This window comes from Bos indicus, chromosome 24 (assembly GCF_029378745.1).
Source record: "Bos indicus isolate NIAB-ARS_2022 breed Sahiwal x Tharparkar chromosome 24, NIAB-ARS_B.indTharparkar_mat_pri_1.0, whole genome shotgun sequence".
NCBI lineage: Eukaryota > Metazoa > Chordata > Mammalia > Artiodactyla > Bovidae > Bos > Bos indicus.
This window is the reverse complement of record NC_091783.1, coordinates 51,302,391-51,374,479: the sequence shown is the minus strand read 5'-3', so window position 1 is coordinate 51,374,479 and position 72,089 is coordinate 51,302,391. Positions and strand designations below refer to the sequence as shown.

Here is a 72,089-nt window from a genome sequence, read left to right as displayed (position 1 = left end):
TGCTGACAGAGAAACTGCCAAGGTAGGGAGCTGCGCCGTGGACCGTCTTCTGTCTGGGATGAACCGTGCTTTGCCTTGATGTGAACTCTCACTATCTCAGGCTCCCCAACTCTGTTTTCCTGCCAGTGTTTTCGTTTCTTTTACTAACCACTATCTGTCTGAAACCTTTCTCTAAAATCCAGGTTGAAGATCCCCTCTGTATGAAATATTCTCTGATTATCCTCATTTCTCTGTGCTTTCCGTCTTTTTTGGAAGCTCCTTCCACACTGCCCTTCTGGGATCTGCGTTTCAGTATTTAATTATACAACATTTGCTATTGTATATTAGGTGTTTCCCATTAGGACACCATAGACCATTCCTGGAGTAGACACACGGAGATTTGTTATCTACACAGCATTCCTCCCTAAGAGAAACTTGCCCTCCAACTTTCTAAGATAATTCTGCTCTATCCTTTTGGTTGAGCTGGGTTAGTTCTGCCACCCAAATTGGACATAAGACCCAGATTTATCAAATTAGTAAAATGACCCTCTCCCCAGTGAGTGGTTCTCAGATGAAAAGTACACTAAGCCAAGATCCCTTCTGGAGCCATCATCCAAGAGGATTCAGGACCTGTAACAACAGTTGGCTCTGAGACTGCCAGCAGTCATGCCAATCCATGATGAAATCCAAAGCAAGGGTTTCACTGAGATAAGGGAAGAGAGAGAATAGTGCTCAGTATCTCTGGACCAGCCAGTCAGTCAGTTCAGTTGCTCAGTCGTGTCCAACTCTTTTTGACCCCATGGACTACAGCACGCCAGGCTTCCCTGTCCATCACCAACTCCCAGAGCTTACTCAAACTCATGTCCATCAAGTCAGTGATGCCATCAAACCATTGCATCCTCTGCCATCCCCTTCTCCTCCTGCCTTCAATCTTTCCCAGCATCAGGGTCTTTTCAAATTAGTTACTTCTTTGCATCAGGTGGCCAAAGTATTGGAGTTTCAGCTTCAGCATCAGTCCTTCCAATGAATAGTCAGGACTTACTTCCTTTAAGATGGACTGGTTGGATCTCCTTGCAGTCCAAGGGACTCTCAAGAGTCTTCTCCAACACCACAGTGCAAAAGCATCAATTCTTCTAAGCTCAGCTTTTTTTATGGTCCAACTATCACATCCATACATGACTACTGGAAAAACGATAGCTTTGACTATACGGACTTTTGTCAACAAAGTAATGTCTCTGCTTTTTAATATGCTATCTAGGACCAGCCAGGTCTGGAGCTAAATTTACTTCCCTTGAACTTCACATTTATATTAATTAACCTTTTTTTTCTTCTTAGCTTCTGTTGACTTTCTGTCACTTGCACAGTTAAGAATTTTTACTAATACATCTTCCTAATCTAAACCAAATTATTAATGAGTGTCTTTTATTTTTCTGTGTTCTTTATTGGAAGAATGAAGTGAAAATAGCCTGGATGCCAATCCCCATATTTGGTATATTTGAATAGAGGAAAATAATCAAAACCATTGCCTCACTTTCTGGATAGCAATATGAGCGTGCCAGATATGTATAGTAAGTAGGATGGGGAAACACTTGTTGGGCCACTTAGAAGTAGGAAGAAGTCAAAACGTCTTTAATCCAATGATACAAGGGCTTAATATTGGGTTGGCCAAAAAATTCATTCAGGCTTTTCCATAAGATCATACAGGAAAACCCAAACAAAATTTTTGGCCAATCCAATATTTCAACACAGGTAAAGTGAAATCCATGTTACCTCTAGAACTCTCTGTTCTTCTTGAGATATTAAATGGGATTGCCCTTTTAGGACTCTCAATGTGGTCAAATGAGATTACTTCCTAGGTGAATAATAAGGAAATGGGCTGTAGTTTTGGGGGCCAGAACATATTCTGATCAATCTATTGCAGCTAAGGAACACTTTTATTAATATCTGGACAAAGAATGGAGCTTTCTCATTTCCAAGACATGGAAGGACCAGGGATCCCACCTTTGCTTCTGAAGGTGGGCAGGAGAAGGCCATTCATGAAGCTGAAGATGAGCAGATCCAAACTGAGGAGTTTTCAAGGAGGAGACGCATGAGAACAGGGAGGCGCAGAGGAAGGAGAAGGAGCACTCCCAGAAGAGCCTCCATTCAAGGCCTGAGCCTGAACTACCCTTTGGAAGCATGTCTAGAGGAACTAATCCTGCTGGAGACAGGCTCCAGTCTCTGACATCTCCATGTCATAGGCCTCTAATGCTAAGAATACTTTATGATCTTCCCACAGCCTAGAGTGTTTGATCTGGTGAAGCCTTGTTGAGGTGGGTGACCATCACCTAGTCTTCCAGGGTTACAGAAACACCACAGCAGACCTCCTCCAGGCTTGTCAGGCAGTACAGTTCTGGTTCCTGGTTATTAATTCCTCTCTACTGAGGTTGGCAAAGACTATCCCTTAAGAAAAAAAAGGAAAGGACCATGCTGGATCCAGTTAATATGCTACTATGCCCAGCTATGACTACTCACTCTTCCTACTAATATTCAACACATGACCATAGAGTCAGACCTGGAGGTCTATATACTTCTTGATAATGTTTATCAGAAATTCAGCTCTCTCAAAATAAAGTTGCTTAATTGTTTGGCATTTACACTGTACAATATTATAATCTATTTATGAACTGATAACACACACACTCACCCATATACTCACAAACATACAGAGATGATTTGTTCTTAACCATCAGAAAATCATTGAAAGAAAGGAGGTCCAAAGGTTTGGAAAGGGAGGAGCAAAAAGAAAAATACTGGTGTAAAACACAGCACACAGGCAAATCAGTTTTCATGTCCTTTAAAAGCATTGCTATTTAAGTCATATTTTAATGACTAGGAAGGAATAAACTCTCTAGAAACAACAAAATTCATTGTGTGTTAGTTGCTCAGTCGTGTCTGACTCTTTGCGACTCCGTGGACGATAGCCCTCCAGGCTCCTCTGTCCATGGGAGTCTCCTGGCAAAAATACTGGAGTGGGTTGCCATTCCCTTCTCCAAGGGACCTTTTCAGCCCAGGGATCGAACCCAGGTCTCCTGCACTGCAGGCAGATTCTTTACCGTCTGAGCCATCAGGGAAGCGTTCTGGCACAACAATACTAAAAATGAGATGAGATTCAGGAAAATGACGGCTAGCCCAGAAGTCATACCCAACCAAAGCAGACAAAAAGTTTATCCGAAAGTTCCTATTTGGAAGCTACTATTTTGGTGTACTCAATCTTCAATAAATTCAACAGGAGGACGTGGATGGCGCACTGAACTACAAGCCGAAAAGTCACGAGGTTTAGTCTTATCTCTGCGACTAAATCCTTCTGTAACCTTGACTAAGTCATTCCAAATCCCCAGAAATCAAATACAGTGATGTCCAAGAGATCTTTAACTCTAACTTCCATGATTAAGTGGAAACATTTAAATTACAGGAAAAATATCTCAGACTTAAGGAAATTTTTAGTTTAACAGTAACATGTTAACTTATAAAAATCCATTGCTGATAACTGTATTGAAATTAAAAGAAAAGCTCCTATTTAATAGGCTTATTAAATGCAAGCCCTGTATACTTATAATTTCTCATCATTACACTTCAAATAAATATTTTACTATTTCTATTTTACACATCTGGATATGGGGACTCAGAGAATTTAGGTAAATTGCCCAAGATTTAGCCAATTATTAAATGTTGGGGCCAGGATTAAAACACAGGTCTTATTTGAAGACCTGAATAAAAAAAAATGGCAATTTTTTTTTATTGTAGTTAGCTGCCAATTCTATTATCTGCTATATAAAAATTCAAATAAAAAGTAAAAGGAAGTTTCTGAGAACTATGTGGTGACATTTCTGAAATTATATAAGAGACCATAACAAAGATGGACAGCTGTCCACCAAGAAAGTGGGCCCATCTGTCGTGGGAGCACGACCGGGAGACACGGAGCCGGACACCACATTTCCCAGCACAGCCCAACTCCCTCCCAGGCAGGGCCATGCGTCTGCTTTTCCAACAGAATATGGAGGAACTCAAAACTTTCACTTACAGACCATGGCTTTTGAGATATACATGGAACTTTTACAAACCCCCTTCCCTACAACAGGGAACTCAAGGCCATTAAGGATGTAAATGTCAATGTGGAAGGAGCCCGGGTCCCTGAATCACCAGTGTGGAGCAGATCCAGCTTGTCCTCCCTTCCAGGACTACTGAACTATTATTAATACATTAGTGAGGAAAAGAACTTTTACTATGTGAAACAGTAATATTTTTAGGGTTTGTTTGTTACATCATCTAGCGTTTCCCTAAGACAGAGTTGTCAGATGAACTAGGTAGGGAATCTCCTTATCTTTTTGCCCTACGTTCCTCTAACATGTGTTTTTGAAACTGCATGTTGAGAAGAAGTCAGGGAATTAAGGTAGGAGGATGGGGAGTTGTAAGATTGTGCCTTCAAGGATAGGGACGCGAGCTACAGAAATGGTGTATTACATTGCCCCAGCCCACTTACAAATAATCCCACCTTGGTAATCATGACACATAGATACATTTAGTAATAAAGCCTTGGTGGCTATGTTATGTACCAACACACACCCACCTTCAAAACAACCCAGCCACATCATTCGAGAGTCACTGCCCTCACAGCCCCCTTTTTGGTTCAGCCCTTTATCCGTCTTTGAAACCCATCTGACTCTCACACAAAGAACATATAAGCAGGGCCAGATCAGCCCTTCAGCAGTTCCACATCAGATTAACTTGGTTACTGAGTTTCTTAGCAATGTCATAACAAATTACCACCAACTGGGTGGCTTAAAGCAAAGTGAATTTATTCTCTTTTACAGTTCTGGAGGCTAGAAGTCTGAAATCAAAGTGAGTTGGCTCCGTCTGACTATAAAAGAGAATTTTTTCCATGCCTCTCTCCTAGCTTCTGGGGGTTGCCAGCATGCGGTAGTGGTCTTTAGCAAGGAAGCGCGTGACTCCTATCCCTGCCCCCATCTTCACACAGCCTTCTTCCCTGAGTATCTGCTTCCACATTTCCCTCTTCTTCCAAGGGCATCAGTCATATCAGATTTAACCCACTGGGGGATATTACTCTGATTACATCCCCAAAGATTCTATTTCCAACTAAGGTCACAATCACAGATTTGGGGGTTAATCTTCAACATCTATTATTGGGGGGGCACAATTCAATCCAAAGAAGCTATTAAAGCAGTTGCCAACTCATAGCCAGGTTCTTCTAACTGGCCTACTGTAATCTCTTCTCCTAAAACTAAACCTTGTTGAACAAAGGTTTTTGGAAGAAGGTTCAGATCTTGCCTTACCCTCTCATACACAGATTTAAGCCCTGTCTTTCTCTCCTGTGTTCTTCCTGGCACCAGAGTCCTAGCTTCTACAAGCCCCACAAATGTCCCTTCTTCCTTCCCCTGGGCCTCCAAAATTAGACTCCTCAACCCTTCAGCCTGTTATGATGGGCTGAAACCTTCAGCCTTGAAACCAACTTCCCATTCATCCACCCCAGCCAGCGTTGAAGGAGTCTGTGCAGAGTGTGGTATGCATGACACTGGGCAGCTCTCCGGGTACTGTAATCATCCTCAGAGCCTGGCCCCAGTCAGGATATGCAATTACCACTGGCCCAAGCAGCTCAGTGGGCAGAAACCCAGGATGCTCCTCACAAGTAAGGGAGAATGAGGTGTCTATGCCCAGGTCAAGGAGGCTGGGAACCTTGGACAGCACAGCATCACTCTGGGTAACTGTCTAATCATGTCTGGGGTAAATCTGAAACGAGACAAGTTTCCTGCTCAGCTTCTCATGTGCTTCTTCTCAGGGCAGAAACCCATTTCGAGGGATGGTTAGCTCTGAGCCCATGGAAGATGACATATGGGTGGAAATAGTTAAAATAGAAACACCAGACTTTTTTTAAAAACAAGGAGATACTTTAGAAATCATATTGAATTCATTTTATTTTACCAAAAAAAAAAAAGGATCAATCTCCGTTTGCCTATTACAACCCAGGGAGTTGGAGACAGAAATAGAGAATGAAAGAGTGAAATGCCTATGGTCACTTTCCTGCCAGGTCACTGACCAGGAACTGGGCGCAGGTGAAATTACAGGTCAACCTCATTGTTTTCCAAAGCTTTAAGCAGCAGTCTCTAAATGGGAAGAGCTGACCTTGCTAGAAGGAGCCATCACACTCTCTAGTCTCCCCAGCAAACTCTGAGAGATTCCCAGCTTGGTTCCAGTTGGGAACACGCAGGCCTAATGTCAGGATCCAGGAAGCCAGCTCTTCCCCATTGCTCACTGGCAGGTGGCGTTGTGTGGCAGCACCTGGCTTGGGTGGAATCGCCTGCCACCTCGCAACAGTGTTGAGAACAACGAGCAGGCTGAACAAATCTCATTCCCATGGCAGCAGATCCCACTGAGAACTCTGCTATGCTTTTCAAGATGTACTTACAGCAGAAGCGTCAGCCCCTGGGCCGAAGGGAGGCTCTCAGAGGCCGGGCTGTAATCAGAGCCCGTTCATTAGTGAGCCCGACCCTCAGGACAATCAGAGTGAGGAGTGTTCTGGCCGGTGTCGCCTGTGGTGTTCAATCAATCAGCACAACCACCACCGCAGCGGTCCCGCAGCTGCCTGCCCAACTGCCCCGTGAGGAGCTTCCGAAGAAGAACCGAGGAGCCAAAGAAAACCAAAGCCGACAAGCCAGATCCTTGTGATGGGAGGCAGCCCTGTGGGACTGGGCGGCTCTTCAGAGGGACAACGACGTGGAGCTGGACCAAGCCTGGCCCAGAGGGTCCCTAAGGCAGCCCGTCCTCTGCTCTTAAAAGAGGGATGACATCCCAGCGCGTCGGCCCTGCGGGAAGGAGCAGGCGACACATCTGAAGGAGGGCTTCTCTGTGCCTCCATCTATCCCAGCACCTCGCTCCTGGCCCTCCCTCCAGATGCTCCCCTTTGCCAGACCATCTCCCTTAGCCGCAAGTGCCCCTCTCAGCATCACTGAGAGCCTTTCTGTGTGATGATCTTCAGTTTCCAGGAGGCCCTGTTTTACCCAGGTCTCTCTCCACCTGGAAGAGTTCAGTTTTAAAAAGCTTTATCCCCAGAGGTTTGTTAAGCAGGTGGTCCAATCAGAGGATGGGTTCACAGGGATCATCGAGGGCCCTGAGTCCAGCCTTACCATTTCCCAGAAAACTCAGGATGTTAAAATATGTTGCAATGAAGAGCTAAATGTACAACATCTGCCAGATGTGTGATACTACACGGTAAACATGAAGTCTATAACATTTGAAACGTTAAGAGTAGAAATCATGAAAGTTCTGTAGAAGCTGGTAGTGGCTAAGACCATGTTACAACCCTTGGCTAGAAAAGGAGGTAATATATGAGTTTGCTAGGGCCCCCCACAACAAAGTATTGATATCAATACTACAGAAAGGAGTGGCTTAAACTGAGGGAAATTGATTCTCTCTCCGGTCTAGAGCCTAGAAGCTGGAAATCAAGGTGTCAGCAGGGTTAGCTCCTGCTGAGGGATAATTTGGTCCCTGCCTGTCTCCTTGCTTCCACTGACAGCAACAATCCCCAGCGCTCCTTGATCTACAGAAGCGCTGCTCCCTTCTCTGCCTCCATAGTCACCTGGCTTCTCCTCCATCTCCTCACATCATCTCCCTCTGTGGACATGTCCTCTTCTCTTCCTCGAAGGACCCCAGTCATACTGATTTAGGGTCCTCTCTCATCATATGGGGCTTCCCTGGTGGCTCCATGGTAAAGAATCCGCCTGCAGTGCAGGAGATTCAGGAGACACTGGTTTGATCCCTGGGTCAGGAAGATTTCCCCCGGAGAAGGGCATGGTAACCCATTCCAGTATTCCTGCCTGGAGAATCCCATGGACAGAGGAGCCTGGCGGGCTCCATTCCATGGGGTCACAAACAGTTGGACACGACTGAATCAACTTAGCACACATGCTTGTCATATACGACCTCATGTCAACTCAATCACACCTGCAAAGACCTTCTTTCCAAACCAGGTCACATTCACAGGTACCAGGGTTAGGATTTCAGCAGTCCTCTGGGGGATACAACACAGCTTGTAACAGGCAGAACCCTCTTTACCACCTTCTCACTCTGAAGGATAACAGATGGTAACAGACATTGAAAGCGTGGAGTTGGTACACGACACGTTTAAGCTTTGTAAGCAAACTGTGTGTTTCTCAAAACATCTATTTTCCTTGAAAATAAGATGTCAAAGGGACATCAAAGGGATGTCAAAGACAATATCCTGAGCCCCGTGTCTCTCCCTCCCGGTGCAGAACAACTAAAATCCACGTTGCTTCTTCAGAAAACCAATCTATATGTAAAGTAATGCTAGAAATGACCAGGGAGCAGCTTTCCTCAGCCCACGTTTGATTTCACATTCACCCAAGTTTCCAGCAAAGACAACCGACGCCCACCCCACCAGCAATCGGCCACCTTTAGAGACAGCGAGATTCTCTTGGAGGAGTGTGTCTGTGTCTCTCTGTCTGTTATGAAGGACTGGAGAGGAAGAAGGTTGGAAAACGTAGCTTCTTTTATGGGATTTAGAAGATAGGAAAAACCTTCCATCCCTACCCTTGAAACTTTTCTTTCTGAACCTCAACTGCTCTGATTACCACTCTCTTCAGCCTCACAGTGACTCCTTGTGGCTTTGATGATGAGATGGCTGAGCAACCAAGGCCACCTCACCCACTCAGGATTGCCCAAATGGTGACTGGTGAAGCCTAGGACTCAGTGGGGTGTAGAATTTCCATTTTTTCAGGTTCAGAACTTTCTTTGACATACTTTGGCTCTGTAGAGAACTGAGATTCTTAGAAATATAATTGAGGCAAGTTTGGATGGTCTCTGGGTTTGCAGAGGTCAAAGTCTAAGGGGAAAAAAAATTCAAAGATGGATCCTGCAAAGGTTCCAATGAGTCTAGTAACTAAATGACTTCTGGCTTTCAGTTATATCCTTACTAACCATTAAAGGAAACTTTTCTTAGGACGAATTAGGTTTTAAGTTCAACTCATTATAGTTTCCTCAGCGCGAACCAAGGTCTGAAGCACCAGGTCTGATGAAAGACCGGGAGGCTCCCTGGCCTCTTGTACTTCATATGTAATTAAATTTCCAGGGGTTGGCCAGCTTCACTCTCCTCTGAGCACTGCGGAGGTTACATGAGAAGCCCATGACCCTGCTTCTTCCCTGAAGGACTTTAGAATATCAGGGAGACCCAACTTACATACTTGACGCAAAGAATTTTAAATGCTAGCATAACGTGCAGTGCTGAATAAAGTATAATCCAAGCCCATCATGTGCAGTAAAAGCTGCAGGCAGTTCTCGTAAGGAGGGATGGATATGGTGTGGAGTTAAGGGAAGGTTCTCCATGGAATCCGTGCTGTCCCTCCTGGCTTGGCCTGGCTACAGTTTCTGAAACCTTTAACTTGCAGCCCAGAACAATTCCAATCATTAAGTTTGGAAGGTTTGGAATTCCTCCTACGTTTTCTCCAGTTTTTAACCATAACACACAGTAAGCAAAGTACTGCTACTTTCTACTGCCACTCGGCACTCACAAGAGCATCAGGAAGCAGTACTAGTCTAGATTAGTTCTTCCTGCTCTTCTAGCTCAGTATCCACCCTTCTCCAGCTGATGTGTATGCAGCAGATCCATGGACTCATTTGCTCTCTGCCCGAAGGTGGTCTTGGCCACTGAGAGCTGCAGGCGGGAGATGAGGAAGCAGGAGGGGAGTGGGACTGGGCACTTATTTTATACTGGCCCTCACCTGCCAGCTTAGTGTGGGGCATCTGCCTGCTTCCTCTGAAGACCACAGCCCCATCAGGCAACTCAACCCCCAACCTTACAGTATTCTAGAAGCTCTTTCCATTTACATCTTCAGGCTTCGGAGTTGTGTTAGTCTCTCAGCTGTGTCCGACTCTTTGCAACCCCATGGACTATAGCCCGCCAGGCTCCTCTGTCCATGGGATTCTCCAGGCAAGAATATTGAAATGGGTTGCCATGCCCTCCTTATATCTCCTGCATTGGCAGGTGGATTCTTTACCGCCTGAGCCACCAGTGAAGCCCACAGAAATAGCAAGGTCTCCCTTCTAATATTATACCCCAATGCTGCACCATCTCTTGCTGCTTTTGCTCTTGCAAATAGTACTTTCCAAGTTTAAACTAACTCAAGTTATTCAATTTGAGTGTCATCTGTTTCCTGAAAGTATCTCACTGATACAAATCCTTACTTCTGCCCTGTGTGATGCAATCTGATGTTTTTTATTCCATTCTTAAAAGCAAACAAACATTAAAAAACTATTGTCTCTCACTTAATTGATTTCACAATCAACTAAGGAGTAGTGACCCATAGTTTGGGGAATCAAACTTGTCTTCATCAAAAACAACTGAACTTACTGTTCTAACATAAACCATATTCCCATCAGCGGAATGTCTGGAATTAGTCTTATGTCCTAGATGAGACCCTGGCCAACTGGGCCTTCATTGACCTGCAGCTTCTTGTCTATACCTGGCCCCCTTTTAGAGGTCTCATTCCTGTAACTGAGCCTCTTTCAGTCCCAGTTACCAGTTTTACCTAATCCCCAGTGGGCCTCTAACTGGCCTGAGCATGAGGCCCATGGCCTGGTGGATCAGCTTCCTAGGGTTTCTGTAACAAACTGCCCAAACCAGGTGACAGAAAGCAACATAAATTCACCCCCTCACAGCTCTGGTGGCCAGAACTCTGAAATTAAACCCACACTTGTGCAGAGGCGCTATAAGGGATTCTGTCCTTCGTCTCCTCCAGCCTCAGGTTGTTCAGTCGCTCAGTCGTGCCTGACCCTTTGCGACCCCATGGACTGCAGCACACCAGGCCTCCCTGTCAATCACCAACTCCTGGAGCTTGCTCAAACTCATGTCCATTGAGTCGGTGATGCCATCCAACCATCTCATCCTCTGTCATCCCCTTCTCCTCCTACCTTCAATCTTTTCCAGCATCAGGGTTTTTTTCTCAATGAATCAGCTCTTCACATCAGGTGGCCAAAGTACTGGAGCTTCAGCTTCAGCATCAGTCCTTCCAGTGAATATTCAGGATTGATTTCCTTTAGGATTGACTGGTTTGATCTCCTTGCTGTCCAAGGGACTCTCAAGTGTGTTCTCCAGCACCACAGTTTGAAAGCATCGATTCTTTGGGCCTCAAGCCGTTCTTTATGGTCCAACTCTCACATCTATACAGACTACTAGAAAAATCATAGCTTTGACTATGCAGCCCTTTGTCAGCAGAGTGATGTCTCTGCTTTTTAATATGCTGTCTAGGTTTGTCATAGCTTTGTAGTTGCAGGCGTCCCTGGGCCTGTGGCTTCATCAGTCTGACGTCTGCCTCTTTTCATATGGCCTCCTTCTCTCTGGGTCTTTTCATCTGTGTGTCTCTTGTAAGGACGCATGTCATTGGATTTAGGTTCCATGCGGTTAATCCGGGATAATCTTATCTCAAGATCCTTAACTTAATTACATCTGTAAAGAACTTTTCTCCAAATAAGCCTAATTTTTTCACTGTTATAGAGTCCATAGATTAGAATATAGACATATTTTTAGAGCTGCCATTCAACCCACCACATTTGGTACCTTGACAAACCCACTAGCTCTTGAAAGCTCCCATGCAGAGCTTACGGCTGTACATTCAACTTTGATGGACCCTCAAAACCAAGGCACTAGGAGAAGCACCACAGTTCAGAGATGACTGGGCATAACCCCACCAGACAGATCCATACCTGGGGATGGAAATAACCAGAAAATCAAGTTTTGGATGTTAGAGTTGAACTATAAAGAAAGCTGAGCACCGAAGAATTGATGCTTTTGAACCGTGGTGTTGGAGAAGATTCTTGAGAGTCCCTTGGACTGCAAGGAGATCCAACCAGTCCATCCTAAAGGAAATCAGTCCTGAATATTCATTGGAAGGATTAATGTTGAAGCTGAAACTCCAATACTTTGGCCACCTGATGCGAAGAACTGACTCATTGGAAAAGATCCTGATGCTGGGAAAGATTGAAGGCAGGAGGAGAAGGGGGCAACAGAGGATGAGATGGTTGGATGGCATAACCAGTTCAATGGACGTGAATTTGAGTAAGCTCCAGGAGTTGGTGATGGACAGGGAAGCCTGGCGTGCTGCAGTCCATGGGGTCGCAAAGAGTCGGACACGACTGAGCGACTGAACTGTTTTGGATGCTGGTCCTATTGTTCGGCAGCTCACTATCCAGGTGTGTCTGTGCCTCTGCTCTAGTAATGTTGTTGTTTAGTCAGTAAGTCATGCCCTACTCTTTTGCCACCCATGAATGGCAGCCCGCCAGGCTCCTCTGTCCAGGGGATTTCCTAGGCAAGAATACTGGAGTGGGTTGCCATTTCCTTGTCAGGGGATCTACCTGACCAAGGGATCAGACTCACATATCCTGCATTGGCAGGTGGATTATTTACCACTAAACCACCATAGAAGCCCCATTTCTGGTAATACACAGCCACAATTTCTTATCCTCCTGACCAGCCAACCTTAGACAGTATGAGTCATTAAAAAGGCAGATCATGAAGAATGGAAAGGGCTTTGAAAAGTGAGAGAAAAGGTGGTAACCTATGGGAAAGAGCAAACATATAGACACAAAGGAACCCTATTCTTTAATCAAGCAACAAATCTGATTTGAAGCTCAGAATGGAAGTAATATCTTTGAATTACTGTGACAGTGAAGGGAGCATCTTTCCTGTGTGACTCTCAAACTTCCTGGGTACTAATTTCTCTTAAACACTGCAAAAAATCTCCTTGTGGGAAAACAAAAACAAAAACTGCCTTCTTTCAAAGATCGATTCATTCAAGACTCCTAGGAGTCTTTCTCCATCCTGTGGCCAGTCAGGAGGCTGGAACGTGTCTACCCTCCATGGCAGGTCCTAGCCCTGGAGGTCAATATGCTGCACTCTGCTCTTAGATCTGACTGGCCTACACGGAACTCAAGATAAATGGCTGGCATTTTCATGAAGCTTTATCCTATATGACATTGTTTAAATCTAAGAATGAGTAAACCACTGTAAATTCTTATAATCTCAATATAATCAACCTTGCATTAATTGTACATCAAGCTCAGAGCCTGTAATAAAGAATACTGGCAGAAGACAAGGAAAGAGAGTTCTTAGCTGAGCCTTTTGAATGTTAGCAGATGAAGAAAACTGTAGTTTCATTCAGATTATCTCATAAGGAAAGAGTAAATGGTCAAGCCAGAGAAGAAAGCCTCTTCCTTTACTCTGTGGAATGGAGGCTAAGCAGCCCTGCCCCTTGAGGGAAACATCTCATTGGAAAACTGTTAAATTAGATGACCAGGATCTGACAATTTCCATTATTCTGAGCCACTTATGTTGGCCTGATGTAGTCATTCGTGTAAAGTGTAAGTTACCTGGGGCCTGCATGTTGAAGTACTCTCACCTGGCTACCCATGACTGGCCATTAGCAGGATTGTAAAGAGGCTCAGGTAATACAGTGGACACAAAATGGGCTTCTGGCATCTGAAGGTACGAATTTGGGTCTTGCCCTTATTAATTGCTATCTAGAGAGACTGGATGGGCCATTTTTGAGCTCTCTGAGCCTCTGATTCCTCATTGTAATTTAGGAAGAGTAGCAGTCCTTCAATTGTGGGTTTGTTATGAGAGTTAAATGAGGATATTCAATAAATATTTTTTGAGCCAACAATTATGTGCCAATTATGTGCTGTCCTGGGCATTCAGGTGCTGTGCTCTGCTAAGTTGCTCAGTCGTGTCTGACTCTTTGCAACCCCATGGACTGTAGCCCACGAGGCTCCTCTGTCCATGGGATTCTCCAGGCAAAAATGCTGGAGTGGGTAGCCATACCCTCCTCCAGGGGATCTTCCTAACCCAGGGATCAAACCCAGGTCTCCTGCATTGCAGGTGGATTCTTTACCATCTGAGCCACCAGGGAAGCCCATGAATACTGGAGTGGGTACCCTAACCCTTCTCCAGAAGATCCTCCCGACCCAGGAATAGAACCAGGGTCTCCTGCATTACAGGCAGATTTTTTACCAGCTGAGCTACAAGAGAAGCCTGGGCATTCAGGTACATAACATAAAACAGACAAAACAGTCCTGTCCTTGCTAAGATGACAATCTAATGGTAGAAGCTACAGCTGAGCGACTTCACTTTCACTTTTCACTTTCATGCATTGGAGAAGGAAATGGCAACCCACTCCAGTGTTCTTGCCTGGAGAATCCCAGGGACGGGGGAGCCTGGTGGGCTGCCGTCTATGGGGTCGCACAGAGTCAGACACAACTGAAGTGACTTAGCAGCAGCAGCAGCAGATAATAAACTATGGTTGAAGTGTTTCCAAAGTTTTTCTATTGTTAATAGATAACATGCATTTTTATTATTCATCTGAAGGAGTTTTGAAATAGATTCTAGATACAAACCTTTTCTTTGTTAGATACGTTATGGAATTATTCTCCTACTCTGTAGTTTGCTTTTTGTCTCTCATTATTTGTCTTTTGGTGAGCAAAATATCTTAATTTTAATGTCATCAGATATATCAATTCTTTATTTTACAGTTAGTGACTCGTCTGTCTTGTTCTTTCCACATTCTGAGGTCTTAAAGATGCTCACCTATGTTACATTCTAAAAGCTTTTATGTTTTTCCATTCACACTTAGGTCTGTATATGCCTGGAATTGTTTTTACATGTAAAATGAGAAAAGGATCCTATTTCATTTTTGCCTGCACGACTATCCAATTACCCTAACTCTATTTATTGGGAAAAACATTCTTTTTCTAGTCTATGGTTTCCTTTGTCACAACTCAAGTCCATACATACATCAGTGAATATCTGGGTCCTCTCTTCTGTTCCATTGGTTGGTTTTTTTAAGCTTTTTGCCAATACTTTGTATGGCAGGTTTGCATGCATGCTCAGTTATATCTGACTCTGCGACTCCAGGGACTGTTGCCCGCCAGGCTCTTCTGTCCATGGGTATTCAAGGCAAGTGTCCTGGAGCAGGTTGCCATTTCCTACTACAGGGGGTCTTTCCTACTACAGGGGACCCCTACTACAGGGATCAAGCCCATCTCTTTCGTGAATTCTTTACTGCTGGGCCACCTAGGAAGTCCCCTTTGCCAATACTAGACTAGTCTTAATTACTATAAATTTATAAATTTTAACAATGAGTAGGCCAAGTTTTTTGTTTTTTTTTTAAGAATATCGCTTCTCATTCTTTTAGTTTTAGTACAAATTTTAAAATAAGCTTGTTGGGTTCTGGAAAATACTTTGCTGGTATTCTCAATGGGATTGCATTGAATCTATAGATCCATTTGGAAGAACTGATGCCGGGGTCCAGCCCCGGCTGATCCAGGGTATTCGAAGGAGAGACGGCATAGGCGACCTATTTATTTAAATATTTATCAAAGATATAAAGAGTAATAGAATAAGGATAGCTCAGTGAGGAAATTCAGTGGAGAAAAGAGGCTGAATAATTCAGCCAGAAGGTAAGAGAAAGAACGACATGGGGAGACCAAGTTTCGGTGAACAAGGCCCGCACTTTATTTTCCAAAGTAGTTTTTATACCTTAAGTTATGCATAGATAATGGGGGAAGGGGTAGAGTCATGCAGCAATCCAGGCTTTCTTCCTGCAAACTCATCATATGCAAAAGCTTAGGTGATTTGCATCATCTTCTGGCCAGGAGGCCTGTTAACATTTTAAGACCCTTTCTTCAGAAAACTTATTTTTCTCTAAAGGTGATTGGTCAGGAGCCACCCTCCAAAAGCATTAGATAAAGTTGCATTCCTACAGAGCAAAGGTGTGGTGGGCTATAACAAGAAAAAGAATTAACTCAGGGGTCCCAGGTTACAAACATTAAAGCTACTACTTACACCAATTATATTAATCAATACACTGCCAGGGACACAGCAGGTAAGGGATATGGAAACCTAGCAGCAAACATTAGCCCAGTAAGTGAAAATCCCTTCACCAATACAATTTCTAATCAATCTTTTAACTACTCAAAGGAATCTGTGTTTAGACAGTTTAGAACATCTCATGCCTCTCACAGTTGGAAGGCTCTGAGCAATCACATGTGGCCGGAAAAACCTATTCAGGCAGGCTAGAGGATTTCCAAAGGAGTTTGTAGGTTAAACACTGTCACACCCAGGAATTATTAACTGGAGCTGTAAGCTAACTCTTTTCAGAGAGAGGTAGTGAGGGACAGCCCCCCGTAAAGTCAGAGGTGTAGGTGAGAGCACAAAGCAGAAAGTAGGCAGACTCTGGTTTGGGGTGTAAATGCTCAAGAATTTCCAGGGGGACTCCTGAGGCTCGATCCCGCCTTTGCGTATGCCGAGCCTCCTTCCTCATGACCTTTGTCATGGGTGGAGCTCCTCACGCTGGCTCCCGGCAGTGGTAGAATTCCAGTTGAGCTATTCCAGATCCTGAAAGATGATGCTGTGGAAAGTGCTGCACTCAATATGCAATATGCAATATGCACTCAATATGCAATATGCTGGCTCCCAGCAAACTGACATCTTTGATACATATCTTCCCTAATGAATGTATAGATCTATAGGTCTATAGTCAATTTCTGTAACTATTCTCCATGTAATTAAAAAATAATAAACATTTTTCAGTTGGGTACAGTGTTCTATATATGGGAATTAAGTAGTTTTGTAAGCTGTGCTATTCACATCTATATTATTTTTAAGTTTTGTCTGTTTATTCTATCAATTACTGAGAGAGAGATTTTTGTCATTTTCCATTATGACAGCAGATTTATTTATTTCTCTTAGTAATTCTATCAAATACACACACACACACACACACACACACACAGCATGTTATTAAGAGCGTACAAATTAAAAGTACAGATAAGGCCAAAAATTCAGAAAATGGAGACTAAAAAAGTAACAACAGATTTGGGGGGAAAAAAAAAAACCTGGAAATTTTAGAAGTGAAAATTAAAGCAGTAACAAAAAAAGTCATTCAATAGTTGGCTTTAATCCTAAATTAGACACAGCTGAAGAATTACTGAACTGAAAATTAGGTTAAAAGAATCTATCAAGATTAAAAATAGACGAAAGGATGAAAAAAGCAGAAGAGAGAATTGGTTGTAAAATGTTAGAAGAATTAGAGGAACAAGAGGAAAAGAGTAAGTCACCCAGAGACCAGGAAGCTGCTTCGCGTCCCAGTTCAGAGCCCACTAACCCACGTGATTGCCACTGCTCTTGCCACTGCTATTGAAACTCACCCACCACTTTTAATCAGAAGCTCTGGAGTTAACCCCATTGATGCTGCAGAAACCAACATCAAAGCTGTAAGGGCTTACAGTCACTGTCAGAAGTGGAAAAATGACTTCTTCCTCTACTAACCCATCAGTGTAAGACAACCAGCAGCAAACCCCATAGCTCTATAAAGTCAGATTAATAGGGCTTCCCTGGTGGCTCAGTCAGCAAAGAATCCTCCTGCAGTGCAGGAGACCTGGGTTCAGTTCCTTGATCAGGAAGATCCCCTGGAGAAGGAAACGGCAATCCACTCCAGTATTCTTGCCTGGACAATCCATGGACAGAGAAGTCTGACTGGCTATAGTCCATGGGCTTGCAAGGGTCAGACTCCACTTAGCAACTAAACCACCACCAACCACCAGGGAAATGACAGAAGAACCATAAACATCTCACCAAACAACAGAAATGACAAAGTTACAGAATTTGGGGGAAAGGTGGAGTTTAGTTGAAACTTAAAAGAAGCAGTGCTGGGACAGGCTCAAAGCAAAACAAGTCTGGACTGAAAAGTGGATTCAGGGTCCTGTTTCCTTAGACACTAAAAGTTAAGATAGATATGGAATGCTGTGTCTAGCAACCAATTACCTGAAACTCTGCAGATAGACTGAAGCTTGAGGTTCCTTCTCTTTATCAAAGTGGCTCAGATCCTTTGGCAAAAGTGAGATGTTTCATTCTTGTTGATATAATTTCAAGTAACAAAAGATTTCAGAGGAAAAAAAGTACTGTTCACAGGTAAGAAAGCAGGAATCACTTAAAGAAAGAAGTCGTTATGACATTTTACAAGGGCAGCATGTCCTTGGACAAACATTGTCTCCCACTAACTTAGCAGCTAGCTCTATCTGTGGCTATGTCCACCTGATGCCAACATGGCGGGGCAGATTTTACTTTCTCAGTCTGTGTTAATTTTTAGATTCTCATTTCTTTCTTCTACTTTAGTAACTATTTTACACATGATAGTGTATATAAAGTGGTCTTAAAAGATGATCTCATCTTTCTAGTTTCCCGTGTCTGCCAAGACCGTAGTTTGTAGTTCCTCGTTATCTTTTTAGTTCCTTCACACTTTAAAGAAAATAATTTTTAGATTTGTCTTGGCTATTTTAGCGGCTTGAACAAAATGGTTATTTGGGTATAATTATCTAGTTTACCATTACCCACTCCCTCCACTAAATTAATTTTCATTAGAATATAGTTGGTTTACAATGTTGTGTTAGATTTGGGTGTACAGCAAAGTGAATCCATTACACACACACACTCTTCTTTGGATTCTTTTCCCAAATAGGTCATTACAGAGGTTGAAAAGAGTTTCCTGCGCTGTATGTGTGTGCTTAGTCACTCAGTCATGTCGGACTCTTTGTGACCCCACGGACTGTAGCCCACCAGGCTCCTCTGTCCATGGGGATTCTCCAGGCAAGAATACTGGAGTGGGTTGCCATGCCCTCCTCCAGAGGATCTTCCCAACCCAGGGAGCAAACCCAAGTCTCCCGCATTGCAGGTGGATTCTTTACCATCTGAGCCTGCATTATATAGTAGGTTCTTATTAGTGATCTATTTTATATAGTGTGTACATGTCAATCCAAATCTCCCAATGTATCTACCCCTTCCCCGCTTGGTAACCATAACTTTGTTTTCTACATTTGTGACTCTCTATTTCTATTTTGTAAATAAGTTCGTTTGTCCCGTTTCTTAGATTTCATATATAAGCGATATCATATGATATGACAGTCTCTAGATCCATCCATATCACTGCAAATGGCATTACTTCATTCTTTTTTATGTCTAAGAACACTGCATTGTGTATATGTACCGTGTCTTCTTTGTCTATCCTCCATCAGTGAGCGTTTGTTTCTTCCACGTCCTGGCTGTGGCAAATAGGGCTACAGTGAACACAGGGGTGCAAGTATCCTTTGGGATTATGGTTCTCTCTGGGTGTACGCCCAGGAGTGGGACTGCTGGATCAGATGGCAGTTCTGTTTTCAGTTTTTTAAGGAACCTCCGTACTGTTCTCCAAGTGGCTGCACCAATTTACATTCCCACCAACAGTGTAGGAGCGTTCCCTTTTATCTACATCTTCTCCAGCATTTTTTGTTTGTAGATTTTTTTTTGGTGATGGTCATTCTGACCAGTGTGTACCTACTTTCTAATCAATCTTGCACATTTTTGTCAAAATTATCTACTTACACTCAGCTCTAATCATGTCAAGAGGTAACATGCAAATGAGGAATAAGCCCAGCCAGTTTGTGGGCAAGAATGTCTGCCTCTGATGCTGGCCTGAAAAAGGGTATGTGAGCTCAGGACATGGGCACTTTTATTAGATGTCCTTGCATTCAATGGAACCCCAAATATATTTTTGCAAGTGATGAACCCTTTCAGTAAAATTGAATCCACATGTTTTAAATTCATTGACAATTGATGCATTAACAAACTGTATTGTAAGAACAAGCTGATGGCCTCAAACCTTTTAAACCTTGCAGGAAGACTTGTTTCTTCATTTATTTTCCTTAGAAACATGAAGTTTATTATTCCAAGAAAAAAAAAAAAAGCACTCCAACCCCAAACTCTACATAGTCTCCATCTGCCAAGCCCTAGGGGGACTTACCGTGTCTGTGAGAAGGGGAAGGGTTTTATGGCTTAAGAGAACTCAGGATTCCCCTCTGCTGGGCTGGAATTTCCCACTGTTTTTTGCCTTTTAGTTCTCACCTCCAGATCATGTATCAACTTTTTCATCCAATAGATTTTATAGTTTACAAAGGGCTTTCTCATCCATCACCTGACTCCATGACGTCAGCAATTCTAGCTCATGTCTTTATTCCTGTTTAATGGAGGGGAAGAGGAGATTCAGAGAAGTTAGCTGTCTTACCCAAAGCTTCATGATATGATAGCCAGCCTCCAAGATGACCAGTTGGTCCCTGGACCAAGGCATATTGTCCCAGGATTGGGCTGTGTGACCTATAGCAGTCAGCAGAAATAATAGCACATTGTTTATAAGATTAGATGACAAAAAAGACTGGCTTCAGTCTTGGGAGGTCCTCTCTCTCTTTCTCTGTCTCTCCCTCTCACTCTTCCTCTCTCACTTCTCAAGACATATTAGGAGGCCTCAGGCCACCTAGGAGAGGTCCATGTGGTGAGGAAATGATGTCTCCAGCCAAAATCCAGCAAAGAACCAGAAAACCCGTGTGAAAGAGCTTGGAAGCGGATACTTTAGCCCAAGTTAAGCCTTCAGATAACTGTAGTTAAGCCTTCAGATAACGGCCAACAGCTTAACTGCAACCTTATTAGAGACCCTGTACCAAAACCATTCAGCTAAGCCATTCCTGGATACCTCACTCTCAGTAACTGAATAAATGTTCATTGTTTTAGGTTGCTAGGTTTGGAGTAATTCGTTACACAGCAGCAGATAACTGATACACAGGACTATGTGTGTTTCGCAACAGCAGGACCCAACAGAGATAGCGTATCCACCTCTATCATCCCCAAGGTGGGGAATCCTATATTCAGTAAGAAACATAAGCACCTGTGAAACTCAGGACACACTAGACTTTTAAGTGATGGAGTAATTTAGAGGAAAAAAAATAAGTTTTATATCTGGTAAGCCTTTATAATGAACTTTTCCATTCTTAAAAACTTTTTGGCAATATGATCTATTTGATCTCAACAGAACAGTCTCAGTGTGGAACCCTTTATGTTCACTTTCTGGGTCATAAGTATGCCTGCTAGCCAGCTCTCATCTGCTACCAGGGCATCTACCTGCCTTCAAGGAGTCTTTCTTCTGAGAAGTAGTACTTTAAATACCTTTTCACTGCTTACATAATAAGCCTCTGAATCATCTAAGTGCCAGGTCATCAAGTGCCTTATGTGCTGGACCTCATGGCAAACTGGGCCACTGACAGTATTTCTGAGTCAAGTCGTGCTCAGTGAACACCTAGGAGTCTGCCTATCAAGGAACGGCTCTACCTTTCACCCAACTCACGAACAGTCCCTGGGCAAGCCTTCCATCCTGAAGCGTTAGGGCCTTTGCTATCTACTTGGCAAACTCCCCACCCCAACCAGAAACGGCCTGCTCTCTGCTCCACAAATCTCAGCAGCTGGCCTCTCTCTCTTTATATTCCTGAAATCTGAATGCATTCTTCACCCCTCTCTCTCTGTATCCTGTGTGAATTCTATCCACCCCTCAAGGCTAGACAGTCACCTGAGATTTTTCTGACCTCCAGCTTCAACCCAAGAGCTCTCCCTTGTTTGGAATTCAAAGGCCCATCCCATTTCCCCTATACAACACTAGATAAAAGGACATTTTATTTTTACAGCTCAACTGAGAGGGGAGTCGTCAATCACACAGCACGTGCTCAGTGGTAAGCGCCCCACCAGGCACTCTGCATAGATTACTGAATACACAGATGTCATCTGTCTGTAAGGGTCTTTACTGAGTATTGCTGAGCAACTGACTGACTAGGAGCCTCTTTAGTGTCTGCCCACCCCCAATCTCTCCAGTGGATTTTCATAAATGAGATGAAGGTCCACTCAAGCCCCCGGGCCCCTAGATTGGATTTCCTTAGGCCTTTAGTAGACACGCCCATCACCGTCTCAATGCCTCTACCCCTACACACAGCCTGTGACAGGAGTGACTCTGAGCACTGCATGGCCCCTAGCCACCACTGGTGGGACCCAGGATGGATGCCTGACTCAAACTGGGCACTGTCTTCTAAAGGCTATAGAAGAAGAAGATCTCTAAAGGGCTAAAGAAGTTGGATCATGAGAGGTATCAGATCTTTTAGTTAAACATCATGGAGCTTATACAGACTTAGAAAACAAACATATGGTTACCCAAGGGGAAAGATGGGAGAAGAGATATAAATTAGGAGGTTGGGATTAACATATATACACTAACTATAAATAAAAGAGATAACCAATAAGAATCTAGTGTATAGCACAGGGAACTCTGCTCAATATTCTATAATACCTAAATGGGAAAAGAATTTGAAAAAGAATAGATGTGTGTATGTGTATAACTGAATCACTTTGCTGTACACACGAAACTAACACAAGATTGTAAATCAATCATACTCCAATATAAAATAAAATTTAAAATAGCAAAAAACATCATAAGGTTTAATCAGCATCAGCACTGTGCCAAGACAACTCAGAATTACAAGGGAGCTAAAAATTCAAAATTAATTAGAAGAAACCAACCTGTCTGTAGTAGAAAGCAGAGGAACAGACCAAATGTCCAACTGAGGCAGCGCTGAGAAATTCTGGAATGGGGCGGCTCTGTTCCTGACTCTCCCTAGCTCCCCTGTGGCCTGGCAGAACTTCGCCTCCTATCCTGGGATGCCTTCAGTAAAGTTCTTTGCAGTCCTTCAATAATCTCCCTTTATCTCTGGACTAGTCTGATAGGTTTCTGTTCTTGCAGTTAACAAGGCCTGAATTAAACTATACCCAATGGGACTTCCCTGGTGGCTCAGACGGTAAAGCGTCTGCCTACAATGCAGGAGACCCAGGTTCAATCCCTGGGTCAGGAAGGTCTCCTGGAGAAGGAAATGGCAACCCATTTCAGTATTCTTGCCTGGAAAATCCCATGGATGGAGGAGCCTGGTAGGCTACAGTCCATGGGGTCGCAAAGAGTCTCACATGACTGAGGGATTTCACTTTCACTTTCAAGAAAGAGTGTCAAATTCATATTCATGTTGATCCTGAAATATTGAGGTTATCTGTAGGCTATAAAGTACACTCGTGTTATGGATCCTAAAGATTCTTTAGTAAAAGCTTCTCATTTTACAGATGAGGAAAAAGATATCTAGAAGGAAAAAAAGATAGCCAGGTGCACAGCAATTGATGGAATGAAGACTAGGACCACGGGCCCTTCATGTTGTCCAGGGTTCCTTTATTACTTTGCCATCACTGACTCTGCTCTTTCCAATGATTATGTCCACTGGGGCAGTCAAAACAGCCTTTAATATTTCTCTATATTAAAGAGAAATAGCAGAGATCATTAGAGTCTCCCCAGACCAACCTCACTGATGAATTCTGGGGGAATTTTGCTTAGATCTCAAGCAGCTAAAGGAAAAGATAAGAGAGGTGCTGAGGCTGCATTTCTTTTAAAAACTGGGTCAGAAGAGAGAAATGCAATAAGGTCACTGGCTGCCCGCTTTAAACTAGAGTTCATATGCATCTTAAGAGGACACTACAAAGGAAAGTATCAGTTTTCCCATAAAAATAAGAAGTCAGTCTGTTAATAAGAGAAAAAACATTTCAACTTCTTGGAGCAATTGTGCTGAGCAGGCTGAATTGCCTACAGAATGCCCTTGTCAAACACATTCTTCCTATAAGGTACCCACTTGGTAATGTGATACTTGAAACAATCAAAATTATTTTGTGTTACAATGTATTCAATTTCCAAAAATGGAAAAAAAAAATCTTCACTGGTCCCATCTCCTAATGCATTTTAGTACCTTAAATATTTCAATCTTATTGCAATTAAATGAAAATATTCTCAAAGTATGTTTGTTAAGACTGAATTTACTTAAATGTCTTAAAGGAATAAGGATGAGTAAAGTGAGACATCAAGGGATGGTAATGAGCCTGACAGATGGGCTAAGAGGATACTGGGGACCAGAAATTGGTCCCACAGTCAGTGATGCGTGTGTGTGTGTGTGTGTGCGTGCACTCACATGTGTCCAACTCTTTGTGACCCCATTGATGATAGCCCACCAGGATCCTCTGTCCATGGAATTTTTCAGGCAAGAATACTGGAGTGGGTTGCCATTTCCTCCTCCAGGGGATCTTCCAAAGGCAGGGATCGAACCTGAGTCTCCTGCGTTTCTTGCATTGGCAGGCAGATCCTTTACCACTGCACCACTTGGGAGCTTAAGCCTAAATACTGACAGAGAAGCCCCAATCACTATGGATGAGAAAAAAGAGGAGGAAGCTGTCTTCTACCTTTAGCTATAATGAATTCTACTAAAGTTTATTGAGCATTTACTCTAGCCAGACACTGTTAAGCACTTTTTATGCACTTTTTATGCTTTTTATTTCACATAATCTTCATAAGAACTCTATTGGATAAGTAGTATTAATTTCCCTATTTCATAGGTTAAAAAATACAGAGTTTACAGAAGTTAATTAACTTTACCAGGTTACTGGCTAATAAAAGACAGACCTCAGAGATCCAATACCCAGGCCTTTCTCTCAACCTCTCATTTCTGTTTCATTCTAAACACCGACTCTATTCTTCAGCTTCTTCTCTGTGTCAGGAAACATGGGCAGAAGTGGTCTGGGACCACATTCATGCAGTTAATTTATACTGTCTTAAATATTTTTAATACCTTTAACTATATTATGGGGCTTCCTTGGTAGCCCAGATGGTAAAAATTCTGCCTCCAATGCAGGAGACTGGGGCTCGATCCCAGAGTTGGGAAGACCCCCTGGAGAAGGAAACAGCTAGTCACTTCAGTATTCTAGCCTGGAGAATAGGACAAAGGAGCCTGGCGGGCTACAGTCCATGGGGTCACAAAGAGTCAGACACGACTAAGCAACTAACACTTTCACTTTTCTAGGGTAGGTATTTTGCTAAGTCACTTCAGTCGTGTCCGACTCTGTGCAACCCCATAGACGGCAGCCCACCAGGCTCCCCCGTCCCTGGGATTCTCCAGGCAAGAATACTGGAGTGGGTTGCCCTTTCCTTCTCCAATGCATGCAAGTGAAAAGTGAAAGTGAAGTCTCTCAGTCGTGTCCGACCCTCAGCGACCCCTGGACTGCAGCCTACCAAGCTCCTCCATCCATGGGATTTTCCAGGCAAAAGTACTAGAGTGGGGTGCCATTGCCTTCTCCGTGGATAGGTATACAAGAAAAATTAGGAGTAGAAACTGACAACTGTTCAGGCAAGACAGAAGAGCAATGGCACTGGGATCGGTGATGAAAAGATGAAGGGGATTGATGCTAAGGAGGCAGGATTCATTAAAGAAAGTCTGAATCTTTATTCAGGATTAGATTGTCCAAGCAGTTTGCTGATGCTCAACAACCTTCATGGCTGCCCCAATAAGACCACAAACACAGCAATGAACCAAAAATGTCAATGGAAACAACCCAAATTCTTCTGTCTCCCAAAAGTAGCAGAAGCAATAGTAACTGCATCCCCGCCAACCTCAGCCTTAAATTGAAGCTGTTTATTTTGCCATCTATAAAGCACCCAAGCCTTAGAAATGGAATTATGAGTACAGAAACTTTTCCTGTAAGTCTTTTAACCAACTAGATACTGGAAGAAGCAAGGATACATTCACCTCTACAGGCTTCAAAGGATCACAGCCCCACCAGACACTTGATTTCAGATCATTGTTGTTGTTTAGTCAAAAGGTCATGTCAGACTCTTTGTGACCACTTGAATTGTAACATACCAGGCTCCCCTGTTCATGGGACTTCCCAAATAAGAATACTAGAGTGGGTTGCCATTTCCTTCCCCGGAGGATCTTCCCAACCCAGAGATCAAACCCATGTCTCTTGAATGGCAAGTGGATTCTTTACCACTGAGCCACCAGGGAAGCCCATGGTTTCAGATTTCTGACCTCCACATGGTAAGAGAATAAATTTCTATTGTCTGAAGCCACCAAATCTATGGTAATTTGTTGCAATAGCCCTAAGAAACTAATATACAGATATCGACATGGAAATGACAGAATTGTCTCACAAGAAATGTAAATTTAGCCACTGTATAAATATTTCAATAAGCAATAGCAAGTATGCTTGAAACAAGAGAAAAAATAGAAAAGGTCAGCAGCAGCAGCAACAACAACAAAAAAACCAGATGGAAATTTTAGAAATGAAGAATAATCCAAATGAAAACCCAATGGACAAGCTTCACAGCAGAATGGAGATGACAAAGGAAAGAATGAGCGATCTTGAAAACAAAATGACGGAAATAACACAATATGAACAACAGGAAAAAAACAGATTGAAAAAAACTCAGAGGGAGACCCAGAGACCTGTGAGCCTACTATAAAACATCTAACATTTGCATCATTGATGCATGAAAAGAGCTGGGCCATAAGTACAGACAGGTCTGGATTTGATTCCTGGCTCTGTCACCTCCCATGTTGCCTTGGAGCAGAAGGTCTCTAAGCCTCTAAGCCCCAGTTTTCCCAGCAGTTATTTCCCCAGCAATAATGCAATTTCTCTCAGAGGGGTTTTGTGAGGACTGAAAACAATAACAATGGCACAACAAAAAGAACTTCAAATGTGATTAGAAATGAATCTGTTTGACTCACTCATCTGTTTTGCTAAAGGGAACAAAGGAACAAAAGCCAAAGCATGAGATATTCATGCTTTTTTCTAACAAGCAAATTCTTGTCATTTATATACTGAGGTCACCTGAATATTCATTGGAAGGGCTAATGCTGAAGAAGCTGAAACTCCAATATTTTGGCCACCTGATGCAAAGAGCCGACTCGTTGGAAAAGACCCTGATGCTGGGAAAGATTGAAGGCAGGAGGAAAAGGGGACGACAGAGGATGAGATGGTTGGATGGCATCACCGACTCAATGGACATGAGTTTGAGCAAGCTCCGGGAGTTGGTGATGGACAGGGAGGCCTGGCGTGCTGCAGTCCATGGGGTCGCAAAGAGTCGGACACGACTGAGCGACTGAACAACAACAATATTCGGAGGTGACAGAATGAAGTTAAAATGTCATAAACAAGGAGTTCATAATCAGTGTGTATGTCAAAACTGAGGCAAATTAACTCAATTTCTATAGCATTTTCTAACAAAACACTTTCTTACTGAACTTCTAATGTATAAATAGAATTTCTTACCAAAAAAGTGAATTTTGAAATAAATCTAGCCATATAATTAAAGGTTACATTCCATAGAAATAAATACTTGTACTTTAAATGGCGGATCAGCAAAGGAGAGTTTATTTTTTTCAGCAAATAACATAGTGAGAAATTTAATAATTCAGAATTCCTACAGATACTATTTCAAAAACATTTGTCTTACCTGGCTTAAGTTCTTTCTTGCTTGTCATTTTACAGTAATTGACTTGTCAATAGCCTTTAAGCTCTGATCTTGATAATGAACTAGCCCAAGTCTTTCTAGTCCCATAGTCACTTGAGTTAAGTCTTCTTTTCAACTCCTATTTGCTCTAAGTCTGTTGAGATGTATAGCAATAGTTCAGCCACACTTGTGACCTAGAAAAATTGTGAATAGGAAAATATGACTTTTAAGACATGGCATATTTATACAGTGGGATATCACTCAGGCACAAGAATGAAATAATGCCATGTGCAGCAATATGGATGCGCCTAGAGATTATCAAACTAAATGAAGTAAACCAGAGACAGACAAATGCATATGATACTGCTTATACGAGGAGTCTAAAATAAAAAAGAAAGAAAAAGATACAAATGAACTTACAGACAAAACAAAATAGACCCACAGATAGAGAAAACAAATTTATGGCTACCAAAGAGGAAGGGGCGGGGATAAATTACGAGTCTGGGATTATGTATAACACTATTATACATAAAATAGATAACCAACAAGGATCTACTGTATAGCATAGGGAGCACGGGAAACTTTACTCAATATTTTGTAATAACCTATAAGGGAAAAGAATATATACATAAATACACACACACACACACACACACACACACATACACATATACATCTGAATAGCTTTGCTGTACATCTGAAATTAACATGACATTGTAAGCCAATTATACTTCAATTAAAACAGTGTGCCTGCATGCATGCATAGTCGCTTTAGTTGTGGCTGACTCTTTGTGATGCTATGGCCTGCTGTCCCCCAGGCTCCTCTGTCCACGGGCTCCTCCAGGCAAGAACACTGGAGTGGGTTGCCATGCCCTCTTCCAGGGGATCTTCCCAGCCCAGGGCTCAAACCCATATCTCCTAGGTCTCCTGCTCTGCAGGCAGATTCTTTACCCACTGAGCCACTTGGAAGGCCAAAATTAGACAGGTAGATGGATAGGGCTATTAATTTTCTTTTTCCACAAGGAAAGTACCTAGTATAACAGCTGGCCTGAAGAAGGGGCTCAGGCACAAGCAATGGAGGGATCTCTCAGCTTTCTGTCTGGTCTGTGTGCCTCCTCACCCTGAGAAGGCTGGCAGAAGTCCGACCATCTAAATCTTCCATATGACACTCTACCACATTTGTCTGTATGGCCCTTTCTAGATCTGAACCAGAAAATGAAACCTTTTGGGGGTCAGCAGTCAGTCATCTTGCATGATAAACAACTGTAAATCATACATGTGAAATATCTACTTTCCTCCTTAAGGAAAAAAGTAAGTAACTTCTTGCCTTTCCAGTCACTGGCTTCATTTTGCTCTCATAAACTAGCTAGAATCTATTATAATAAAAGTAATGCCTTGAGAGCAACAAGAAGGGAAAACAACTCATTATATTAGTACTAGAAATCTTCTCCATTAACAAACGTACGTAACAGAATTCTAATACAAGCGACCCTGGATTTAAACCTGCTGAACTAAGGATGCTCCCCACTCTCACAGCACGGCCAGGACCGAACCCCATACTGATGAGCTCTAAGTTCTGCAAACAATGCTTCTGCATTCCGATCAGCAGCTGTACTCACCGCAGCTGGCAATCACTTGGCTGACACCGTCTGCAGGCGTATTTACAGTAAGTGGATCTCCTGCAAACTGCTCTCCCTTTTATCTTTGCAAATTTTCTTTAAACTTTTAAATTTCTTGCTCTTCACTGTGTCAAAAAAAAAAAAAAAGAGAGAAAAGTTGATGGGATATACAGACTGTCAAATCTACCTCCCCGAAAGGCAAGATAATCCATCTCTCTGAAAGGGACACAGAAGAGTTTAACTTAATGGTAGGAGAAATGACGTGAGTGAGCAAATTTCCAAGTCCACACTGCCATACTCAATGCACAAACACAAACTGGGAGATTGGGATTGACATACACATACTACTATGCATAGTATTATATATAAAACAGATAACTAATAGGTGCCTACTGTTTAGTACAGGAACTCTACTCAGCACTCTGTGATGACCTTCATGGGAAAAGAATCTAAAAAAGAGTGGATATATGTATAATTGATACACTTGGCTGTACAGCAGAAACTAACACAACATTATATATTAACCATAGCTCGAAAAAAATTTAAAAACAAAAAGAAAAATTTTAAATGCACAAACAGAGCTCTGAAATTTCAAGGAAATGTCAATGGAGACTATGAAGAGCACTGAGCTGATGCAATTTCTTTTAAACAATGAAAAGGAATTATTTACCAGATGTGAAATGTTTGCATTGTGTAGTAGGTTGCTGAAGCTATGTTTCACTTCTTTGCTTAGCTGGATATAGCAAGCAGCCTTGGAAATGGTCTTCCTTGCTCGAAGAATTTTAAGGGCGGCTCCCTTATCTGATAGCCAGTCATTGGTCTAGAAGTAGACATAGCAAATACCTTTATGTTCCAATAAGACACACTTTTGAAGGTTTAAACTAGTGCCAGCAGAGAGTATACGAAGTTGAATGATTTTCCTCAAGGTTTTTTGTGAAGAAAGGAACACAGACCCCCAACACCTATTCCCTAAAATTCAAAGTTAAGGAAGACTATTAGCAGAGACAAGATTTGCCAGATCCAAATTCCACTAGCCAAACAAGACCCCAAGGACCCTAAAAGTAAACTCACCAATGGGACTGCACTATTGTCCCAGTTCTAACGGAGGGATCTAGATGTTCTGGTCCAGGCTGGAGCTAGACGCCCACTTTGAAACTTGGCCAACTGACACCATGACTCTTATTTGAAAAAAGCAGTGGGTAGGCATGTAAACGTGATCAACAACAACAAAAAGATCCCAGAGATCAAGCATGTGGCACTCCAAGCAGAATTTGGGTGAGTGAGTGCATCCTTCCATGGTCTAGAAGAGTCCACTGAAACGTGCAAGACTAGTCTTTAAATGAGATATCAGCAGAGCCACAAAAGCATTAGCAAAACTGACCTGTTTAACCAATTATTGTGCCAGAATTTTGAACTGATTAAGAAACTGGAGACAGGGAGAAGTCCACAGGATAAAAATATTAACTTCCTGCTAAAGGGACATGTCAGGGATAGAACAATTAACAGAGAATATTATACAAAGTGAAAGAACTCAGTTCAAAAGGTTATATACTGTAGGATTCCATTTATGTGAAAAGTCCAGAATGGATAAATCCGCAGAGACAGAAAGTGTGTTAGTGGTTGCCGAGTGCTATAGGGACAGTGGGGATGGAGAGTGACTGTTGATGGGTATAGAGTTTCTTTTATAGATGATGAAAATGTTCTAAACTTGTATTGTGGTGATGGTTACACAGCTCTGTGAATATACTATAAATCATTAAATTGTACATTTTAAATGGGTAAATTTTATGGTAAACAAATTATATCTCACTAAAGATGTTGTAAAAAAAGAAATGTACAAGTACAATATTTTACTCTCCCTAAAGAAATGGGGATATTTTCCCCTGTGTGGACTATATAAACTTTAAAGAATCTGGTATCTCATTTTTCTCATAAAACACTTCAGCAGGGAAAGGCAATATATCATAGCAGTTAACAGTATGGGCTCTGGAGTCAGACTCTCTGGGTTCAAATCTCAGCTATGTTTGGTACAGTATGTGTGATTCTTGTGCCTCAGTTTTCTCATCTGCAAAATGGGATGCAGTAAAATCTACCTGACTGAGCTATTAGAAAGATTAAGCAAAAGGGTTAAGTGTAGTGCCTGACATGAAATTAAGTGCAAAATGAATATTTCATATTCAAAATGATTTTTAAATATGCATATTTATTTGTCTATAAAATAAGTAGGACCTAATTAAATTTAAAAGGTTTTGCACAGCAAAGGAAACTATAAACAAGGTGAAAAGACAACCCTCAGAATGGGAGAAAATAATAGCAAATGAAGCAACTGACAAAGGACAATTCCCCAAAATATACAAGCAGCTCATGCAACTCAGTACCAGAAAAACAACCAAGGCAATCAAAAAGTGAGCAGAAGACCTAAACAGACATTTCCCCAAAGCTGACCTACAGATGGCTAATAAGCACAGGAAAAGATGCTCAACATCGGTCATTATTCAGTTCAGTTCAGTCGCTCAGTCGTGTTCGACTTTTTGCGACCCCATGAACCGCAGCACGCCAGGCCTCCCTGTCCATCACCAACTCCCAGAATTCACTCAAACTCACGTTCATCGAGTCAGTGATGCCATCCAACCATCTCATCCTCTGTCGTCCCCTTCTCCTTCTGCCCACAATCCAAAGTATATAAATCCAGCATCAGAGTCTTTTCCAATGAGTCAACTCTTCACATGAGGTGGCCAAAGTACTGGAGTTTCAGCTTTAGCATTATTCCTTCCAAAGGACACCCAGGACTGATCTCTTTTAGAATGGTCTGATTGGATCTCCTGCAGTCCAAGGGACTCTCAAGAGTCTTCTCCAACACCACAGTTTAAAAGCATCAATTCTTCGGCACTCAGCTTTCTTCACCGTCCAACTCTCACATCCACACATGACTACTGGAAAAACCATAGCCTTGACTAGACAGACCTTTGTTGGCAAAGTAATGTCTCTGCTTTTGAATATGCTATCTAGGTTGGTCATAACTTTCCTTCCAAGGAGTAAGCGTCTTTTAATTTCATGGCTGCAATCACCATCTGCAGTGATTTTGCAGCCCAGAAAAATAAAGTCTGACACAGTTTCCACTGTTTCCCCATCTATTTCCCATGAAGTGATGAGACCGGATGCCATGATCTTAGTTTTCTGAATGTTCAGCTTTAAGCCAACTTTTTCACTCTCCTCTTTCACTTTCATCAAGAGGCTTTTTAGTTCCTCTTCACTTTCTGCCATAAGAGTGGTGTCATCTGTATGTCTGACGTTATTGATATTTCTCCCGGCAATCTTGATTCCAGCTTGTGCTTCTTCCAGCCCAGCATTTCTCATGATGTACTCTGCATATAAGTATTAGAGAAATGCAAATCAAAACTACAATGCAATATCACAATTACAATGCAATACCACTTCACACGGGTCAGAATGACCATCACCAAAAAGTTTACAAACAATAAATGCTGGAGAGGGTGTGGGGAAAATAGAACTCTCTTGCCTTGTTGGTGGGAATATAGATTGATACAGCCACTATGGAGAACAGGCTGGAGAGCCCTTAAAAAACTAGGAATAAAACTACCATATGACACAATTTCGTTACTGGGCATATACCCTAAGGAAACCATAATTTAAAAAGACACATGTTGTCTTTTTAATGTTCATTGCAGCACTACATTAGCTAGGACATGGAAGCAACCTAGATGTCCATCGAGAGATGAATGGATAAAGAAGTTATGGTATGTGTATAGAATGGAATGTTACTCAGCCTAAAAAGAAACACATTTGGCTCAGTTCTAACGAGGTAGATGAACATACAGCCTATGATACAGAGTGAAGTAAGTTAGAGAAAAACAAATATCATATATTAATAAATATGTATGGAATCTAGAAAAATGGTGCTGGCGAACCTATTTGTAAGGCAGCAGTGGAGATGCAGACCTAGAGAACAGACTTTGTGAACCCAGTGGGAGAAGAAGAGGGTGGGATGAACTGAGAGAGGATCATTGAAACATACACATTACCATATGGAAAACAGATAGCCGTGGGAATTTGCTGTATGATGCAGGAAGCTCAAACAGGTTGTCTGTGACAACCTAGAGGGGTGGGATGGGGTGGGAGGTGGGAGGGAGGTTCAAGACAGAGGGGACATAGGTATACCTATGGCTGATTCATGTTGATGTATGGCAGAAATCAACAAAGTAATGTAAAGCCCTTATCATCCAATTAAAAATAAATAAATTTTGTAAGTTTTCTCTGCTGTGTTCAAGAAACTGGAAAAGTTTATTGCACGGTAGAATAAATTTTTGCACGGAGAATCTGGGAGCCTGGGTGAAAGGTGCATGTGGGAACTATTTCAGACTGCATAGTCTTTTTTGTAATTTCAGAATTTTGAATCAGGTAAGTGTATTACGGATACAATGATAATTGAGTTTGATGATTTTTTTTTTAAAAAGACAGAACTTTATTTGTATCCAAACTAGTCTAGCAGGCTATACTAGCTAGGTTTGCATATTTCAGGATCAGATAGAACAATCCAATACTTGAAAACCAGGCAACACTCTTGGTAAAGGCTTGCATCTCATCCAGAGATAAATTCAATACAGGCGTGTTGGAAGATGCCCAGTGGAAAATTTTTTTGAAAGCAATAGACAATTGTATTGCTTCTTAAAGAAAACTGGTTGCTTTAAAAGCACAGGGTAGGTGTAATGATGTGTTAGTTAGTTAGAAACATGGAAAATGTATCTTGACCACTTGGTTTGAATCCCAGCTTTGCCACTGGTGATTTTTAACCTCTTCAGGCCTTAACTTTCTCATTTGCAATATGGGGATAATACTAGCAAGATTTGTGAGGACTGAATGAGATAACACTAAGAGTATAAGCTAGAGCATAGTATGTGCTATATGAACGTGGGCTATCGCAGTTAGTGGGGTTCCAGGGAAACTGCAGACACTGACACAGAGGCAGGAAAGAATTATCTGAAAACTTAAATGCAAATATTGAGAAGACAAGCTATCATCTGAGAAAGGTACTTCGTGTTGACCAAAAAAGAAGTACTTTAGAAGCAAATGTCTTAGAAATGATGCATGTCTAAGGAAGAAAAATAATAACAACTATTAAAGCAACAAAGTATCTGTGATTTAGTTGAACTTTTTAAATGAAAAGAAAAAGAGAAAGGAAGAGAAGAAAGAGAAAGAAAAGGAGGAAAAGAATATGTTGCCAGGGAAGGGCCCTTCTTCTGTTATCCGAGGATTTCAGAGGCATTCATGAATGTCAGAATCAGAAATGAAAAAATGTTGGGAAAAGCAACTGTATTTGGGAACACTGTTCAAAGGTGTTTAACATGTTGCTGGAAAGAGGTTTCCAATGGAGATGTATCTTTTGTTCCACCTTCACTGGACACTTCTTTAAATACTTCACTGGACATATATAGGATCTTTAGGAAAAATTATTTAATAAGATCTGTTACATATATGTGACATATAAATAAAGGAGAAAATACTCTAATAAAACAAACACGTATGGCTCTATTGCCTACTAAACACTTGGAGTATTATCAAAATCGCTGTAGCTGCAAGTGTGTTACCGTTGCTCATTCATTCCCCAGCTTTTTTCTCTACATAGTTGCTCTTGTTTTTAAGCATTCAAAAATGGTTTCATTCTGTATGTATTATTCTATAACTTATTTTCGTTATTCAAATATTCATCATTCATAATTATACATAAATCAAACAAATATGGCACACAGGTGATACATTTCGTTTTCACTGATGTATAATATTCCATTTAAAGCCATTCCACAATTAATTATGTTCCTGTCAATGGGCATATTGATTTGTTTGATTTGATTTTAGTATTTTTGCTCTTTCAGTGTTGCCATGAACAGTATTGCATGTATCTTTCCACCTCCCCAATGTTTATTGAAGTATAATTGACAAAAAAACATTGTATGTATTTATGGTATATATTACAATGCTTTGATGTATACATGCATTGTAAAATAACCACAATAAAGATAATCAATATATCCACCACCTCACCTAGTTACCACTTTATGTGTGTAGGTTATGAGAATACTTAAGATGTACTCTCAGTAAATTTCAACTATAAAATATAGTATTTTATAAGTATAATCACTATGCTATTAGCTCTCCAAAATTTCCCATCCTGCATAATTGAAAGCTTGTACTCTTTTACCAACATCTCCCCATTTCTCCTATCCTCTAGCCCCTGAAAACCACAATTCTACTCTCTGCTTCTGCAAGTTCAATTTTTTTAGATTCCATGTAAAAGTGAGATCATGCATTATTTGTTCCTGGCTTATTTCACTTAGTATAATGTCCTCTGGTTTCATCCATATTGTCATAAATAACTGGCTGAATATTATACATGTATTTATATAGATCAAATACTCCAGTATTCTTGCCTGGAAAGTTCCATGGACAGAGGAGCCTGGCAGCTTACAGTCCATGGGGTCAAAAGGAGTTGAATATGACTAACAGCAGACACATACACACACACATACATACATACTTAGAGAGAGACCCATTTCTTAATCCATTCATTTGTCAATGGACACAGGATGATTCTGTATACTGCTGCAATGAACAGGGGAATGCGGATATCTCTTTGAGATATTGATTTCATAGCTTTGGCATATATACCCACAAGTGGAATTGCTGGATCATACAGTAATTCCATTTGTAATTCTAGGGGGCACTTCCAAACTGCTTTCCCTAATGGCTATACCATTGAATATGTCTTAGTATACATATTTAGAGTATTTCTTCATGACAAATTATGACTGAAATTGCTCATTTGTAGAGAAATGAAATGTTTGGCTTTACAGAGAACGAAAACTTGTTTTCCGAAGTGTTATTAACTACCTACACTTCTATAAGGAGTAAATGAGGATTCATATATATCCACACCCTCATCTACACTTGGTATAACAAGTGATATAACAACTTGGTATAACTTCTAAATTTTTGAGTGCTTATGTGTACTTAATTTGCATTCTTCTGATAATTAATGAAGTAAATGTCTTTTCTTGTATCTATTTGGCATTTGTATTCCCTCTTCTGTGAAATGGCTTAAAGTTTTTTCCTATGAACTGAATTATTACACAGTTATCTTTTTCTTTCTGATATGTAACCCTTTGCAAATTATATTCATTTGCTGTGGTGGCTTCTCTTTTTTCATAAATTTTTATAAAGGCTTTTGATTTCTTTTTTTTTTAATTTTATTTTATTTTTAAACTTTACAAATTGTATTAGTTTTGCCAAATATCAAAATGGATCCGCCACAGGTATAATGTGTTCCCCATCCTGAACCCTCCTCCCTCCTCCCTCCCCATACCATCCCTCTGGGTCGTCCCAGTGCACTAGCCCTAGGCATCCAGTATCGTGCATTGAACCTGGACTGGCAACTCATTTCATACATGATATTATACATGTTTCTTAATTTTTTTTAATTTTATTTTATTTTTAAACTTTACATAATTGTATTAGTTTTGCCAAATATCAAAATGAATCCGCCACCGGTATACATGTGTTCCCCATCCTGAACCCTCCTCCCTCCTCCCTCCCCATACCATCCCTCTGGGTCGTCCCAGTGCACTAGCCCCCAGCATCCAGTATAGTGCGTCTAATTTATCAATCTTTTATTTCTCTTTTAAAAATTCCTTCTCTACTCAAAGCCTCATAAGTTTAAAAATTTTATCTTTCACATCTAGCTATTTAACCTACATGTGAATTGATTTTTGTGTACAAGATAGAGTGCTAAATTCATTTTTTTCCATTTGGAACACCAACTTTCCCAGCACCATTTCTTGACTTTTCTATTTTTCCTTAACAATCTGCAACATTACTATATCAAATATACAATTCCCCAATAAGTTTGAGACTGCTCTGAACTCTCACTTTTCTTTCATTGGCCATTTTATTTATCACCTTAACAATACTGTACTGGTTTAATTAACACAGCTTTATAATAATATGCTTTATTTTAATACAAAAGGAGAGCCTGCCCATCCCAGCACCTTGTTCTTCGGGACTATCCTGATGAGGATTCTTGGGCTTAGCTAGTTCCATACAATACTCTAACAGATAACTCTGGCCTCATGATAGGCTGGCTTCTGTTCTGCTAACAAACCCCCATACTTAAAAAAAAAAAATCAATTTCTTGCTCATGTTATATATCCTTTGTGTCAGCATTTTTCCATGAAGTCCCCATTCTAGGAACAAGGCTAACAGGACAGATGTAGAAGGCTCATTGCTGGTCCACAGCAGATGGAAAAAGAGCTCTGGAGGGTGATGTTCTGCCAATGGAATGCCCTGACAGTAATGACACACACTTCCAAACATAACACATTTACCAGAACTGGTCACGGAGGCCCCACCAAACTCCAAGGCAGCCAGGAAGTTCTACTGACCATGTCTCTGGAAGGCAGCCAAAAACATTTGTTGAACTAATCACCATCACCTGCACCACTATCCCAACGGTTTCAGCAGCCTTCCTACAGGCATATAGATGGAACAGATAGAAACAGGAAGCTGAGGGTTAACAGACTGCGTTCAGAATCTAAAGAATCTCATTCCACCATGTTACTCAGGGTCTACTTGGTAATTTACATTGTGCAATTCTAGATGCAAATCAAGACATGGGTTAAACAAACCTCTGGCAAATGCTGTGGAAATAGCATGTGCCACCTCTTTGAAGGTGGGAGGAGAAGGGGATGACAGAGGATGAGATGGTTGGATGGCATCACTGACTCAATGGACATGAGTTTGAGTAAACTCCAGGAGTTGGTGATGGACAGGGAGGCCTAGCGTCCTACAGTCCATGGGGTCACAGAGTCGGACACGACTGAACGACTGAACTGAACTGAACTGAGCCTCTTTGAAAGTGGAAACTAGTAAATCAGAGAATGGATTATGTTGCTTATATTAAAGGAAAATTACGAAGCAGGTTACTGGGATCTCAAATTCCAAATACTATATTATAAACTCCTTTTTCTTTGTTAGCTAAACAGAAAACCTCTCTGCTGGTTAATCACAAGGAAGAAGATATTTCAAATAAGATAGAAATTCACTCTTTCTCTTACTGTTTATTTCTTTTAGCACAGATCTGGCCAAAGCAGCCTGAAATATGAAACATTTCAGATAACGGGAAAGTCATAGAAGGTAACCTGCAGTTACTCATAAATTATATCCAACGGTAATGAGTTAATCACTTCAGGTAAAACAGAATTGACAACGCTCTTTCTCCACTGACTGCAATTTCCTTTTTCTACCTACAGTTGAGCCCACTGTTGCTGCTAAGCTGCTAAGTCGCTTCAGTCGTGTCCGACTCTGTGTGACCCCATAGATGGCAGCCCACCAGGCTCCCCCGTCCCTGGGATTCTCCAGGCAAGAACACTGGAGTGGGCTGCCATTTCCTTCTCCAATGCATGAAAGTGAAAAGTGAAAGCGAAGCCGCTCAGTCGTGTCCGACCCCCAGCGACCCCACGGACTGCAGCCTACCAGGCTCCTCCATCCACGGGATCCTCCAGGCAGGAGTACTGGAGTGGGTTGCCATCACCCTCTCCGGAGTCCACTGTTACATAGGATCAAAAAAGGTCAGTGCAACTTCATGGTGTTTGAAACAGATATAACTGCAACCTTCCTGCCACAGTTTACAAGTGCACAGTTTTAAAAGTGCCTATGACTATTTCTACATCTCAGTGCCATGTCTCATTCTTCCATAAATGCACAGAGCTAACCTACACTGTAAAATGCACAGTTACTAAGCCTCAGGCCGTGAGTTCTCCTGACTTCCACTTGTCCCCAAGAAAAAAAAGAGCTACCACTCAGTGCAGCAAATCTGGTGAAAACATATGTAAACACAGACACAAATAAAAGCATAGAGCACTGAAGAAGAGTGGCGCCTCTGAGCCCAGCTGCCGGCGCCTGAACCTCAGTTACCCTCCCTCGTTAGGCTGTGTGAACTGGAGCAATCATAACACAGAAGCTAAGAGCCTGGGTTCTGGAATTAGCTTTGCAGATTCTGACTGTGAGTCTTTGGGAAAGATATTTAACCTAAGCCTCACATTCCCCATCTATAAAAAGGGAAGAATATTAGTACTTACCTCATAGTGTTATTGCAAATGTTACTTTGTATGTTTTTATCTGTATTCCCATATTTATTGCAGCACTGTTCATAATTAACAGTCATCAATACATAGAAACAACCCAAGTGTCTGTGTCCCTGAACAGATAAATGGACAAAGAAGATATACATATTCATATTATATATATTTATATTTATATATGAGAAACAAGGAAATTCTGCTGTTTACAAGAACATGGACGGAGCTTCAGGGTATTATGCTAAGTTAATAATTAGTAAGTTAATAATAAATAAAATGTCAAACAGAGAAAGACAAATATCATTACATATCATTATCTATACGTGGAATCTAAAAAAGCTAAATTCACAGAGACACAGTAGAATGGTACTAGCCAGGAGCTGAGAGGTGGGAGAATGAGACAGATGTGAAATGTTGGTCAAAGTAATAAGACAAATAAATTCTGGGAGTCTCATGTACAATGTACTGCTGGCTATAGGTAATAATATTGTATTATACACCTAAAAGTTGCTAAAAGAGTAGATCTTTGTTGTTCTCACCACAAAAAAAAAAAATTGTAATTATGTAAGATGATGGATGTGTTAGCTAACTCTATGGCGGCAATCATTTTGCAATATATAAGTATATCAAATAATTTTTAAGTGTTTAGCAGGGTAGCAGGCACATAGTAAGTTATTGATTAATGATAGCTATTATTATAATGTGTGCTACGCTAAGTTGCTTCAGTCGTGTCCAACTCTTTGTGACCCCCATGGACTATAGCCCGTCAAGACTCCTCTGTCCAGGGGATTCTCCAGGCAAGAAGGCTGGAGTGGGTTGCCATTTCCTACTCCAGGGGATCTTCCCCACCCAGAGACTGAACCTGTGTCTCTTGTGTTTCCCGTACTGGCAAGCAGGTTCCTTACCACTAGCGCCACCTGGGAGGCCCATTTTTATGACAGTAGTGTCTATATCATCGGACAAATGCACTTATATTTACTACAGGACAAGTGCTGTGACTGTCATTATAGACAGCTCAAGTTCACAGTGATAGTGTTGGGGAATTTAGACTGTACTAGAAACACGAGCATAGAATCTTAGGAATGGAATCAGTCTCATTTTATAAATATGCAAAGACATGAGCATCAAGAGGTACAACCTTCATGGGAAAGACTTGAAATACACAGTGAGAGAAACCTACAGGGCAGTCAAGCCCACTGCCTAACCAACCACTGCACTGTCTGTCCCAGGGGGCACTCCTAGCCCAGGTGCCTGCAGGTTGTCCCATAAAACAGTTTGTTCTCAAAAACACAGTCTGAATTCCAACAGGCCAGAGTCCTTGATTGCTTTTTTCAAGGATATGTAGTTGTAACAGAGTGGGAATGAGCATGGGTCAAGTTCAAAGGGAAGGTTAACACTGTGGGCTGAGGAGAGGATCTTATCCAAGGCCCCACAGCAGGCAAGACTGCTGTCTTGTCTCCAATTCACTCTCATCATCAACAGAAATTTCCAGACTTACTAGTTCAGTAGCACTTGGGTGTCCTGAGATAGAAGCTACAAGTACCTAGGAGCTGTACGATTTTATTAGGCATTACAAGACCTCCATACCGGCTCTTTCCTCCCAGTCAGTGCTGAGAAACACTGGGGGACATTGGTGATGATGCTGAAGAGAATGAGGCAATAATAAAATTAGTCTCTTCCAGGCCAAGGGTTACAGACTCGGGTCTTTTCCGCGAAGGCCTCTGTGATGAGTGAAATACGATAGGCTCATAATCTGTAGCCCAGCTCTGTGTCTCTGGCTTTGCCTGGAGAAACGTGCGAATTTCTAACAGGCTGCAGCTCTTCATTGCCTTCTCACTCAGCTTCCACCAGCACCTTTGGCCTTTGCCCTCACCTCGCTGATGTTCATTTGTTCTGATGACAGATTTTCCTTCCACTCTCAGGCACTAGCCAGCCCAGCGAGCCACAACTCCCCCCACTTCCTTCCCAGATGCCCTCTCATGAATAACCCCATTCATCCCAATCAGGGGAGAAATTGGCTGATCCCTAAGCACTGATTAATGCAACCTCCAACGCTAGCTTCTTTCCAACAAAGTAACCTGTTTTTTTTCTTGACAGACCAGCCCATGAACTCAGAGGGTGTATGTGTGTGTGTGTGATTTAATGATTTAATACAGCAACAAAATGCCAAGAATTTCTCATTTATATCACCTATTTGGTAACTGCTTTGGTATATGCAACTTCATCCCTTTCTCTCTTTTATTTGCTTGATTGCTTGGACTTTTCCCCCTTGACTGGGGGAAATTTAGGGTAAATCAATTAAAATTTTATCTGATTTCTATATCAAAAGAGAAGATAAAACTTATGGCTAGGATATATCTGTGGGTGTAGTTAATTTCTGAAAGGATCCCAGCTCCTTAAAAAGTGGGAAATTTTCTCCTCCTCTCTTGTAAGCAACTGGTGGACCACAGTGATGATCACAAACTCAGGAATACTACAGACTGTGAGGCGGGTGCATTAAATTGTACTTTACTAAAGACCTCCATTGTTAGAACCGGGCTTAACTGGGGCTATTCACCAGTTTCCTGTTTTCAGTTACTGTGTTAGTTACTGTTGGGAACAAAAAAAGTTGTCATATGACTCTTGTTATTAAGGCTCACAATCTCTGGTTACGAAGAAAAACATCCACAAAGAACTCCAGTTCAAAGTGGAATAACACAAAAAAGCACAAAATAGAAGGATCTGTGAGCTAACAGGGAGGCAAAGACGAAATGGGGAGACCAAGGAACATCTCGTGAAGGAAGTGGGGCTTGCGCAAAACTTTGGAAAACGAGGAGGAATTAAACAGGCCCTGTGCACTGCTTTATTTGCCTTTGTGAGGCTAATCGTGAGGAGACGTGATGTTACGCATCTACTCGCTTACCTGGAACCTCGTCTCCTACCCCAGAAGAACAGAAGCCCCAACAGAGCATCTGTGTGTGATCTTCACTGACCCAGCACCAAGAACAGTGCCTGTTGGATAAGTGAATAAATGATTGGAGAGTCAAAGCTCTCCAGGTAGAAGCAACAGTCTAAGCAAAGGAAGGTGGGATCAAAAATTCACATTCACTGGCCATATTCTGTGTTAGGAATCATATAAGTCATATAAATCATGTAAGGGATGTTAGGAATCATATAAATCATATAAGAAATAGGCACACGTTTTGTGTAAAGGACCAGATAATAAATATTTCAGTCTGTGATGGCCATACAGTCTCCGTAGTGTGTGCTCAGTCACTCAGTTGAGTCTGACTCTTTTGCAACCCCTTGGACTATAGCCCACCAGGCTCTTCTGTCCATTGAATTTTTCAGGCAAGAATACTGGAGTGGGTTGCCATTTCCTCCTCCCGGGGATCTTCCTGACCCAGGAATTGAACCTAGGTCTCCTGTGTCTCCTGCATTCACAGGCGGACTCTTTTACCACTGAGCCACCTGGGAAGCCCTACAGTCTCTGTCACAACTACTCAACTATGCTGTTGTGGCATGAAAGTAGCTAGAGACAATAAGTGAAAAGATGAGTACTGCTATGTTCCAATAAAACTTTATTTACCAAAATAGGCAGTGGGCCAGATTTGACCAACAGATGGTAATTTGCCAATATCTGACCTTTATAATAAGGCAAAGGCAAGGAAATGATTGCACTATTCATTATCAATCAGTTTATGTAAAAGTGTGATTAAAAGATATATTACCGATATTTGTATTATGAATTGATAACCCAGCTGCACACACTTTAGACCCCAGGTTATCCAAGGAACAAAGTCTGTGTTCAGTCACATTGACTTTCCTAGGCCTGAGTTGAAATTTGATTCCATTCCCTCTACAACTTTGAACAGTTACCAAAAATGATGAGCAAATTCCCAAACACGTGGCAGAGACACTGGAGCAGATATCTCCAGGAGAACTTTCTTACAGGATTCAGATTTAAATTTCTATTTGAAATATCTGGATGACTCAGCACTCTTCCAAACATATACAGGATAAAATAGTAAGCTCTTTTGTGGGGATTTCACATATAAATCCCAACTATTAGTACGCCAGAGTTACAATGAGATGAAGATAGCAACAAAGTGATACTAAGCAGGATATAGCACTACCCAGAATCTAGCTACTTAGGAGGGAGCTGATCCTTGCTTTGAAAAAGCTGGAAGGAAATTCTATACCAGCACAGCCATGGCTGAAGCAATTAGGCAGAGAAATTCAGGCTGTCAGGAAATGGGAGTCCAAGGAAAACCGCTAAGGCGTAAAGGCCCAGGCTATTCCCTGTGGGCAGGTCAGGGGTAAAATCTATAAAATTTAATCAAGACTGGAAGATTCAGACATCTGGATATTTATTGGCTCAGAGAAGTCAGAAAAGGCAGCTTAAGAAGGAGAGGTGAATGGCTGATTAGTGCCCCGGTTGGCCAGATGCCAGAATATTTTTCAGGTGAAGGCTTGCAAACTTTTTCAATTCATACAGTTGTGCTATTCATATAGCCTTCTTTATTTTATGATCAATTAATGAAGAAGACTTTAAAAGGGCACAACCAAGTCCTTTTATCCAACTTCAGATTCAATATATCAAACATATCAAGTTAAGTCAAAGGGATATTTCCTATGAGTTTTAACATTTTCTATTTCTACACATCTTATGAAAAAAGTGAAGTGAAAGTGAAAGTCATTTTGTCATGTCCGACTCTTTGCGACCCCATGGTCTATATAGGACATGGAATTCTCCAGGAGATCTTCCCAACCCAGGGATCAAACCCAGGTCTCCCGCACTGCAGGCAGATTCTTTACTAGCTGACCCACAAGGGAAGCTCAATGAAAATAAATAAATAAGAAGGAGTTACATGGCAGACTATCTCCCCATATCCCTGAGCATACGGAAAGATTACCTTTCACAACCGTCTTGTTAGTCCTCCATCTGAGCTCTAGCCAAGGGCATGGAGTTAAGAAGTGATGTAACACTTCTTCCAGTTTTGGTCCATCAAATTCTCCAAACATGGTGTTCCATCCTCTTTCCCTCTTCCAGCAGGCTGGAATGGAAAAGTCCCCCAGAGAAATTTGAGAATCATATGTATAACATGGCAAAGATTCAACACTGCAGGAAACTGAAGTCTGGAATCACTGCATGGAGAAGAGCCAGTAGACCAGGAGAACCATCATTGTACTGTAATGTGAGTCTTCAGCCTCTGATGTGTGTCTACTGTAGTTAGCATCACCTTAACTAATGTGAGGCAGAAGAGCACACTTTAACACTGGGAAACTTTTGCATATATTACCTCGCCTTACAGAAAAAATATTTTTAAAATCAATATAAAAAACAATAAGAATAAATACATGAAATTAGATTAAAATAACATCATCCTCATGTATGCAAAGTTCAGTCATCTGGAAAAGAACAAAGTGAACAAAATAGTTCTTTGAAACTAGGATAGGCCTAGAGGATCTATACTGGTATTAATTCTTGCAGACTCTTGAGGAAATGGTGAAAAGAACAGACTTTCAAAGATTGTCACACAGGAAAATCCATTAAGGACCACTAGCAGACACGGACAAATGTTTGCTTTTTCCTTTCCTTTCACCTTAAAATTTTCTGTAATTTTCTTTTTCTTTTTTTCCCAGTCTCTGAACTATTATAGTAGTCACTGGTATTGCCTGCTGCTGCTGCTGCTAAGTCTCTTCAGTCGTGTCAGACTCTGTGCGATCCCATAGACAGCAGCCCACTAGGCTCCTCTGTCCCTGGGATTCTCCAGGCAAGAATACTGGAGTGGAAGCCATTTCCTTCTCCATGGTATTGCCTAACACTTGACTATTTTGCTACTGAAATGCAAGTCTGTGTGCCCAACGCACAGTGGGGTCAAATGTCAAAATGTTGGCGTTTGGATCAGAGAAAGGTTTTAGCAAATAGAAGGGGAAAAAAATGGAAGCAGTGACAGATTTTGTTTTCTTGGGCTCCAAAGTCACTGCAGACAGTGATTGCAGCCATGAAATTAAAAAACACATGCTCCTTGGAAGGAAAACTATGACAAACCAAGACACCGTATTTAAAACCACAGACATCACTTTGTAGACACAGGTCTGTATAGTCAAAGCTATGGTTTTTCCAGTAGTCACATATGGATGTGACGGTAGGACCATAAAGAAGGCTGAGCACCCAAGAATTGATGCTTTCGAACTGTGGTGCTGGAGAAGACTCTTGAGAGTCCTTGGACTGCAAGGAGATCCAACCAGTCAATACTAAAGAAAATCAATCCTGAATATTCATCGGAAGGACTAATGCTGAAGCTGATGCTCCAATACTTTGGCCACCTGATGCAAAGAGCTGACTCACTGGAAAAGAACCCTGATCCTGGGAAAGACTGAGGGCAAGCGAAGAAGGGTGTGACAGAGGATGAGATGGTTAGACAGCATCACTGACTCAATGGACATGAATTTGAGCAAACTCTGGAAGACAGTGGGGGACAGAGAAACCTGGTGTGCTGCAGTCCATGGGGTCACAAAGACTCGGACACGACTTAGCAACTGAGCAACAATAACGCAAGGAGATGGGTGGCTCATGCTTTAAAAAAACTCTCCGAAAGTTCTCAGAAAAGCCCTTTTCTAAGAAAGATGAGGGAGGGGCACGGTGAGTTGTTGCAAACATCTTGGTGTTAGAGCCTTGGTTCTTGAAGTAAGGTCACCGTCAGGTAACAAAGTTCCCATAAATCTCTACCAAATGAATGTTATTCTCTGTTCTGACAAGTAAGGGCAAGGTCCTCAGGGACCACTTTCACCCTGAGGTCCAGCCCTGGCTGAGAGGAAGCAGGTCTCAGGTGGCAGCTCCCTCAGGGTCGGGTCCCCAGACCCTGCCCAGCTACATCACTGTGGGAGCCAGGTGTCCAGGACCAGCCAGCCCTCAGGCTCCTTGGGCCACCCAAATGGCAGGAACCAGGTCCCTCAGACCACTGTCCCATGCAGTCGGCCGCCGCCATTATGTTGCAGAGGCAGGGCTCAGGGAGAAGTTCACCACCACCTCGAGGCCTGGGCCAAGCCAGTGGGTGGCCTTGGCGAGGGCTCTGGAGCAGCAGGACACAGCCCTCAGCCTGTTCCTGCTGGTCCGAAGCCAAGTGAGCTGGAGGGGAGAAGCCTCTTACCTCACTCTCCTCTAGACGACCACCACTCTACCAACTTTGGCTGAAAAGTCCCACTAATTGTCGCTCTCAGGCAGGTGCTCACTTTGGGGAGGGACCAACTGCATCACTGACCAATGGCTGAGCAGGTCTATTAATGGTCGTTCAGTGACAGTTGCTAGCTTGGGGGAGGAGCCCCTGCAGTGCCGACCAATGGCTGGGCAGAATCACGAATGGTCCCATGGCAACTGCTGCCTAGTAACAGAGTGGTGGGGGGCAGGAGTGGAGTTGGGTTACGTGAAGCAGTCAGTCAGTTAAGTCGCTCAGTTCAGTTCAGTTACTCAGTCGTGTCTGCCTCTGCAACCCCATGAATAACAGCACTCCAGGCCTCCCTGTCCATCACCAACTCCCGGAGTTCACTCAAACTCATGTCCGAGTTGGTGATGCCATCCAACCATCTCATCCTCTGTCGTCCCCTTCTCCTCCTGCCCCCAATCCCTCCCAGCATCAGAGTTTTTTCCAATGAGTCAACTCTTCGCATGAGGTGGCCAAAGTATAGGAGTTTCACCTTCAGCATCAGTCATTCTAATGAGCATTCAGGGCTGATTTCCTTTAGGATGGACTGATTGCATCTCCTTGCAATCCAAGGGACTCTCAAGAGTCTTCTCCAACACCACAGTTCAAAAGCATCAATTCTCTGGCGCTCAGCTTTCTTTATAGTCCTACTCTCACATCCATACATGACAACCGGAAATATAGCTTTGACTAAACAGACTTTTGTTGGCAAAGTAGTGTCTCTGCTTTTTAATATGTCTCTGCTAGGCTGATCATAGCTTTTCTTCCAAGGAGCAAGCGTCTTTTAATTTCATGGCTGCAGTCACCATCTGCAGTGATTTTGGAGCCCCCCAAAATAAAGTCTCTGTTTCCATTGTATCCCCATCTATTTGCCATGGAGTGATGGGACCGGATACCATGATCTTCATTTTCTGAATGTTGAGTTTTAAGCCAATTTTTTCACTTTCCTCTTTAACTTTCAAGAGGCTCTTTAGTTCTTCTTCACTTTCCGCCATAAGGGTGGTGTCATCTGCATATCTGAGGTTATTGATTATTTCCCCCCACAGTCTTGATTCCAGCTTGTGCTTCATCCAGCCCAGCATTTGACATGATGTACTCTGCATATAAGTTAAATAATCATGGTGACAATATACAACTTTGACACACTCCTTTCCCAATTTGAACCAGTCTGTTGTTCCATGTCTGGTTCTAACTGTTGCTTCTTGACTGAGAAGCAATGGCTGCCTGCTAAAGGCTGCGCCAGGACAGGCTCTATAGTTGTTGTTGTTTAGACATTAGGTTGTGTCTGACTCTTTTGTCACCAGTGGACAGCAGCCCACCAGGCTCCTCTGTCCGTGGAATTCTCCAGGCAAGAATACTGGAGTGGTGGCCATTTCCTTCTCCAGATGATCTTCCTGACCCAGGAATCGAACCCATGCCTCCTGTGTCTCTTGCATTGCAAGCAGATTCTTTACCCCTTGGCCACTGTGGTTCTATTACAGTATCATATTTATTCCATGTATGTAATCCAGCTATAGTGCAATTCCATAAGTACAGAGACCAAGTCGTGAACATTTTTCCTTTTGTCCCTCAGAGGTCCCAAGGTCCCAAATTGAGTCCATATCATACTGTTCAACTCAAGATCCCCAATTATTGTTTATCTGTGGCAAGGTCCTGGTTTTATTTGGTTTGGTATAGTGTGAATTATTTTTCCTTTTTATTGTCTATCTCCAGTTTTAATTTTCCCAACACAGGCCCTCATTTTAGTCTATTTAACACATATATTCCCATTCCAACTTTTTTTTAGATGTGTACTCAGGCTGGAAAAAGCATTGTTTTTGTGTGTGCATATTATACACATAAGTGGTATTTTACTATCAACCTCTGTGTGTTACTTTTTCAATTCAGTCTTTTGTTTTTGAGATCCACTCATGTTGCTACATGTAAATCAAGCTCATTTCTTCTGACTCATGTGTAGTATTCTCTAGCATGATAATTGACTTGGAAACCATGAGCATCTTATAAAAGTAAATACTATTTAAGAATTTGATGGGAAAGTTTCTAGTTGGCCACCAATTGTCTGGATTAGTCAGGGATTTTATTAAATTTAAATTCTTGGTTAACGATCTAGAATCAGAGTTGGCAGTGTGTTCATTTCATTCAGAGATGATAATAGGTTTGGAAGTAAGAAACTAGCAGGATGACACCCGCCTCTCCCCTTCTCCCTGCCTTCTGTCTCTGTCATAATCTGATTATAACTTTGTGAGAAATTAACAGCAGAACCTTCCTGTTTTGTACAGCTTCTAGAAAACTGTGGCTGTTCGGGCAGTTCTTGGGAAGATAGAAGCTGCTCACCAATGGTTTCACTTCTTGATGTAGATAACAAGAATACCATCATTATCTTCCCTCTATCCTACACCCTTAATCATTCTCTCCTTCCTTCAAAAAGTCTGCAATTACAGTCTCCTGAAACTAAAAGCTTTAGTTCAGTGTTTCTTAAGGTTCGGTAACACAGGGCCATATGGACAGCCAAGTACCTTAGGCATTTGCAAAAAAAAGGAGATTCCAGAGCCCTTCCCTGATGAATCAGCATCTCTGGAATGGAACCCAAGATCTGTTCTTCTACAACTTCCTTTGGTCGTCACAAAGCACTTTAAGGATTGAACCTCTCAACCTTGAACCCAGATAATCCTTTGTGATCCTATTCAGACACTAACGTATTTAGTGTGTCCAGGCTGTAGTAGACTTCATGGTTATAGAATGTTGAAACGGGAGCTACTTAACTGTATTACTTGATCTTGACATTTATAGCAAGAATGGTCTACCTAGTCCAAGTATTTATATTAAGCAATATCCAAAGAGAGTTATTTTCCTTGAGATTTTATAAAGATGACAGATCAGTTCAGGCCATTCTATACAGAAAACCAATTTCCATTTCTTATACACACTGATAGGTAACTGAGTTTTGAACATAGTCTCCTAACTGAAAAAATGATGAGTGCCTCTGAAAGAGGCCAAAGCTCATCTAGTCTGCATTCTCTGCTGTGACACAGATCTCTCTAGGGGGCTTCCCTAGTGGCTTGGTGGGTTAAGAATCTGCCTGCAATATGGGAGATCCAGGTTTGATCCCTGGGTCAGGAAGAGAGCCAGGAGAAGGGAATGGCAACCCACTCCAGTACTCTTGTCTGGAGAATTCCATGGACAGAAGAGCCTGGTAGGCTACAGTCCATGAGGTCTCAGAGAGACAAACATGACTGAGCTATTAACACTCACACACACACACACACACACACACACACACACACACACATGTGCTCTCTATACTGCTGTTAGAATTATCTGCATTCACCTTTGGGCATGGTTTTGCCAGCATCTGACTTAACATAGAGGTCTGCCCTTGCCCGAGTTCTCTCTTACTACAACTTGAGGAGTTTTTCTGTCGTTTTTTGTTTGTGTTTTAAACTCACTGTTACAGGCACAGATCCATCCTATTGAAATCAAGGCAGAAGTGGCAGCCTTCGTTGCTCAGAAAATGTAAGTCCTGCTTCGGTCACTTCTTATATAACGCCATTAAACCCAGCCCTCGTGGTAATGAAGCTGATGCTGCACACAAGAGGGAGCAAGGGGTGTCCACATCTCTGCTTCCAGCTCCGAGAGCCACCTTTGGAGTGCAGTGGGGGAGGAGGAAGGCAACAGAGATCTTCAGGCCAGCCCCAGCTTCATGAAAAGCCCTTGTGCCCAAGTGGATGCCAAGCCACAAAGCAGACTGTGCATCCTCTCTCCTCTGTCCGCTACAAAGTGTCTGGTCCCCAAGGACCTAAAGGCTCACAATTCGATGAAATCACTTTGGAACAGTTTGGTGCCATTCAATGTAATTTCCTTCATCAAACCAAAGTTGAGACCAGGTCATTATTTTTTGGATGACAGTCATGTCAAATATTGCAATCACCATCTCTGTTCATCAACAAATTATTTGGAAATTATTAAAATGATTTTATGAGCAATTTGCACCTCATTTTAAATCACTCAATAAGCAGTACAATGACACATGTATCCCCACATGTATCATTTGTAAGCTACGTTTTCTATTACTTTCTGAATGTTGGATATTTTGAATATCATTTATGAGTGCACATGTGTGTTTTTGGGTAGAGGAGAATGGTGAAGCTTACTGTTCAATTTCTTTTTGTCCAGTTTCATGTGAGAAACCTAATTTAGATGATAGAACCAAGTTCATATTTTGGTGTAGAGAGGTTCTCAACCTGATCTTAATTAATAGATTGGCTGGGTTTCTGATCACTTTTTTAATCCAAAGATGGAAAGAGTAATGTATCTTATTTCAGCTTATAACCCTTCAGAAAGTACCTGTTCATTCATCAAGGCCCCACAAAATCTTTAGTCTTTTGTGTCCCTTAACAAATGTTTGAAACGATCAAAAGATTTGTATAAGATCACAATTACCAAGAAAATATAGATCAAACTCCTTAACCACTAAAGAGGTGAGCCACAATCAGGCTCAAATACAGTTCATCACCCCAAAATCCATCAACATACACCTTCAGTCTGTTCTAGTTAAACTCTTCTACTCACTGTCTACCAAATATGTTTCATGTCGTATATTGTCTTGCCTCTTTCCTTTGTCATCCCATGTACCAATTTCTCTATTCTTCTGCAGACTGAATTACCTCCCCATCCCTTTCAGCTTTTCCAAATCCTGTCCATTCTTCAGGATCCTCATTCACTCCAGCAGCATAAAATGCATGACCTTCTCCCAGGCCCAGGCTTCAACAATCTCTGCTGCACCTGAGTTCTTATAGCACACACTATATAGTCATTTCATGTTTACCTGGCACTTCTGTGATGTGTCAGTCTGCTCTGTTGGTGTTTCCCTGTTACATTGCCCTTAACTTTTCAGATACATTATGTCTTTCATGCCTTCATAGGCTGTAAGTTCCTGAGGATAGACAAGCTGTGTCTCATTATTTTTGGAGTCATAACAGCCCCAGGTTCAAGGCCTTGCACAGAGAAGCAACCCATCAAACTCCTCTTGTTGAATTTCTCCGCTCTTTCAAGCACTTTCTTTGTCAGTAGGCTTCCAGGCTTGAATAAATCGCCTGTTTTATCCATTCAACCCCTCATACAGTGTTCAGCCTTCTCTCCTGGTAAATATCTTTGTTCCCATTCATGACTTTTTTTTAGTAGAAAAGATGTGAACTATTCACATCCTTGAAAAATAAATCTAATATAGCCTCTTAGGGACAGGAAAAAACAGTTATTCTTGGCTACAATATATTTTGAAAATGATTACCAAGGGTCAAAGATTCCAGATTGTAAACTCTAATATATACAGTGAGTATTCTGAAGATGAAAGGCACTCTCCAAAGTGATACATTTCAATTCATGATTCTCTTTTAGACTGGCTCTCATAGGCAAGATTCAATCTGTAGCAAAGGTACCTTAACCTGAAAAACAGCAGTTTAGCAAATCATTCCCAAAGATGCTCAGACTCACTGGTGTAGTTCAGGAATTCATGTAGTTCAGACTCACTGGTGGAGTTCAGGAATTCATAAATTCAGCTTTATTCTGCTTCAGGACATATATGGAGCTGTATCTGGAATGCAAGTTTCTTTCTCAAACTTCTCTAAATGCAAAGAGACTCAGAACAGAGTGGTTGGGAAACAATGGTCCTCTCTGTCTGATCCACTGAAGATTGATAGGAAAGGGAGGGTTTGCTTCATTAAAATCTAGGGCCTTGGTGTAATTGTGAAGAACATTATACCTCTCCGAACTGTGATAGAAACTAGGACACGTGAAAGAGGTTTTTGTTTTTGTTTTTTTTCAGTCTTACTTTCATCACCTCCGTAGCGAACGTCTCCTGCCTCATGCAGCTCTCGGGTTAATCCCAGAAGAGGTAAGTATCCACTCCACTGGGGACGAAGTTAGTCTTCAGCCCCTCAACTCTGTTGCTCTCAAAATCATATTGGTTTGAAACTCACACTTTCCCTTGAATTACAATATGTGTTTCCTTGAAATTTATCTCTCAGGAAAAGTCCCCCAGTGCCAATGTAAATTCTGTTCGAAGCCCAGAATTAAATCACATCCTTGTGCAATTCAGATGTCAGAAAAGTAGATAAAACTAAAGCTGAGTGAATAAAGGACACCAATTCCCTCCAAGAGAAATACAGTTTGATATTTTTTTTTTTTTTTTTAGCTCAGAGACTTCTGAGACGCAGTTCTTATCATCTCTAAGTTGTGCTGCCTAGAGATTTTCAAGAAATGGGAAAAAAGAAAAAAAGCTTCCCCAAAATAGAAAACGCATTTTGAAATTTTAACCGTTGCCTTGGGGGCCTGTGGGTGGAACACTATTTTTTCTGATCGCTCGTCTTCTGCTGCATAACAAACTATTCCAAAACTCAGTGGCTTAAAATAACAGCTATTTGATTTGCTTATGAATCTGAGGGTCAACAATTTGAGCTGGACTCAGAGGAGTGGTTCTTGCGTTGATCTCACTTAGGGTCTCCCACATACCTGTAGGTGTCTGGAGGCTTAACTGTAGCTGTCACTCATATGTCCTGTGGTTGGTGTGATGGTGGACTGGGTCACACAGCTCCAGCAAGCGAGCATGGGCTTCCTCACAGGGCAGCTGATCACTGGACGGTGAGAACAGAAGCCTGTGCCTAGGCTGACACCTCCTACAAATCCTTCCTGCTACATTCTATTGGTCAAAGTAGCCACAAGGACCATCCAAATCCAAGAGTAGGAAAATAGAGCCCATTCTCTATGGCAGAAACTGCAGGAACAGTGGCCCTTTTAAATCAAGCACACCATCAGATTTCCAAAATGCAGAAGTGGAGAGGACTTAACATTCTGGCCCCAGCAGAGTTTTATTTAATTTTTTCATTTCTTCATAGGAAAGGAACATTTAGTTCGTAACATTAAGAATTACCAGATTCAAAACGACTCAAAGTTAAGGAAAATTCAACATGTAATCAGAAAGCAAATAATGAAACTCAATCATTTTCATGAACTAAACTTCCAATAGCTAGAAATAAGTATGAAAGTGAAAGAAAGTGAAGTCTCTCAGTCATGTCTGACTTTTTGCAACCCCGTGGACTGTAGCCTGCCAGTCTCCTCCATCCATGGGATTTTCCAGGCAAGAATATTAGAGTGGGTTGCCTTTTGTTTCTCTAGGGGATATTCCCAACCCAGAGACCGAACCCGGGTTTCCTGCATTACAGGCAGACTCTTTACCATCTGAGCCACCAGGGAATCCCATAAATTATAAATCCCATATGTATACATATGTATACATATATATATGTATATATGTAGTGGTGGTTTAGTGGCTAAGTCATTTCTGACTCTTTGCCACCCATGGGCTGTTAACCTGCCAGGCTTCTCTGTCCATGGGATTTCCCATGCAAGAACACTGGAGAGGGTTGCCATTTCCTTCTCCAGAGAATCTTCCCGACCCAGGGATCCAACCAGGGTCTCCTGCTTTGCAGGCAGATTCTTTATTGCTAAGACATCAGGAAAGCCCATATGAAAACGAAAGTGTTAGTCACTCAGTTGTGGTCGACTCTTTGCAACCCTATAGACTGTAGCCCTCCAGGCTCCTCTGTTCATGGTATTCTCCGGGCAAGAATACTGGAGTGAGTAGCCATTCCTTTCTCCAGTGGATCTTCTCCCCTCAGGGATTGAACCTAGGTTATCTGGAAAAATTTTGCTAAATGCTCACCTCAGATATACAGATTAAGGGCCCCCTAGATCAATGTTTATTCTTTTATTTAAATATATATATATAATGAAAATTTTCAGAGATACCCAAAAGTACAATAATATCATAATTTCTCATGTATTCATGTATTCACCCCTCATCTTCAACAGTTAACAACACTTTGCCAATATTCTTTCATCCTTCAGTCCTCCCCACTTTTTCTTTATAGAATGTTAAAGCATGTTTAAGAAAATATAGTGTTTTGCTTGATATGTGTACTTATTAAAGATTTTCCAGAAGATCAATATGTATGTGGCTGTGCCAGAAACAGTTGGGGGTTACCATATCCTCCAGTCTTTATACCTAGGTCAGGGTCATGTGACTTTTCCTAGCTAAAGCCAAGGGCAGCGATAACTGGCATCCTGCCATGTTAAGGCATTAAGAGCCAGGGACCTCTTCCATGGTTCTATCTTCCTGCTTCAGTGACCTTGGAATTCTAATGTTCCAAGTGACATAGATACGAGATAGAAGGAAGCTGCTACTTCACAGCAGATTTTATGTGAGAAGTCTTTGTTTTTTCCAGCTACTAAAATCAAGGAGTCTACCTTTTATCTCAGCTTAGCCTAGGCTTGTTAAAAAGAAATGCAGTGTTAGAAGCCCTAGTTACTTCCAACTTACCATTTGACCAGAAGCAACTCAACAAAACTCTTCAAGCCTCAGTTTCTTCATCCACAGAATAGGTAACAATAACACCTGTGGTTTCTACCTCAAAGTTATCATGAGAGGGAGACAATGGGAGGAAAACTATTTTAAAAGTTACAAATTGTTTTAAATGGTGGTCACTTGTTAGATTATTGTTCATGTTAGCAAACCCCCACCTCCACCATCAAGAAATGAAAACATATAAGGACCATGCACAGTTGTCACACAGGAAAGGTTTTATTAACCCATCCATAATATTAACCACAGTGTTACTGTATTTTAAATTATTAAAATTGGAATCACTTGTATCTATATTCACAATTTTAAAACCTCAGCAGTACAGCATGTGGAGAAAGGATCATGTTGAACTAATTCAGCCATTCCCTGTAACTATGGAATGTAGTGCTGATGCATGGAGAGAGTGAGGGGTCACTACCCACAAAGTGTCCTGCACATCCAACTGAATTCATCCATGTTCCCAACTCCAGCAACATATTTAGTAGCAATAACAGGTTCATATGACAGTAGAGTTGTGATTTAACTCATCTCCCAAACCCTGACATTTTTGAGAGTGAAAGGAGTAGGAGTCATAACCTTGCAAGGACAATAGGTGTGCCTAGGAACCCGGGAAGCCGGTCACCCTACTCTTGAATACAAATAGAGCCTGGGAAGAAACAGTGGTAGGAAAAGTTTCATGATCGATCAAGAAATAAATATTTATACCTGATTTTTTGGTAAAGAGGAGGAGGGGAAGGAGGAAGGAAGAAAAGACAGAGCAGAAAAGAGGACGCTGGGAAAGGAAGGAATAAAAAGCACTGGTACTCGAAGCTACATCTCTAATGGGATTAAACTGTGGCAAACAGCTTTATTTTCCCAAACTGATGAGCCTTTGGGCGTAGCAAACCACACTCTCCAAGGTCAAGAAACCGTGACCTGACCCCCGTGAATATGCTCCTCTAAGAAGAAGGTGGATCTGGAGAAGACAACTGAACAGTCTGGACGGCAGATTTCTGGAGGCCCTAAACAGCTGAGCTAAGAATTTTGGTTTTCATTCATTAAGTCCAGATCTCAGAGTTCCCAGGTCCACACAGCAGAGGGCAGCGGGGAGAGGGGAGCAGAGAATATGAGAAGCCACAAACAAAGTAGATGCATATTTCTAATTGGTCAAAGTTTTTAGAGTCGTGGTGGGATGTGTACAGAAATTGAAAATTTTCATCAAAAATTATTTTAAGATGACTTACATTAAAGCATTCAGAAGTACATACGAAATGCCAAAGCCCTGTGTCTTTTAAAGACAAAATACAAGGACTTATTGTTTAAATACCGGTTTTGCAATTTTGCAAAAATTCATCTATTGAGCTCTATCCTCAGGCCATGGAATTTTGCATTTATTCCCTTCTTGGAGACAAGGACTTGGGCAGAAAGACTTGAAATGGCCTTTTGTATGCAGCAGGACATCAGCAAAGAAAGAAGACAGCAGGGAGCTGTGACATTAATGCTGTCTTGGGAAGGTTTCCCTAGCACCTGCGGGGTAAACGGAGTACAGCTCAGAGGGAGTAGAAAAGAGTGGACAGCCAGGCATACCAAAGACCAAGCAAGGAATGTCTGGGCCTGGGTGATGCGCTTAGCTCAGGCTGAGAATGGGCGAATGGCCCAGGATCCCTCAGTCCTGTCTCTGCTCTCAGCAACTTTATGTCTCAGTACAAAGATTCCAAAAAGCACCAGACATAGGCTTTCCCCTGTAGCCTTTATAGCCCATATAGGGCCTGGCATTTAGGAGGTACCCAATTGGAGAAGGCAATGGCAACCCACTCCAGTACTCTTGCCTGGCAAATCCCATGGACGGAGGAGCCTGGTGGGCTGCAGTCCATGGGGTCGCTAGGAGTTGGACACGACTGAGCGACTTCACTTTCACTTTTCACTTTCATGCATTGGAGAAGGCAATGGCAACCCACTCCAGTGTTTTTGCCTGGAGAATCCCAGGGACGGGGGAGCCTGGTGGGCTGCTGTCTCTGGGGTCGGGTCACACAGAGTCGGACACGACTGAATCCACTTAGCAATACATGTTTGTAATATGGTGTGGGATGGAATGGGATGGGATGATGGGATAAGATGGAATGGTGGGATGGAAGAGACAAGATTCACTGACTGAATAAATAATTACGTGAGAAAGGAAATCTAGAGAAAACTGTTTGCCTGCCTTATAAAGAACAACATGTAACTTAATTTGAAATGCAATGAAATATGTGCACTATTATTACAACAAAGATTCAGTATTCTGCAAACTAGGCACACTTCGCTGGTGGCTCAGACAATAAAGAATCCACATGCAATGCGAGAGACCTGGGTTCGATCCCTGGGTAAGGAAGATCCTCTGGAGGGGGGCATGGCAACCCACTCCAGTATTCTTGCCTGGAGAATCCCCATGGACAGAGAAGCCCGGTGGGCTACAGTCCATGGGGTCGAAAAGAGTCAGACACAACTGAGAGACTAAGCACACGTACTCCTTATGTAAGAGCTCTGAATGTAAAGGCAAGGTACTGATACTAGTGATTTACTACATCCTGAATGAAAGAGCAGTAATACCAGAGGAACTGGGTCTGGGCACAGACCCCAGAGCACTTTCCATCAGCCAACCAGCCTTCAAAAGTTATTAGAGGAAATAGGGCCTTGTGAAAGGCCCAAGTATCAAGTAAGGTGAAGAACTCCCTAGAACCTCAGCAGCACCCTCAGCTCTGGGTTCTCAAGTCGAGAATCAACTGCTTTTCTGTCTGGTTTCTGTCAGATGTGGTCCCTGACTATTCTATGTAGCCTGGCAAAAGGGATATTGTAGATATAATTAAGATTACAGATTTTATGATTGGAAGGTTATTCTGGGTTATATAAGTGGGTCCAATTTAATCATAAGACCCCTTAAAATTCAGCCTTTAAATATCTGTGAGAGAGAAAGATGAGGCATGACAAGGACTCAGCAGTGCTAGCTTTATAGACAAAGGAACTCCTGAGCCAAGGCGTGTGAGCAGCTGCCAGAACCGGAGAGGGGACAGCTAGCAAGGAAACAGGAACCTCAGTCCAGCAACCACACGAGCCTGAATTCTGCCAAAAACTTAATTGAACTTGGGGACAATTCTCCCCCAAGGGTTTCCACACAGCTCTGCCACACCTTGGTTCTAACCCGGTGAGACCTGAGTCAGACTTCTGACCTACAGAATTGCAAGATAGCAAACTTCTGTCATTAAGATTGTGCTAAATTGCAATAGCAACGATAGAAAACTAATACAGTGTCCATGAAATGTATTTGTCAAAGTAAACAACTTGATGTGCATAATGAAAGACAGACTTAGAAAAGCCAAAGAGTAAATTTATAAGCCAAGAGTCGAACAAACAATTTGGAACAAATAAAGAGGTGAAAGGTATACTAATAATGGTAAGAGATACAAGGTCAGAAAAAGAAATGCCAATAGCAACTCAATAAAAATCTCAAAAGGACAAGAAGAAGGAGAGGCAATAAGTGAAGACCTATTAATAATAACTGAGAGAGTCCCTAGTAATTAAAAGTAATCATAGATTGAAAGAGATCATAGAATGCCTAGCAAACATGTATAATAATATTTAATATTTTAATAAATATAAATTTAAAAACCATACCCAGGTACCTCAGATTTGGCATCAATAGTTGAAAAGTTTACAGAAGAGGAAAAAGCAAAATAGGAATCAAATAAACATCTATCTTCTCAACAGATTACTCTTAGTAGAAAATAAAGAATAACTTTTATTTTCATGGGATAAAATAAAGATATTTGTAGTCAATACAGGACTTAAAAGCATTCTAGTAAAAATAAAAATTAACCCAAAGGGAAACAATGGGATGTATAAATAAATATATTTTTAAAAATCTCTAAATAAATAACTACAAAAGTATATACTGACTAATTACCTAGAAATAAAATCTTAAATAATCCTACAAGAGATCTGGAGCAAGAGAAGGTACCAAAAAAGCTGAAAGTATGGTAAAGTTCTTATTCTGTCTGAGGTGAAGACATTATAAGTGATAAGCCTAAGACATTGATAGGGGAAATATGAGTATCAGAATGGCTCTTAGTGAGTATGAAAAACTAGCAGAAAATATAAAAATAGAATGTATGCTTCTCACCAGTAGAAAAACGAAAAGAAAACAAACAAAAATTCTTGTCCTTTCAAATCATTGATAACAAAATAGAAAGGTCAGCATGGGAAAAGAAAAATAATAAGCATAGAAAATAAAAAATGCACTCTCATGCTCATAAACATCATAAATAAGTCTTAATTCAGTAATAAGTATTAAGTAACTATAATAAGCAGAATAATTAAACTCAATGACTAAAATAAGGAGATTATCAGATTATTTTTACCTTTCAAAAAGATACATCATTGTTGACTATAGAAGGTGAAGGGAGAGACAGCAGAGAAGTTGAAAATGAAAAGATTTTTTAAAAGATACACAAGACAAATATGAAACAAGCAAAAACCCAAAACACGTGAGTGACAATATTGAAGTAAAAATTCTAAAATAACTCAAAGTTTTCAAATGGTAAAAAGAAAAATATTATAAGAAGGTATGCAATCATAAATGGATATGTATCAATAATATATTTTTCTTCTTTTTCTATTATAATTATATAACACATCAATGCAACAATGGATAGAAAGAAGAAAGTAGTCAAGTCTATAGTACATTATAGTTGAAGATTTTAACACATTTATGTCCAAAAATTATAGATCAGGCAGACAAAAATCAAACATGAATAGATATTTGAACAGTCACCTCACAAAAATACAGCTTATGATCCTTCTAGAGTAGCTATGAAATATATTTTTAAGTATGTATTAAGTGATGGAAGAAATATAAATTAATTCCAAATGATCATTATAAGACAGACTCTGTCTCAGAGTCTTAAAAATTATAGTCACAATAAAATGATGAAAAAATTACGGACAACTAATAAAAACATTGTTGTATTACTCATTTGTATGAAAATTAAAATAATTATTTTTAGATCAGCCATTAGATAAAATAGACATTGTAAAGGAATTGTGAAATACTATAAATGAATAACAATGAAGGCAATATTTGATAAAGAGTAATGAAATCAATCTAAGAGAAGAAAAACAGGGGGAAAAATTGAAAGGAGAGCAAAAAATAATAATACTGATTTTAAAAAAATTTTCCTGTGAAAGTCCAATAACAGAGATAATTTTCTGGGAGGACTAATAAAAGATAAAAATGAACAAATTACAGGGAAAATGGGGATACATTGCTGACACAGAAGTAGTAAAGGCCATAAAATCATATGTGGAAAACTACATGCCCATCTTTTTGAAAACCTAGGTGCAAAGACTGAATTTTAGACAAATGTGAAATGCACAATCGGCACAAAAAGAAATAGACTATTTGAAAAGAGCAATAATTTAAAGATAGAGTGATAAATACAATCACTTCTTTCCCACAATACAAAAAGCAGAGAAGAGCAAAATAAAACAAGCAAAATGTAAAAGACCCATGCCTGGATGATTTTACAAATGTTTACCGTATTTTCAAGGCATAGATACATTATAAACATATAATTTACATAGACAGTGGAAAAAGACAACAAAGTTGCCCCAAACTTCCAAAAAGAAAGAAGGCTCAGGAGACTTCTGCTTCCAACCAAGATGAAGGGAGAGGGTCTGGATTTAACTTACCCACCTGAAACAATGTTTCAAAAAGAATAAACTATATGAGATAATAGTTTTCACACATTGGGCACCAGGCAACAGTGATCCATGAGGGAGAGGAAACAAATAACATAAGCCCCATGATTCCCCCAGATTATTGGAGGGAATTTCTAGACTGCTATGTAAAAAGGAAGAGCTCTGTTGGAGTCTGGTGATCTCCTTGAATTGAAGAGAGGGAGCTGGAGTTTGAGACACTAGACTTCACAGAAGAAAGCCCTGATAAGATAAAAGAAAACGGGCAGAGAACTCCAAAGGTCAGCAGAGGGTCTCCGTGAAGTCTTCAGTTGAGCGTATATTAATAGTTCAGTGCAGGTATATGAGGAAGTTACCTACTGCTGGGGAAAGAGGCAGAGGGAACAATTCTCAAAGCTCACACAAGTCCAGAAACAGCACTTATTCCCACCAGCCAGAGTGAGAGTCTTTGTAATTCACTGGGCATTTCAGCAGAGTACACAGTACCCAGAACTTGTATTGTTTCGGTAGTGGGCTAAAATTAGCCCTAGACAAAAGTTTTCCTAGCCCTAACAAAAGTTAAAAGCAAACTCTCAAAAGGAACAAACTATTTCCAAGTAACTCAGCTGCATCCTAGAACAAAGTTTAAATATTCTTATAATAATACAAAAACTTCCAGTACCTTATAAAGGTAAAATTCCAAATATATGGCATCAAACAAAAGTTACCAAGCATGCAAGGAAATGGGTAAATATGGGCCATCAAACATGCAGTATTGTCTATTAATAGAGACTGGTTCATAAATTACACATAACTATAGAATTAGTAAACAAAAATATTAAAACATGAAACTATATCCTACATGCTCAAGAATATAGAGGAAAGATTAAGCATGCCATGTGGAGACATAGAAGATATTAATAAAGAAAACCTAACTTGAAATTTTAGAGATGAAAAATTCAATGCCTGTGATGAAAAAATACCATAGATGAAATTAATATTAATAGTATTGTAGACACTAAAGAAAAAAAGATTAGTGAACTTGAAGATATAGCAATAGAAACTGTCCAAGACAAAACATACAGAGAAAAAAACTGAAAAGAAAATAATCAGAGCATCAGTAAGCAGCTTAACATATGTATAATTGAAGTCCTTAAAGGAGGGGGAATATTTGAAGAGATTATAGCCGAAATTTTCCAAAATTTGAAGAAGAAAACAAACTCACTACCTAAGAATCTAAGCTAAATAAATAAATACTTTTATTTTATATATATACATATATAGTATATATATACACACACATACATGCACACCACAATGGATGGTCCAGGCAGAAATGAAAATATGCTGTAATAGGGTTGTTGTGTCATGTGTGCAGTTGAATGATATTCCCTGAAGGCAGACTGCCATTCACAGGATTTGTGTGTGTCATAAACCTAAAAGCTGCCATTAAAAAAAAAAATTCAAAAAGGCGGTATAGCTAACAAGATGATACAAGAGACAAAATGGAACCATAAATTATGGTCAATTAGCTCAAATAAAAACAAAGAGGACAGAGGGAACAAATAACAAACGAGAAAAACAGATAATAAATAGCAAAATGGTAGGTTTAAGCCCAGTCATTCCAATAGTAACATTCAACCTAAATAGCCTAAAAACTCTAATGAAATGGCAAGTTGTCAGATTGGCTAAAGAATAAAGACTCATTTCATGTGGTTAAAGCTTGTTTATCTAAGATCAGTCACTCAGTCATGTCCGACTCTTTGTGACCCGATGAATCGCAGCACGCCAGGCCTCCCTGTCCATCACCAACTCCCGGAGTTCACTCAGACTCACATCCATCGAGTCAGTGATGCCATCCAGCCATCTCATCCTCTGTCGTCCCCTTCTCCTCTTGCTCCCAATCCCTCCCATCATCAGAGTCTTTTCCAATGAGTCAACTCTTCGCATGAGGTGGCCAAAGTACTGGAGTTTCAACTTTAGCATCATTCCTTCCAAAGAAATGCCAGGGCTGATCTCCTTCAGAATGGACTGGTTGGATCTCCTTGCAGTCAAGGGACTCTCAACAGTCTTCTCCAACACCACAGTTCAAAAGCATCAATGCTTCGGTGCTCAGCCTTCTTCACAGTCCAACTCTCACATCCATACATGTCCACAGGAAAAACCATAGCCTTGACTAGATGGACCTTTGTTGGCAAAGTAATGTCACTGCTTTTGAATATGCTATCTAGGTTGGTCATAACTTTCCTTCCAAGGAGTAAGCGTCTTTTAATGTCATGGCTGCAGTCACCATCTGTAGTGATTTTGGAGCTCAGAAAAATAAAATCTGACACTGTTTCCACTGTTTCCCCATCTATTTCCCAGGAAGTGGTGGGACTGGATGCCATGATCTTCATTTCTGAATGTTGAGCTTTAAGCCAACTTTTTCACTTTCCTCTTTCACTTTCATCAAGAGGCTTTTTAGTTCCTCTTCACTTTCTGCCATAAGGGTGGTGTCATCTGCATATCTGAGGTGATTGATATTTCTCCCGGCAATCTTGATTCCAGCTTGTGTTTCTTCCAGTCCAGCGTTTCTCGTGATGTACTCTGCATATAAGTTAAATAAGCAGGGTGACAATATACAGCCTTGACGAACTCCTTTTCCTATTTGGAACCAGTCTTTTGTTCCATGTCCAGTTCTAACTGTTGCTTCCTGACCTGCATACAAATTTCTCAAGAAATTTTTTAATCTAAAGCCAGACTCTAATATGGGCTTCCCTCGTGGCTCTGACAGTAAAGAATCTGCTTGCAATGCGGGAGACCCAGGTTCAATCCCTGGGTCAAGAAAATCCCCTGGAAAAGGGAATGACAACCCACTCTAGTATCCTTGCTTGGAGAATTCCATGGCCAGAGAAACCTGGCTGGCTACGGGCTATGGGATCACAAAGAGTCAGACACGACTGAGCAACTAACACACACACAGACTTTAATATACACAAAAACAAAGTACTTTTGCCTGATTGTCAGGAATGCAAAGACCATGGACATAAAAGGAAGATTGTATACTTGGAAAACTAGTTCAGAACTTTATCAAGGATGTTCAACATTTTGCAAAATAACATTATCAATAGCAACACTTTTCACAACGTTTGAGTCACATTTCTACATACCTAATCCATCTGCATTTGTACTATTATATTCACAGTAATCCTCCAAATAGATGCAAACATCTGATTTCTCTACTTTTCTTTTATTATAGCCAATGATCAGTTATTTTCATATTAAAAACACATCATTATCTGTGGTTAACCACTTCTTTTTAGTTATCATCTTTATCACAGTTAGGATATTATATAAATGTTTCAAGATTATTTGCATTGGTGGCTTATTTTACATATCAATTTTATTTCGGGACAACAAAGATAACACTGAAGCTCAGCCGTATCAAGGAGAATTTCAAAATACTAACAACACTTCAAAGGAGTTATTCCATCTATCAGAATTGGAAACCACTGGCATAGACCCACGTCCATAAACCACAGTTAAGACAACAGAGGCCCACAGACCAAAAATGACTTATCTAAAGTCACACAATTAAGATCATACTCATGGCGATTATAGATACTGGATTTATCAGGAAGTATGTTGCATTGTGCCTACAGATCATTGAAAAATCTTTACAAAGCTCCTAGATTACCAATTACAACCCAAAGGATTGAAAATCTTTTGGACACCAAAGACACACGGTCACCAGTTTGAAAAAAAAAAAAAAAAAATAGATAAGATCTTGAACAGTAGCTGAAACCAACAAAACTAAATTCTGTAGGACAGATGTTCTCCTTTCCTGGCATTAAAAAATCAGAAGGGGGCATTTGGCAGGGGAAGGAAAAGACAGAATTGGGGAAAGGCTTCCACTGATAAATAAATAAATATTTTAACTAATACACTATTTTCTATTTAAAAGTGAACTTTTTTTGGAAACTCCAGGTGTCACAAACATATTCTGGCTAGTGAAGATAGAGAATACTAAAAAAATGTAATTATTCTTAACTGAAAGTATGCCGTACTAGGGTGAATATATCAAAAAGTCAGTATGTGGTGATAATGAGATTTTTATATTCACCAAAAGGGCTTTTTTCTTAAGCAGTTAGAGGAACACAAGTATAAATTATCTGTAGGGGTTCAAATCCTCAGGGCCCAGTTTGCCAGCTGCAGCACCCAACCCTGGGACCCCAACATGGGACCAGGTCCCCAGTAATCAAGACTGCCACCTAGTGGCAGTTTAGCACATTGAGCCTCCACCATCAAGAAGGGAAATTGCCACCAGAATAGACACTTACTCTGGACTAATACATGCTTAGCTGTTCACCGTCCTTCTGCCAACATCATCATCCTTGAACTTACTGAATGTCTATTCACCATCAGCATATCTTATATACAACACTGTTTCTGACCAAGGAACTAATTTATAGTAGATGTAAGGATTTACTGGTCTTATCCTATATCTCACCTCCAGAAGCAACCAATGTTACAGCATTGTGGATGAGCCCATTGAGGACACAGTTAGAACAGCATCTTGGAAACAATTCTTGCAAGAATGAGGTACTGTCCTAAAGCAGGTGAGATATTCTTCAGCTGCTACTGCTGCTGCTAAGTCGCTTCAATCGTGTCCAACTCTGTGCGACCCGGTAGACGGCAGCCCACCAGGCTCCCCCGTCCCTGGGATTCTCCAGGCAAGAACACTGGAGCGGGTTGCCATTTCCTTCTCCAATGCATGAAAGTGAAAAGTGAAAGTGAAGTTTCTCAGTCATGTCCGACTCTTAGCGACCCCATGGATTGCAGCCTACCAGGCTCCTCCATCCATGGGATTTTCCAGGCAAGAGTACTGGAGTGGGGTGCCATTGCCTTCTCCAGCAATCTGTAAATGGTGCTCTTTCTCTCACTTCTCTCTAGACTTAGGCAGACCTAGGTGTAGAATCAAAAAGTGAACTTAGGAGTGGCCTGTCTCTGTATTTGCCTATACTCTGATCTATGCTAGACAGTATTGCTATCTAGTAGTAATAGCCCTCGTGGGAAAAGTGTTGCCACCCTGAGACATAGCAAATGGTTCCACTGCATTGTCAGCTGGCAGTCTTCCAAGGTCTAGGAAATTTTTCCTTTCTCTCTTATTTGGGTTTTAGCTGCTTACTTTGCAGGGGCGGCGGGGGGGCAGTGGGTAACTTTAGCTTTGAAAAGTCAAAGTAGGGACCAGAGGAAAGCCAACAAATCCATTCCTGCTTAAGACAGCAGGGTACTCTAGAGCTTAGGAGGAAAGATGAAAAGTCAGAATCCTTCTAAGGTTTGCAACATGGCTCAACAGAGTGGATAAGAGAGTAGAGATTCAAAGTAGAAGCTAGTCCTGGAATAAACGGCGGGCATTAAACATGAGCTTTTCCTGTGCAGTGCCTTTCTCACTACACAGATGTGCAAATTTATGCTTAAAGAACTTGTCTAAGATCAATCAAATTCAATGCAAATGTGTCTGACTCCAAGAACCCCAGGTCTTAAGAAATAAGATGTGCTATTTCTGACTCAAGAGCTCTCTGGGAAAACAAACAAGCAAGCAAACATGTTTCCCATAGACAGGCAATCAGTGCTTCAGAGAAATTTGTTCAGCTGCTGTTTTCTGCCTTTGAGGGTTGCAGGTGAGGACCAGGATGGATTTGAGGTAACAGGGTTGCTTGAAGAATGTGGGGGACCCACTGGAGAATGCATCTGTCAGAATTTTGCCGGAGTCAGCCTCGGTTTTGAAGACAAGGCTGAATTAAAAGCGCAGCTCCCAGGAAAGCAGGTGAGTTTCTCCCAGGAAGCTGGTATCAACTCCTTGCACTCCCTCTTGGTAACTACTGTAAGGGAACCACATGGTGAACCGGAGCTGGGGAAGCTTTGGCAGGTGTGGAAGGTGTGGCTCTGACAAGTCAGCTAAGGAGTATTTGAGGTGGACATGCTAAAGAAAGGGAGACCAGAGGACTAAGCAACCCAATTATGCCAGAAACCCCAGAAAACCACAAATCAGACAGAAATGACAAGCCTGCCCTTGCTTAGCCCATGGGTGGAAAGAAAGTGATTCACATGGAAACTTGCTCCAACGTGTCTGAACCTTGCTGTGTTGGTAACTTCAAGCCAGGCACCGGCTCAGGGCTCTTCCTTCTCTGAAGATGGGGCCCTAGCTGATTTAGCCCCCCTGCAAGCCGTGTGTGCCCTGGGCCCGGCTCATTGGTCTGATCTATCACCTGCATTTCCCATCTGTACTCCTAGCTTCCTGTCGCTTCTGGTAACTATGTAAAGCTCAGCGTATTTTACCTTAAGCACCTGGATTCCCAACTCCTATTCTTTACCTGTGGTGACTGAACATCTCCAAACTGTTACCTGGTCCTCCCAGACACACATGCCTGATTATACAATTCATCATTACTCCTAAAGCCTGCAGGAAGGAGACCAAAGTTACACATTCTTTGTAACCAATGCCGCCCACCCAGTGAGGCCACAGGGGTCAAGCCAGAGAAGACTCTCCTACTCTGAAAACAGATCCTCTCAATGAAGCCCGATAACAAATGGGAACACTCCTTAAGCAGTTGCTGGCATGTAACAAGCACAAAAGAGATGGTGGTTCCTTTCCCCCTTATCTGTTGGTGTTTAACATTTTAAAAAATTGTTTAGAATATGAAAATAATTATATTGTCTAAAATGAAATTCACTTATGATCTGATCCTGTGACACCCCAGGATTGGAACTACCCAGGCTCAAATTTTTCTATGTACATCTGGAAGACAAACTCAGAAAAATGTAGCCTGATGAACAGTTCACTATGTAGCTAGACTTTTTAGACTAAAATTTGCCTGGCCTTGGCCTAAATCTAAGAAATAAATGAGTCAAAGTTACAGTTAGGCGTGCCTGGGTAGGTCCAGAAGATCCAGACAAATCATATTTTGAGATACAATGATTAAGAATTTAATCAGGCAGCAGCTTTAAAAAAAAAACAAGTAGGTAAATCTATACCTACTAATATCAAGAAATCTCCAAAGCATTTGGGTGTAAGGAAGGAAAGTTCTAGAATGAATAGTGGAGGGTCATCTGCCATTATTCTGTCTGCTCAGCAATAGCAATAAAAATTTCCTATTTGGTTGGACTTCTCTACATTAGAGGGGTAATTGGGGAGTAAGGCTCTATCTTCCACTGGAAAGCTCAGGGGGTGGTAGTGGTAAAGTCGCTAAGTTCTGTCCAGCTCTTGCGACCCCATGGATGGTAGCCCGCCAGGCTTCTCTGTCCATGGGATTCTCCAGGCCAGAATACTGGCGTGGGTTGCCATTTCCTTCTCCAGAGGATCTTCCCGACCCAGGAATCAAAACTGCGTCTCCTGCATTGCAGGCGGATAAGCCTGGGAAGCTCAGAGGGGCAGGCATGCCTTCTCCCCAACCCCGGCACTAGGAAATGAGTCAGGTCTGACCAACAGGAAGTTCCCGCCTGATTCATTTAATCTCAAGGGAGAAATGGAACGGTGGAGGGGGGTAGAGGTCTCCTCTTAGGGGACTGTGGTCACATCTTGCCAGCTGGTCTCCCCTTCTGCTCTCACTCCCTCCATCCTCAGATCTCTTGTCACTATAGCCAGTGTGATCCACGGAGAAGGCAAACCCAGCTGCCACCCTGCACAGAGCCCGGGAGGCTCACCTGCACGCACGGCATGCAGCCAGGCTCCTAACACGCGCTGTGCTCCACGACCGGCTCTCTGTCCAAGCCCCAGCCCCCACGCCCACCACTGCCCAGCCCCGCTGCACATTAGGCCCCACCCTTGCTGAGCCCTCTTGGGTTTCTCAGGCTGTCCCGGTCACTCCCCTTCCCAGGCTTTTGTGTGACCAACTCCTTCTGTTCTGTTCTCAGCTCACTCAGCCGCTTCTCCAGGAAACCTCCTGTAACCATCACTAATGCCTCCCTGTACCTGGCCTTCCTGTTTTCTTATACATGCCTCTGTCTTCTCCCACAGTCCGCTCTGCATTCTTCTGTTTGGGCATTAATCACATTTAAATTATGTGCAGTATTGGTGTTTGTGTCCCCAGTGAGCAACTTGCAGACAGGACTCATGTCCTATTCATCTCGGCATCTAAAACAAAGGCTTTGCATGAGTGACTGACAAGCAAAGGACTTGAGTTTTGTTATTTGTTTGGTTTTGGTGTGTGTGTGTGTGTGTGTGTGTGTGTGTGTTTTTTTTTTTTTTGCTTTGTCTCTACTGTGAGTTTGCTCTCCCATCCCCTGCAATAATTATTTTATCCCTTCTTCACACCTCTTGTCATCCTGACAGATTCACCCAGCTCTTCACTTCCAAAGACTCTCACCTCTCCCTTCCTAAGGAAACCCACCAGAAGCCCATCAGGAGGCAATGCCTGCCCCCAGTCCCCACTGAGCCGCCTCACCTGTCTGCATCTCCACCCATGGTCTCCCAGCTGTGTCCTATTACAATCACTCCAGCCTGGAATGATGCTCAGGTGCTCGGGAGCTCATGGTGCTCCCGGCTCAGCACCATGAATTCTGGATCCCTCTCCTCACCTTGCTGGCCCCTGACCACATCAGAACTGCCTGTCACTCTGGCAAGTATCCTCAACCTGCTTTCCACGAGCCTCCCAAAAGGCTCTGTTCTCTCCAATCTTATAAAGAAAGAACCGACATTAAAACCAGAAAGCTTCCCTTGAGCCAGAGGTGCCCGTACTTCTGTCCTTTCCCTGACAGCCCAGGCACTCCAAAGCACTGTCTGCATGTCCTGTCTCCAGTCCTCACGTTGCCTTTATTCTACAATTTACTCCAACCCGGCAGCGGCCTCCTGCGCGCTCTGATTCCCGCTACTGTTGGGTTCACTGAAGTTCACATTACAAGTACAATCTTACTAGCTCTCTCAGCAGCCACGTCCTGCTTTTGGAGAAACTGTCTTCCTGTGGCTTCTGTGACTTCACACCACACTTTCCCTGCTTTCCTTCTGCCTTCCTGGATCTGCGTTGCTGGCTCCTGTCTTCCATCTGAACATGAGTGCAATTGATCAGGGCTGGGACCTGGGCCCTCCTCACTCATCATTTTCTCCCTTGGCGATCTCAAACATCCCACCACCCTTTTTGTGCCAGAGACTCTCAAAGACACATCTCCAGCCAAAGCCTCTCTGCTGAGCTTCAGACGGGACCATCCGCTGCCTACCTGCTATCTGCTATCAACTGCTCTGTCTCCTGAGCATCTCAAACGTTATTACATCCAAAGCTAAAGTCTTGATCCTCCCAGCCCTGACCCTTCAATCAGTTCCTCCTCCAGCTTTTTCCATTTCAGTGAATGGCCCTTTCATCCAGGCACTGGCTCCTGCCAGAAACGTGGGTGTCATCTTGGCCCTTTTCTTTCCCTCCGTGTTTAAATCCAACCAGTGACTCAATCCTGTGGCCTCTGCTCCCAGTACAGACCTCCCGCCCGCCCACCTGCCCCGCCGCTGCACTAGTCCTGCATGAGGCCATCCGCTCTCCTGTAGGCCTGGATCCCTGGAAACTCTATCTGGTCTTCCTTCTCTGCAGGCTCCAGAAGGGTTCTGTTACTAACAAATTGCAGCTGAACATTCTCCCATTCCCCCATGACCCCCTGCCGCCCCTGCTTAAAACAATCTAATCACTTTCTATTGCTCTTGAGATAAAATTTTAAAACACTTAACAAGCCCCACGAGATGTTACATGACCTGGCCCCTGCCTCACTCACCAGCCAAAACACATGTCATCCACACCTCTGTTCACAACGCCCCAGCCACAGCGGCCTTTTTCCCTTTCCTGAAAATTACCATGAACATGTCCATTCCTGCCACTGGCGCGTCTTAACATGCATGCACGCTAAGTCACTCTTTGCAACCCCATGGACTGTAGCCCTCCAGGCTCCTCAGTCTGTGGGATTCTCCAGGCTGGAATACTGGAGATGGGTTGCCATCCCCTCCTCTAGGGGATCTTCCCAACCCAGGGATCGAACCTGCATCTCTTATGTCTCTTGCATTGGCAGGTAGGTTCTTTACCACTAGCACCATCTGGGAAGCCCGTATGTCTTAACATGACAATCCTATATCCTTCTATCCTTCCCATATCTAGCCTCTATGCATCATTCAGGACCAGCGTTAATGTATTCTCACCAGAAAGAGACTTCCCTCCTTTCCACAAGTTAGATTTGATCTCAATTTTTCCTTCATGTAAGTTTCATAGTTTACCGTTATTTATTTATTTGTGTGAATACCTGTTGAACAACCTTAAGCTTCGTGAGAACAGGAATGAATGCGACAGCATACAAAAACCCACAAATTGTTTTCACTTGTTTGAAATTTCAGAATAGGAAAGTCCCTAGTGACAGAGCAGCTGAGTGATTGTCAGGGGCTGGAGAAAGCGGTAATGGGGAATGACTGCTAATACGCTTTCTTTGGGGTAATAGAAGTGTTCTGAAATTAACTAGTGGTGATGGTTATGCAACTCTATAATATAATAAATACCAGTGAGATGTCTGTGTTAAACAAGTGTGAATTGTATCTCAAAAAAGTTTCTTAAAAAATAAAAAGAAGGGGACGTATGTATACCTATGGTTGATTCATGTGGATGTACAGGAGAAACCAACACAATATTGTAAAGCAATTATCCTCCAATCAAAAATACAGAAATTTTTGAAAATATAAAAAGAATACACTGCCTCTGTGTTGTCCTCAAAAACTGCAGTAAAGGTATTACATAAGCACAAAGCAAACTATGCTGAGTGTTTGCAGAGAGGACACCGCCAAACCTCCGCAGGCTGCTCTGACCCAAGGCTGAATCAGAGTTATCTGGATTGCTGAGGCCAGTAGCGATTTCTGACTTGATTTGACTGGGCCTCTTAGTTTGACTCAGAGACAAGCCTTCATTGTGGGGAGAAGGAAAAATAGATGCAAGTCAGGGAAGAGTCTTCTCACTTCCTCCAATCATCCCCTGGTCACCCCGCAAATCCAGAAACTACACTCAGACAGATAGATGTCCCCCTGCATACACACAGCCCAGTGAAGCACCAGCTCAGGACAGAGACACACAGCCCTGCGCGCTGCCTCCAACCCCTGTTTTTACCCCAAAGGGAAGACTTCTGTATACATCAGGAGAAGCCTGGAGAAGGGTATCAAACAGCCAGCAAACGAAAAGACTGTACCTCAAATCAGTCTCGATGGCTTGTCGGAAAATTGTATATGGTCTTTTCCCTTCATTCCCAAAGCATATGTCATTCTAGCCTTTTCCATGCAAACATTTATTTTAATATACCATCTAGTCAAGGCTATGGTTTTTCCAGTGGTCATGTATGGATGTGAGAGTTGGACTATAAAGAAAGCTGAGTGCTGAAGAATTGACGCTTTTGAACTGTGGTGTTGGAGAAGACTCTTGAGAGTCCCTTGGACTGCAAGGAGATCCAACAAGTTCATCCTAAAGGAGGTCAGTCCTGGGTGTTCATTGGAAGGACTGACGTTGAAGCTGAAACTCCAATACTTTGGCCACCTGATGCGAAGAGCTGACTCATTGGAAAAGACCCTGATGCTGGGAAAGATTGAGGGCAGGAGGAGAAGGGGACGAGAGAGGATGAGATGGTTGGATGGCATCACCAACTCAATGGACATGGGTTTGGGTGGACTCCAGGAGTTGGTGATGGACAGGGAGGCCTGGTGTGCTGCAGTTCATGGGGTCATGAAGAGTCGGACATGATTGAGCGACTGAACTGAACTGAATCAATGTTTGTAATTTAGCACTTATAAC

General features: G+C 41.8%; 1 long non-coding RNA gene and 1 other non-coding gene across 2 annotated transcripts; one reads left to right on the top strand and one right to left on the bottom strand.

Moving 5' to 3' along the window:
- The first annotated feature begins 22,719 nt into the window (after window positions 1–22,719).
- On the top strand, window positions 22,720–22,792 carry TRNAC-ACA (transfer RNA cysteine (anticodon ACA)). Its single transcript has one exon. It is a non-coding gene; the product is annotated as a tRNA-Cys (tRNA).
- Window positions 22,793–31,407: 8,615 nt separating this feature from the next.
- Window positions 31,408–46,271, bottom strand: LOC139179487 (uncharacterized). The gene is made up of 3 exons (XR_011563850.1): window positions 46,158–46,271; window positions 43,917–44,057; window positions 31,408–32,238 (listed from the first exon to the last, which is right to left on the bottom strand). It is a non-coding gene; the product is annotated as an uncharacterized lncRNA (long non-coding RNA).
- Between the last annotated feature and the right edge of the window lie 25,818 nt (window positions 46,272–72,089).